Here is a 60,948-nt window from a genome sequence, read left to right as displayed (position 1 = left end):
TAGTGCTGCAATGTTTCTGGCTGTTCCTCCTACCCTTGGCCTTCCTCTACTACCCTGCCTCACTCCCTCTGTCCTGTGACAGAAACCCTGCTCTGTCAGAGAGAGATGATGGGACCTGTCAGTAGTTCACTGGAGTAGGGTTTTCTCTCTGTAGGTCACTGGATAAGGGTATTCTCTCTTCAGGTCACGGGTGAAGAATTTTCTCTCTGTACTGGTGGATTTAATTGTCTCTTACAATATGGCAGGCTGGTGGCTTCAAAGCCTCTCATTGGCCAATACATAGCAATCTTCCTAGTGATTGTCTCTCTGGTGAATGTTATAATAACGTGTGCCAGCCTGTAGAAAGTTCTCTCTTGTTTTGTTATATTTCAGACGTCATAGATTTTTTTATGGTTTTAGAGTTTTCATACATTCATTGCAGGCGGCGCCCCACAGTCTGATTCATATCGCTTGATTTCTAATGATAGTTGTCGATTAGATCGACTGATTGCAATTGAATCGGGTGTTCACTACGTAAGTGAATGAAAGCTCTTAAAATGTGCATATCCAAACCTTCTGTCTGCCAGCCCCCGTATCGCGAAGCGACACCTCGACAAAATATTTTGAATGTGGGAGGAACTTCCGGCTGAGTGTACCCGGAAGATTTGGATGCAAGTTTCTCGGACGTTCACCCATATGTTCGCTTTTTATGTATCGATCACTGGTTTTTATTTAATTTAGGTAATTTTATAAACTCAATACTGGGACGATGTTGTCTTTAGATTTCCTTGATGATGTGCGGCGGATGAATAAGCGCCAGGTATGTACGATAATATTGTTTTTGATGTTGTGTGAATGTGACTGATTCTTCCAAGGCTAGTTAGCTAGCTATCTAGTTATGCTAGCAACATTAGCCGGCTGGTTAATAGCACGTTCCCTAAAATGTCAAGTCGTCTACGCTAACTAGCTACCCAGCTTTCCGTGTGGTCTTAATCATGTATAAAGAACATTGCCCTGCTAGTTATATACGTTACATCGCCTATTAAACATGCATGATAAACTGGGTTGTCAAAATAAATAGCTAGCAACCTTGCAAAATCAATGTAGCTTTAGCCAGTACAATTTCCTCTCTGCCTGAATATGGTGTTACTTCAGTCTTCTTCAAACCTGGTGCTGAGGACCTACAAAGTGTGCAGACTTTTATTCCAGCCTAAGTTACTAGTTTCTACTAGATTCTGCTGATCACCAAACCCTTTATTAACTGAAACATATGTATTAGCACTGGGTTGGGACAAAAGCCTGCACACCTTGTTAGTCCCCAGGACCAGCTGTTGGTAGACATAGTTATTATGAAGTTGTTATAAGCGAACACTAGCTTATCCTCGTCACAACCTGACAACCTGTCTTATTTGTTTTCAGCTCTACTACCAGGTGCTTAATTTTGGTATGATAGTGTCCTCAGCCCTGATGATCTGGAAAGGACTGATGGTATTGACAGGCAGCGAGAGCCCTATTGTTGTCGTCCTCAGGTAAAGCATTGGTGTTGGATTTATGTAGATGGAGTGCTTTTCAATACACTCAAAGCGCTTTACATAGTAAGGGGAAATTTGCCACTTTCATAACCCAAGTGTAGCACCAACATACCTACTGTTTGTCTGAAGCGCATCTGCTAATTTTTAGTAACCTGTCTATACTTGACTGTAACATGTCCTTGGTTTCAGTGGAAGTATGGAGCCTGCTTTCCATCGAGGAGACCTTCTGTTCCTAACAAACCGGGTCGAGGACCCCATCAGAGTCGGAGAGATTGTGGTCTTCAGGATAGAGGGCAGAGAGATCCCCATAGTACACAGAGTACTAAAGATTCATGAAAAGTTGGTCTATGATGTTTCTGTAGTTATTGAAATGCAATATTTCTCTCTCGAGATAGTTCTCTTTGTTTGTTACAAGTTTAAGAAGGCCTACTTCCCCCAAAAAGTTTGTATTGCTGCATAACACTCAAACTAGGCTCTAAATATTCTGTAATATTTCTTACCTCGTATGTTTTTTTAATATATGCTGGGTAACTGAATAAATGTCATTGTCAGAGCAACTTCATAAGCCGCTCTGGGGCCAGGAAATCGACATCCAAACTAAATCTAAATGTTTATCTCCAGGGAAAATGGCGAAATCAAGTTCCTGACCAAAGGTGACAACAACTCTGTAGATGACAGAGGGCTGTACAAGCCGGGACAGCACTGGCTAGAGAAGAAAGACGTGGTGGGACGAGCCAGAGGGTGAGCATTTATCTAATTCCACCAGAGTGATACTAGGCTTAGTCTGCTGTATGACTTCAGTCTCATGCTTCACTTCACTGGATCTATATGATACCATTTCCCTTGAGATATTATTTAGTGCAAAATTAAACTGAACTTGAGTCTGCGCTCATCTAGCCTGTAGTAGTGGAAGGGCTCAAGCATGGTTTAAAGTTCTCCATCACAGTGACGGATTTGAGATCAGTGTAGATCCGCATAAAAGTCTCAGGGGGAAAGGTGTGTGGGGGGGGCTGATCTGGAGATCACATATCCTAATATGAAGTAATATTTTCCCAAATAAATGTATTATCATATGTTATTTTCTCTGTTACGCTGTGTGAACTGAACTGACAGGCTGTAGCTGACACTCAGATGTTCAGATGATAATGGCAGTTTAAAAGTTAAGAAAATGTTTTCCATTTGTCACATCCCTACACTCGAGGCGCATTCAACGTCCGAGAGCAGTTTTGGCAAATGTATTTTGAAAGTGGGTTTGGCCTTTTTTTATTTTTTATTTATTTAAGAGGAGGATCCCAGTTTTCCATTGCTATCACGTTTATTTCTCTACTCCTTCAATTATGCGAGTGGCATCATTTTAGAAATGCTCTGGTTACAACAGAGCATGGTTTAGGCACTTCTGCGCAAAGTAGTGATGTGTAGTTTGCGAGCAGACTGCACATTTTTTCCCCCAGTTAATTTGACTCCCTGATGTGCATACTGCTGCTTTTTGATCTCCAGACATCAACTATCTGGGGCTGTACAAGCCGGGACAGCACTGGCTAGAGAAGAAAGACGTCTTCTCTGCAGATAAATGATAAAAAATATTCTCTGAAGATGGTAATTCCTCAGTGCAGGAACCATACTGTGAGGAGAGACCCTCATTCTGCACTACCCAATTTTTTTTCTCGGTGCTTTACATTTTTTTGTCCTTTTATTTTTTGCAAGCCATCTAATCATTTGGTCAGGTAAAAATGTATTTGAATTCAAATTTCACGAACTGACATAATGGTAGGTAACATTTTAGGCTTTAAATTAAGGGTTGACCATTTTTCATGGTTTTATGTACATTTCTAAGCGCTACTGATGAGGAGCCGCTTGGGAGCCAAATGAGAAGCTCTTTTAGGTGAAAGGAGCCAAATGATCCGGCTGACCGAAAAGACTCTGAATCAATATACAACAGCTCTAAAAGGGGCAGCGGTGTCTTAAATGGACAATGTCAGTTTGTAATAGAAACCAAAATATCAAACATTTTCTAGTGAATAATAATTAATTGATATACAGTATATTTATAATAAAAGTATAGTTATTAATAACGATCAGGATGTTGTGTCCAGATGGACAAACTCCATGCTTCAGCCTATGTACATTTTATAGTCACTATGCTGCATCAGTTGGGCTACAGGTGATATTGCTTATAGCATATCTGATAATATACACCATGCATAGGCATGGTCCAATATGATTTTACCAATATTTTATCGGACACATTTCTGGAGGTGGTAATTTAATTTAAAATGGTTTCAGCATAATTGTATTTTCATTTTGGAGTAGAATGTCCCTTTAAAAAAGTCACCAGAACTGAGCTTCTCAGTCTTCTACTTACAAATTATCCCAGGGTGGACCCCCTAAGGAAGGGGGAATTGGTCAAACTTGCAGTTTAGGTCTAATACATGTACACAATTATCCTCTTTCCCTGAAAGCATGATGGCCATGACTTTCTGACATGAAAGGGCAGGTCAACTTAGCCCCAGACAAGTTTCAGTCACATTTTTTGCTTTAACCCTTCTCAAGTATTTAACCAGTTGTGAACATACTTTAAAGTACTACCTAAGTTGTTGTTTTTTGTGTGTCTGTAGTTGGCTTTACTATTTGTTTTTGAACTTTTACTTCACTACATTTTTATTTTATTATTTATTTCACCTTTATTTAACCAGGTAAGCTAGTTGAGAACAAGTTCTCATTTCCAACTGCGACCTGGCCAAGATAAAGCAAAGCAGTGTGACACAAACAACAACACAGAGTTACACATGGAATAAACAAGCGTACAGTTAATAACACAATAGAAAAAAAGAAAGTCTATATACAGTGTGTGCAAATGGCGTGAGGAGGTAGGCAATAGTAGCGAAATAATTACAATTTAGCAGATTAACACTGGAGTGATAAATGAACAGATGATGATATGCAAGTAGAGATACTGGTGTGCAAACGAGCAGAAAAGTAAATAACAATATGTGGATGAGGTAGGTAGATTGGGTGGGCTATTTACAGATGGACTATGTACAGCTGCAGCGATCGGTTAGCTGCTCAGATAGCTGATGTTTAAAGTTAATGATGGAAATATAAGGCTTCAGAATTTTTTTTGCAATTCGTTCCAGTCACTGGCAGCAGAGAACTGGAAGGAAAGGCGGCCAAATGAGGTTTTGGCTTTGGGGATGACCAGTGAGATATACCTGCTGGAGCGAGTGCTATGGGTGGATGTTGTTATTGTGACCAGTGAGCTAAGGCAGAGTTTTACCTAGCATAGACTTGTAGATGACCTGGAGCCAGTGGGTCTGGCGACGAATATGTAGCGAGGGCCAACCGACTAGAGCATACAGGTCGCAGTGGTGGGTGGAATAAGGCGCTTTGGTAACAAAACGGATGGCACTGTGATAGATTACATCCAATTTGCTGAGTAGAATATTGGAAGCTATTTTGTAGATGATATCGCTGAAGTCGAGGATCGGTAGGATAGTCAGTTTTACTAGGGTAAGTTTGGCAGCATGAGAGACGGAAGTTTTGTTGCGAAATAGAAAGCTAATTCTAGATTAGATTTTGTATTGGAGATGTTTAATATGAGTCTGGAAGGAGAGTTTACAGTCTAGCCAGACACTTAGGTATTTGTAGTTGTCCACATATTCTAGGTCATAACCGTCCATGGTAGTGATGCTAGTCGCAGGGGCGGGTGCGGGCAACGTATGGTTGAAAAGCATGCATTTGGTGTTACTAGCGTTTAAGAGCATTTGGAGGCCACGGAAGGAGTGTTGTATGGCATTGAAGCTCGTTTGGAGGTTAGTTAACACAGTGTCCAAAGAAGGACCAGATGTATACAGAATGGTGTCGTCTGCGTAGAGGTGGATCAAGGAATCACCCGCAGCAAGAGCGACATCATTGATATATACCGAGAAAAGAGTCGGCCCGAGAATTGAACCCTGTGGTACCCCCATAGAGACTGCCAGAGGTCCGGATAACAGGCCCTCCGATTTGACACACTGAACTCTGTCTGCGAAGTAGTTGGTGAACCAGGCGAGGTAGTCATTTGAGAAACCAAGGCTATTGAGTCTGCCGATAAGAATACGGTGATTGACAGAGTCGAAAGCCTTGGCCAGGTCGATGAAGACGGCTGCACAATACTGTCTTTTATCGATGGCAGTTATGATATCGTTTAGTACCTTGAGCGTGGCTGAGGTGCACCTGTGACCAGCTCGGAAATCGGATTGCACAGCGGAGAAGGTACGGTGGGATTCAAAATGGTCAATGATCTGTTTATTGACTTGGCTTTCGAAGACTTTAGAGAGGCGGGGCAGGATGGATATAGGTCTATAACAGTTTGGGTCTAGAGTGTCACCCCCTTTGAAGAGGAGGATGACCACGGCAGCTTTCCAATCTTTAGGGATCTCGGACGATACGAAAGAGGTTGAACAGACTAGTAATAGGGGTTGCAACAATGGCGGCAGTTAATTTTAGAAATAGAGGGTCCAGATTGTCTAGCCCAGCTGATTTGTCCAGGATTTTCAGCTCTTTCATAACATCTGCAATCTGGATTTGAGTGAAGGAGAAGCTGGGGAGGCTTGGGCAAGTAGCTGCGGAGCTGTTAGCCGGGGTTGGGGTAGCCAGGAGGAATTCTTATTGAAATGTTCGATTATCATGGATTTATCGGTGGTGACCATGTTACCTAGACTCAGAGCAGTGGGCAGCTGGGAGGAGGTGCTCTTGTTCTCCATGGACTTTAGTGTCCCAAACCTTTTTGGAGTTTGAGCTACAGGATGCAAATTTCTGTTTTGAAAAAGCTAGCCTTTGCTTTCCTGACTGACTCCGTGTATTGGTTCCTGACTTCCCTGAACAGTTGCATATCGCGGGGACTATTCAATGCTATTGCAGTCCGCCACCGGATGTTTTTGTGCTGGTCAAGGGCAGTCAGGTCTGGAGTGAACCTAGAGCTATATCTGTTCTTAGTTCAATTTTTTTTTGAAAGGGTTATGCTTATTTAAGATGGTGAGGAAATTACTTTTTAAGAACGACAAGACATTCTCGACTGACGGGATGAGGTCAATATCCTTCCAGGATACCCGGGCCAAGTCAATTAAAATAGCCTGCTCGCAGAAGTGTTTTAGGGAGCGTTTGACAGTGATGAGGGGTGGTCGTTTGACCGCGGACCCATAGAGGATGCAGGCAGTGATTGCTGAGATCCTGATTGAAAACAGCAGAGGTGTATTTGGAGGGCAAGTTGGTCAGGATAATATCTATATGGGTGCCCATGTTTACAGATTTAGGGTTGTACCTGGTGGGTTCCTTGATGATTTGTGTGAGATTGAGGGCATCAAGTTTAGCTTGTGGAACTGCCGGGGTGTTGAGCATGTCCCAGTTTAGGTCACCTAACAGAACGAACTCTGAAGATAGATGAGGGGCAATCAATTCACATATGGTGTCCTGGGCACAGCTGGGAGCTGAGGGGGGTCAGGTGCCGGTAAGAGACTTATTTCTGGAGAGATTAATTTTTCAAATTAGCAGCTTGAACTGTTTGGGCATAGACCTGAAAAGTATGACAGAACTTTGTAAGCTATCTCTGCAGTATATTGCAACTCCTCCCCCTTTGGCAGTTCTATCTTGACGGTAAATGTTGTAGTTGGGTATGGACATCTCAGAATTTTTGGTGGCCTTCCTAAGCCAGAATTTAGACACGGCAAGGACATCAGGGTTGGCGGAGTGTGCTAAAGCAGTGAGTAAAACAAACTTAGGGAGGAGGCTTCTGATGTTAACATGCATGAAACCAAGGCTTTTTCGATTACAGAAGTCAACAAATGAGAGTGCCTGGGACATTCCTAAAGAAAAGAATGTACTTTTTACTCCATACATTTTCCCTGACACCCAAACATTTTTCAATTCACACACTTATCAAGAGAACATCCCAGGTCATCACTACTGCCACTGATCACAAATGCTTCATTTGTAAATTATGTCTGAGTGTTGGCGTGTGCCCCTGGCTCTCCGTATATCGAAAATGTTGTCGTCTGATTTGCTTAATATAAGGAATTTGAAAGGATTTATGCTTTGACTTTTGATTCTTAAGTACGTTTTAGCAATTCCATTTACTTTTGATACTTAAATATATTTAAAACCAAATACTTTTAGACTTTTACTCAAGTAGTATTTTACTGGGTGACTTTTACTTGTCATTTTCTAAGGTATCTTTACTTTTACTCAAGTACTACAATTGAGTACTTTTCCCACCACTGTATTTACAGTGCCTTGCGAAAGTATTCGGCCCCCTTGAACTTTGCGACCTTTTGCCACATTTCAGGCTTCAAACATAAAGATATAAAACTGTATTTTTTTGTTAAGAATCAACAACAAGTGGGACACAATCATGAAGTGGAATGACATTTATTGGATATTTCAAACTTTTTTAACAAATCAAAAACTGAAAAATTGGGCGTGCAAAATTATTCAGCCCTTTACTCTCAGTGCAGCAAACTCTCTCCAGAAGTTCAGTGAGGATCTCTGAATGATCCAATGTTGACCTAAATGACTGAATGATCCAATGTTGACCTAAATTTTGTCTGCAGGTTTGTGCCATACATCGGAATCGTTACCATTCTGATGAATGACTATCCCAAATTCAAGGTAAGATATTTTACATCGTCATCACTAGAAGGAAAATCACTTAAGGTTTTATGAATTGTTTACTAAATTTGGCCTTATTAGGAGTGTTATGCAGGTACTCTAAAGGTTAGAGAGCCTGACCAGCAGCCAGACACTAAACAGTAGGAGAGCAACTGGTAGACGGAAAGCTGTTGGTTTCAGATCCTCGGAACAGGGATACTAATATTTTGTTGTTCTTCCCCTTCCCAGTACGCTGTTCTCTTCCTGCTGGGTCTGTTCGTCCTGGTCCATCGGGAGTGAGGAAGAGATCACCTAACTATCTACCACGGAGGAGGAATTGTAAATCCCCACCCCACCATGCCTTTCAAGACAGAATTATGTTGATTATGTCAAATTAAGTTGCTTTTTCTCTACCATGTGTTTTGAATTGTCTAGAAATGTGGATAGTGTTTACATTAAATAAAAACAAGCATTCATTATTTTTGTGAGGGAAATTAGATATAAGTTAAGTAGAATAAAGAGCTGTATTTCTTTATTTAATTTTTTTCAGAACATGAATCCAACATTTTAGATGGTTAATTGTGTATTTTGTTTTCACATTTAATTAGGCTTTGCTTGATATATTGAATGACAAGTGATATGTTTGTGACATTAAATATGACATCTGTTACCCTCTATCCTTCAATCTGGTAACTTATGCATCTAGTGTTTTTTCTTATATTCAAGCATAACTTCACTAAAACACATTTGTGCATTTTCAAAATGCCATTATTTTACATGCAAGCTAAATATGACATTTACATTTGAGTCATTTAGCAGACTCTCTTATCCAGAGCGACTTAGTCAGGGAGTGTGCAATTGGCATGCTGACTGCAGGAATGTACACCAGAGCTGTTGCCAGATAATTGACTGTTAATATCTCTACCATAAGTCGCCTCCAACGTTGTTTAAGAGAATCTTGCAGTACATCCAACCGGCCTCACAACCACATACCAAGTGTATGGCGTTGTGTGGGTGAGTGGTTAGCTGATGTCAACGTGAACAGAGTGCCCCATGGTGGTTATGGGCAGACATAAGCTACAGACAAAAACAATTGCATTTTATAGATGGTAATTTGAATGCACAGAGATACTGTGACGAGATCCTGAGGCCTATTGTTGTGCAATTAATCCGCCACCATGACCATGTTTCAGCATGATCATGCATGGCCTCATGTAGCAAGGATCTGTACACAATTCCTGGAAGCTGAAAATGTCCTAGTTTTTCTATGGCCTGCGTACTCACCAGACTGGTCACCCGTTGAGCATGTTTGGGATGCTCTGGATCGACATGTACGACTGTGTTCTAATTCCCGCCAATATCCAGCAACTTTGCACAGCCATTGAATCGTAGTGGGACAACATTCCACAGGCCACAATCAACTTTCTGATCAGCTCTTTGCGAAGCCCGGAGGTGTGTTGAAAAACAAATGATAGTCCCACTAAGCGTAAACCAGATGGGATGACGTATCGCTGCAGAATGCTCTGGTAGACATGCTGGTTAAGTGTGCCTTGAATTCTAAATAAATCACTGACAGTGTCACCAGCAAACCACCATCACACCTCCATGCTTCACTGTGGGAACCAAACATGCGGAGATCATCCAGTCACCTACTCTGCGTCTCACAAAGACACGGCGGTTAGAACCAAAAATCTCAGATTTGAACTCATCAGACCAAAGGCCAGTTTTCCACCGGTCTAATGTCCATTGCTCGTGTTTCTTGGCCCAAGCAAGTCTCTTCTTCTTATTAGTGTCCTTTAGTAATGGTTTCTTTGCAGCAATTTGACCATGAAGGCCTGATTCACGCAGTCTCCTCTGAACAATTGGTGTTGAGATGTGTCTGTTACTTGAACTCTAAAGCATTTATTTGGGCTGCAATTTCTGAGGCTGGTAACTCTAATGAACGTATCCTCTGCAGCAGAGGTAACTCTTGGTCTTTCTTTCCTGTGGCGGTCCTCATGAGAGCCAGTTTAATCATAGTGCTTGATGGTTTTTGCGACTGCACTTGAAGAAAGTGTTGTTGAAATGTTCCGTATTGACTGACCTTCATGTCTTAAAGTAATGATGGACGGTCATTTCTCTTTGCTTATTTAAGCTGTTCTTGCCATAATATGGACTTGGTATTTTACCAAATAGGGCTATCTTCTGTGTACCACCCCTACCTTGTCACAACACAACTGATTGGCTCAAATGCATTAAGAAGGAAAGAAATTCCACAATTTTACTTTTAACAAGGCACACCTGTTAATTGAAATGCATTCCAGGTGACTACCTCATGAAGCTGGTTGAGAGAATGCCAAGAGTGTGTAAAGCTGTTATCAAGGCAAAGGGTGGCTACTTTGAGAACCTCAAATATAAAATATATTTTGATTTGTTTAACACTTTTTTGGTTATTACATGATTCCATATGTGTCATTTCATAGTTTTGATGTCTTCACTATTATTCTAAAATGTAGAAAATAGTTCACATTAAGAAAAACCCTTGAATGAGTAGGTGTGTCCAAACTTTTCACTGGTATTGTATAAATATATATATATATATATATATATATACACATGTTTTTTTTTTTTTTTACAATATTCTGAACCAATGTTTGCCCTTTTGACATACAGTGCCTTCCGAAAGTTTTTATACCCATTGACTTCTTCCACATTTTGTTGTGTTACAGCCTGAACACACAATAGCCCATAATGACAAAGAGAAAACATGTTTTTAAAAATGTTTGCACATTTATTGAAAATACAATACAGAAATGTTTCATTTACATAAGTGTTCACACCCCCGAGTCCATATATGTTAGTCACCTTTGGCAGCGATTACAGCTGTGAGTCTTTCTGGGAAAGTCTCTAAGAGCTTTGCACACTTGGATTGTACAATATTTGCACTTTTTATTTTATTTTTTTATTATTCAAGCTCTGTCTAGTTGTTGTTGATCATAGCTAGACAGACATGTTCAAGTCTTGCCATAGTTTTTCAAGACGATTTAAGTAAAAACTGTAACTAGGTCACTCAGGAACATTCAATGGCATCTTGGTAAGAAACTTTAATTCAATGGCATTGTGTTTTACTTTATTGTCCCGCTGAAAGGTGAATTTGTCTCCTGGTATCTGTTGGAAAGCAGAGTGAACCAGGTTTTCCTCTAGGATTTTGCCTGTGCTTAGCTCCATTCCATTTATTTTTATCCTAAACAAACTCCCCAGTCCTTGCCGATGACAAGCATACCCATAACATGATGCAGCCACCAGCATGCTTGAAAATATGAAGAGTGGTGCTCAGTGATGTGTTGTGTTGGATTTGCCCTTAAAACATAACACTTTGTATTCAGGACATACAATTAAATTATTTGCCACATATGCTGTTATTTGCTGTTTTACTTTAGGATGAATGTTTTGGGCTATTTTATTTAATTCTGTGCAGACTGCATTATTTTCACTCTGTCATTTAGGTTAATATTGTTGTTGATTCGTCCTCAGTTTTCTCCTTTCACAGCCATTAAACTCTATAACTGTTTTAAAGTCACCATTGGCCTTATGGTGAAATTGCTGAGTGGTTTCCTCCCTCTCCAGCAACTGAGTTAAGAAGGACACCTTTATCTTTGTAGTGACTGGGTGTATTGATACACCATCGAAAGTGCAATTAATAACTTGACCATGCTCAAAGGTATTTTCAATGTCTGCTTTTATTATTTTTACCCATCTACCAATAGGTGCCCTTCTTTACAAGGCATTGGAATACCTCCCTTGTCTTTGTGGTTGAATCTGTGTTTTAAATTCACTGCTCGACTGAGGGGCCTTTACAGATAATTATATATGAGGGTACAGATATGAGGTAGTCATTAAAAAAATAATGTTAAACACTATTATTACGCACAGAGTGAGTCCATGCAACTTATAATGTGACTTGTTAAGCAAAGTTTTACTCATCAATTTATTTAGGCTTGCCATACATAACAAAAGGATTGAATTATTATTGACTCAAGGCATTTCAGTATTAAATGTTTTATGAATTTGTAAGAATGTCTAAAAACATAATTCCACTTTGACATTATGGGTTATTGTGTGTAGGCCAGTGATGCAAAATCTCAATTTTGTCCATTTTAAATTCAGGCTGTAACACAACAAAGTATGGTCAAAGGGTGTGAATACGGTCTGAAGACACTGTATATGCTCTCATGGTGGGGAGGAAGAACTAAGAATAAACAAAGTTACTATGAAGGATAAATATTTGCCTCTTCAAATCAAGTGTTTTAAAGCTTTGGGACGCACCCTGACAAAGGGCCTTATTCAATAAACACTGTACAGCATCCAAATATTCTTGAGACGCGGCCAAACAGTATTCCTCCCACACCGTTAAAATTGTTACCCAATAATAAAATAAATACAACCATATTTTATGCATTATTTATTAACAGATATTAAGGCAGATTTTGCTCACAGTCTTCATTTGATGAACCCTTTACAGTTTCCCTGATGGTGTGACTTAAAATTCTAATTAACCGTGGGTGGTCACAGTCTTAAAATCATCTTGCATTTCTGGAGGATGTTGCTAATGTAGAGTGATAGAAGGTTTGATGGTGGTAGACTGGGATTTTAAAGCACAGCAGTTACTGCAAGTTGTTTTACTTCACATTCAGACAATCTTATAAGGACATGCAGTCTAGATGTGGTTTGCTTATACCGGTTCTAATTTATCTAATGGTGAATCCTATATGTCTTTATATAGAATACTGAAAATCTCTCCAACATAGTCTAATCCCCATTAAAAGGTTAATCGGGTATGTTTGGGGGACACCAACACTTTCCAGGTCTCTAGGGAATTACCTGCATTGACTCAGTCTGTAGGTACTTCACACATCCTTCAGGCACTTTAAGATGAAATAACCTCTAATCAGGGAGTCCTTCAAATTCATGGCTTCCATGCGAGTCGAGTCCAGCTCGACCATAGACCTCAATCAACCTTTCAAGAATTGTCCTTGTCAAGGTAATTTAATTTATTAAGAGACAGTTTCCCGGTCACAGATTAAGTTTAGTCCTGGACAATGAAGCAACTTGTAATTTGAATCCCTTTGTGTTATTGAAAATGGCTCGTAAGTTAACATTTTCAAGGTTAAGTCTACACCTGTTGTATTCGGCGCATGTGACTAATACAATTTGATTTGATTTCATGGAGATTTTACATTGACCATGCTTTTATTCCAGAACTAGGCTTAATCTTTGCCCTGAGAATCCGCCCCAAATGTCTGAACGTACTTTGTCTCTCTTGCATCAAACTCCTTCATCAATGCACTTGGTTGTCTTGATAGTCCATTCATAATATCCTAATTTCTGTCACACAAACCCACGGCACCCAAGCTAAATGAAGGAACAGCGTGACTGGAGTCTTGGATGTCAAAGATTAGACAGGGGACAATACCAAGTAGTAGGCCTAGTTCTCTTACTTAACTTCCCAGTTAGCACCCCGAAGTGTCAAAAAGGACACTGTCTCAACAGATTTAATTCTAGGGTGAGAATCAGCAAGTCCTCTTCTGCATCTCAAAGGGCACCCGGTTCCATAGTGCACTACGGGCCCTGGTCAAAAGGTGGTGCACTACATAGGGAATAGGGTGCCATTTCAGGTCCAAGCCCTCCTGTCCTAAGACCGGAGGCTGAGGTCCACGGGACTGAGACCCTGGTCCAGTGACCACGACTGCCTGTGTGCCACAACTGACAGCCAAATGTCAGGCTACTCATGTGGAACTAAGGCCTTGGGGGTGTCTTGGCAGGAAATAATGTTTGCATCCCAAATGGCACCCTATTCCCTACATAGCCCATAGTGCTCTGGTCAAAAGTAGTGCACGATGTATAGGGTTCCATTTGTGATGCATCCAATGTGTTGGCCTGAATTTCCTGCCATGCATCCATGGTGTAAGGAAAGCTGAAGGGATCTGTTGTGGGCAGAGCTGATAATGGACCTAATTTACACATCCAATCATTTCTCTCAAAATATACATTTATCTCAAGGGGCTAATACTGACTTCTCTGTCGATAATACACATTAGTAGAGCTGCTGCATCACACCCAGAACCATCTGAATAAATAAAAAATATGAATAAAATGTTGTTGTTTTTTTAAGAAGAAAAAAAATCCAAAAAAAAGTAGTGCCTTTACTAGTCCTGTTTTAACGGATTGAGAAAACCGTCTGTAATATGATCAACCACTTCAATAGTTGCATTGCAGAGTTCTCCAAAATAGGCCTATTCATCTATAGATTAGTCATCTAAACTAAGAATATTGGAATATTCCCCCAGCAGTATCCTTAATTGAGTTTACTATGGACTAATTCATTATGAAATCATTGACATGTTGATATCGACATGTTTCCACATAGCTGTTGACACTGATAGGCTATGTTAAAGCCACCTATTGTTCGAGCTAATCGCCCGTAATTTACGCAGCAAATATAATTTATAGAGTTAAAGATTACGCACGAATCATTACGTTGTGACCGATATAAACTGTGAGAACGACTGACAGTTTGGGTTTGGTCAACAACCATGCTTGTGAATTGCTCTGCATAAAATTCCCCTGACTTCGTGTCGGTGTCACGCAAGAGAGCCCACCCAGATCAGCATGGTATAAATGCAGCATCGGATTGGGTTTGAAAGTCTGTCACGAATAACTGCGCTTCTATTGCCATTAGGACATTTTGCGTCCAGGAGGAGAGTTCTATAGCCTATTTCTTCCGTAGAGATGTCCGGATTTTTTTTGAACGTTTCCCAACTTGGTTTTTTTACCTACCTTGTGCTTTTTTCCTACATTTCTGTAACCACTTCAGTGAGTTTTGATTTAACCGAACTTGGAAATAAAGTTGCGAAAATTAAAGTTAATCAAAGAGGGAATCTTTGGGCGACAGGTAAGGCATGCGAAGGCTATTCTCAATCTCATCTACAACACAGCATACAATTGTGAAAGTAAAATCTGACAATTATATATATTTTTATTCCTAATTACAACAATGGATTAAGTCTAGCCCTTATCAAATAAAGCTATATTTACTCTTTCAAAATAGACTTTCAACATGTTAGGAAATATTTCATTTCACTTGAGAATCAAATGACCAAAATATAACTTTCTCTTACCTCCAAGGTCATTTTATGGGCAAGAAGAGTGTCATGGATAGCCCTCTGCTCCAGTCTCCCGATGGACAGTCTGTTGATGCGTTCGAGGTCGCCTTGAGTCCGGAGCAGAACGGGATGGGAAATCTCTTCCAAGATGTGCTGAGGGTCGCGTTGCAAGCCCAACTCAGAGATGACACAGAGAACCGCTCTAAAAACCAGGTGAGCTATCAACAACACCAACCTGTATATGACCATAGATTTATCTGTACAATTTATAGTGAGACTATCCTGTGTCATAATTGCATTGTTTAATGGCATTATCTTAACCAGGTGAGCCTCAACCGGTCTGACAAGAGATTTAACTGTGCAGTAGAAAATACATGTCTACTGCATTATTTAATGGCATTCTCTTAATATCCCATAGGAGACTGGATTGTTGATGAAGATATTAGAGAGCTACGTTCAAAACAACAGAAAGTGATGCAGAAGTCTATCATAATGTTCCTTATAACCAAGATGAAGTCATCCAGTCTATGTCTATAAAGGTTTTGGTCAATATGGAATCAAATCTCATATGCTTTAACATGATTGTAACATGTCTGTTCAGTTTACAGTTGACCAAAATGCTATTTGCAATGTCACTGGATCTGAAATGAAGGGTGAATTAAATGTACATGTGTATTTATCGTTATTGAGGATGTGCTGCATTGTATTGTTGATATTAAATTATTTATATTCAATAAAACCAAATATTTTCAAATTCTTTGACATTTACCTTACATTAAATTATTAGTTTCCAAAAAGGAAAAGTTAAGGTTTTCATACTTGAGGTATGAACAATTTAGCAGGGTTGCAGAGTGTATGTCCTGTATACTGGACGGTTCTGACTTAGAGTATGTGGACAACTACGAATACCTAGGTGTCTGGTTAGACTGAAAACTCTCCTTCCAGACTCACATTAAGCATCTCCAATTCAAAATTAAATCTACCTTCGCTCATGCTGCCAAACATACCCTCTTAAAACTGACCATCCTACCGATCCTCGAGTATGGCTTTTACAAAATAGCCTCCAACACTACTCAACAAATTGGATCACAGTGCCATCCATTTTGTCACCAACGCCACATATACTACCCACCACTGAGACCTGTACGCTCTTGTTGGCTGGCCCTCGCTTCATACTTATCTCAGCTCACTGGTCACCATAGCAGCACCCACAAGTAGCACGCGCACAAGCAGGTATATCTCACTGGTCGTCCCCAAAGCCAATTCTTCTTTTGGATGCCTTTTATTCCAGTTCTCTGCTACCAATGACTGGAACGAACTACAAAAATCACTGAAGCTGGAGACTCATATCTCCCTCACTAGCTTTAAGCACCAGCTGTCAGATCAGCTCACAGAGCACTGCACCTGTACATAGCCCATCTGTAAATAGCCCATCCAACTACCTCATCCCCATCCTGTATTTATTTATTTATCTTGCTCCTTTGCACACCAGTATCTCTACTTGCACATTCATCTTCTGCACATCTACAATTCCAGTGTTTAATAGCTATATTGTAATTACTTCGCCACCATGGCCTTTTTATTGCCTTACCTCCCTTATCCTACCTCATTTGCACATACTGTATATAGACTTTTATTGACTGTATGTTTGTTTATTCCATGTGTAGTTGTATGTGTCAAACTTCTTTGCTTTATCTTGGCCAGGCCACAGTTGCAAATGAGAACTTGTTCTCAACTAGCCTACCTGGAATCCTTTAGTTTTACTGACAAAAATAATGCCTCGTCCCCTCATAGCCTACACACATAGACCAACAACTAAGGGGAACATAGAATACCATCGTAATAATCATTCCACAATGTGAAATTCCAGGCATGATATCAACAGGCACTTCAGAAGACCAATAAAGTTATTTAAGAACACAGAGAGATATGAACAAGACCCATTATTCACTTAAAATCATCTCATTACTACTTGTTGACTGGAAGACTAGTCTACCAATTGACTACATTCTCATGTGTTTGTCTCCTGAAGCTTTAATTGAAGAAACAGAGAGAAAACTCCAAATTGATCTGACTGATAAATAACTTTTTATTTTTAATACAAAGATTCTGTATTTGAGAATAGAATAAATCACATTATCACCATAATGCTCTGACTAATAAATAAGCGTTTTGATTCTGTCCTTGAGAATTGAAATCCCATTATGTTGTGGAAACAGGGTTTATTAAAAATGCACAAAACAGTACAAGTGGATAGATATTAATTCTGTCAGTTTCTGCCCCCTTTAACACTGATATTGACTGATATTCCATAGGGGCCTATACCAGATTACTTTAGTCAGCCAGGGAAGAGAAGCTTCACTTTTCTTTAGGCTATAGCAGGACTGAGAAATCAACAGATTGTACTCACAGCGTGAGTGAGAGAAACTAACTTGCTTTTTATGCGAGGAAATATAACAAGTGTGTACTAAAAACCAAGTTGAAGCAAGCAACACTTACTTACATAAACACTACATGTGGGCGCCTTACATAAATAATGTATATTCATGATTTAATGTTTAAATCTTGTCTTCAAACTGAAAAAAATCAATGTGGTACTCACATTCACCATTTCTCTCAGTATCGTCCAGTCTCTAAGTATTCAATCTCTTATTATCCAACTCATTTTTTATTATCTGCCTTTTTTTGCATGAAGGGATGATCTCTGGCCTTCTCAATCTATAATGGCAATGTAATATATTTCACCTTTATTACCCCGAGACAATCCATTGTATTATAAACTTAATCAATAACATTAGCCCACTGTATTTCAATGACATTTACCAATATGTTCTGCCAGTCATGACAGTTCCTGTAGGCAGGGTATCACATTTTTCCAAACTGTTATTTGTTCTGTGTAGCTTACTTGACTGAAACTCTATACGTCTATAATGAAACATTTACTAGAGTGTGGCCCGTTGACATGTAATATATTCAACTTTGGTAACAGATACATCGTTCACAAACAAACAGGGCTTACACTGTACATATGAAGGCTGATTCAATGTAAACTCAGCAAAAAAATAAACATCCTCTCACTGTCAACTGCGTTTATTTTCAGCAAACTTAACATGTGTATATATTTGTATGAACATAACAAGATTCAACAACTGAGACATAAACTAAACAAGTTCCACAGACATGTGACTAACAGAAATGGAATAATGTGTCCCTGAACAAAGGGGGGTTCAAAATCAAAAGTAACAGTCAGTATCTGGTGTGGCCACCAGCTAGCTGCATTAAGTACTGCAGTGCATCTCTGGACTGCACCAGATTTGCCAGTTCTTGCTGTGAGATGTTACCCCACTCTTCCACCAAGGCACCTGCAAGTTCCCAGACATTTCTGGGGAGAATGGCCCTAGTCCTCACCCTCCGATCCAACAGGTCCCAGACGTGCACAATTGGATTAAGATCCGGGCTCTTTGCTGGCCATGGCAGAACACTGTGTGATGACCCTCCCACTCTGTCTGCCGTATTCTTTCTCTTTGCTCTTGTTTTCCTTATTAGGATGTTGGCGGGTGAATGGAGCTTCCCCATTCATTGAGGAGACTCTCTCCATGCAGACACACTGATAGAGTTTGGTTGTGGCTGTTTTGTTTGTTTGTTTGCTTTGGCACCGTTCAAAACCCCTCATTATCACATTTATGCACACAACCACTCACTTACACTACTGATTACTGACTACACACACAATTGTTAATTGTATTTACGTTACTTCAGTTAATAAATATGTTTCCTATTCCTTATCTCCACATTGTCTTCCTTTTTGTTATGGACTTCGAGCCGGTTTGTGACAAGTGGGGGCTCTATCCAGGTTCCTGTAAACTGACAGTGTGGGGTTTAAGTAGTTTTATGGACATTTACCGCACACAACATCTAATACATGTAGATGTTAGGAACAAATGGTGGCCAATAGCCACATTTCCCCATCTCACACTATGGGTGCTTGATCATTCAGTAAGGTCTGCACCCAGGGTCTGCTCACTCCCACCATACATCTGCCACTTCAGTTCAGACCCACTTCAAACGTTCTGTTCACGCTCAAAAACACAGCTGAGAACACACCTGTTTAGGATTCCTTTTAAATAACCCAATGACGTTCTCTCTGATGTCTTTGTGTCCTCACCTGTCTGACTCCTCCCTCATGTCTGAAGTCTGATGTTCTATTGTTTTGCCTCTGTATTCATCAGTTATGTCTCCACTGCTCTGTAACCAGGGTTGGGGTCAATTCCATTTACATTCCAGTCAATTCAGAAAGTAAACCAAATTTAAATTCTATATTTTTCTAATTGAAAAGCATTCAAATGGGAATTTCAGCTTATTTCCTGAATTGACTGGAATTGAAATGGAATAGACCCCTACCCTGGTCTGTACTGTCTGATGTTTGAACTCACTTGAACATTATGTTAGGTGACCTATGTCACAAATAAATGCCATATCCTTAGCACCCACTGTCTGAAAAGCATTCCTACAATCCAGTCAAAAGAGGTCTCCGTATAATAGGTTAGAGGTCAGGTTAGAGGTTAGATGATTGATTAGATTAGGATGTTTTTTAATTAAGTGTATTAGGTATTGATTGTCCTTGTGTTCTGTTCACACAGCATGAATGTATTTGTCACTCTGGGTCTTGATTACTTACAGCTGTGTAGTTCTAATACACTAACACCTCTTCTCACATTGTTGTCTCGTGTGGTTGATTTATGATTGCTCCTCTTCAAATGTTTTCTGATTAAAGTTTCCCAGCTGTAATTACTGTTTATAAACTGGGTGGTTTGAGCCCTGAATGCTGATTGGCTGACACCTGTGGTATATCAGACCATATACTGTATACTGCGGGTATGACAAAACATTTATTTTTACTGCTCTAATTACTTTGGTAATCAGTTTATAATAGCAATAAGGCACCTCAGGGTTTGTGGTGTGGCCAATATACCATGGCTAAGGGCTGTATCCAGACACGTTGTGACGTGCATAAGAACAGCCCTTAGCCGTAGTATATTGGCCATATACCACACCTTCTCAGGCCTTATTGCTTAAATATATGACACACAAGTATACATAATATATTTTATACATGAAGGTTACACATTAATATTACCATATTATGCATGGTAACATGTGTTGCATAGTGTTATTATTATTAGCCTTGCATAGCTCCCAGATACACCGTCAGTATGTCAGTATGGAGTAGGAGGAATACATTCTCCTACACAGCATTCATTCTGCGATATTGAATTTGGCTATAATCAGTGGCCCCTCAACTAGCCTATGTACATGCATGACACCTCTGGGGAAATGCTTTTACATTTAATTAGGCTGTCTCTTCAGAATGATATGCTAAATCTCAAAGGGTCATCATGATGTAATTTGTAGATACAGTAAATAAATAAACAAACAATCAACAGTTTGAATGGTCAGATGAGGTAACACCCACCCATGTATAGGCTACAGTGTAGCACATCATATCATAGTCTTAATTGTATTTCGTAATGTACAGTTGATTAAATTGAAACGTAATTGTCTTTCCGTGACTAATAGCTCGCACACATCGCACCGAATATGGATCTAGGGTTTGTCTGCGCACGCTGTGTTTTGACCACCCACTGTAGACGTCTGACTGCCGACATTTTTCAAGTGGTTCCACAGGTAAAATAAGTAGTAGGTGGCATCCCCAGTTAGAGTATGACGTGCTAGTCCAGCCCGCCGGCCCCCAACACTAGATCTCCACTGACATATGCTCCTCTTCTTGGGGAAGAGAGATTGAATTTATCATCTCAATGGCCTTTCCTTGCTTCCCACTCACTCCAAAACACAAATCCCAGTTTTGCCTTCCTTGCGTGGTAGAAGATACACAGTGATCTGTCTCCTCTGACAGTCACATACACATCTGCTGACATGTCTAGCTGGAGGCTGATAGGATATTAACCAGGTTAATGATGAGGAGGGCAACAGGCAGACAGACAGCCGAGGAAGCAGTCATTTGCTCTCATGAACTCACTAATGTTGATTGGGTGGACAGCTTCTTTATGAAGAAAGTAAACCATGTCCTTATATCATTTGATAGTGACACAGATATCACATTCATATAGATGACTCAAGATATCATGTATGAAGCCAATTTAATTTGCTTTTGGAGTTGTTTTGAGGAAATCATCATTTTGCAACGTTGGGTTGGAAGATGTTTCTAAATTTACAGGGAGATATGAAGTGGTTTAAATGTATTTTGGGGCAGTAACTCCCAGCACCACAAACAACCTAAACTTGTTAGTGTGTGTTAACCGTCTTCTGAATGGTTTAAATTACCCTCACAATAAAATTATACTGAAGGAACAGGTCAAGCCATTGCAATGCTGATGGTGAGAGAGAAGGAATCATTACACTTCTGTTTACGACACCAGTATGATGAGTAGACGGATTCCAATATAACAACAATTGTTCCCGGTTCAAATGTATGTTTGTAAAACAAAGATTATAGCATATGCCTGGACAATTTGAATGAAATCAATTGATGCAAGTCAAAGCTAACAACTGAGGGGTTATACTGCCACCTTCTGGTATGATCTAATCTTTTACTGCTTACTCACTGCCTATCAGTTTTTAAACCCTCATTTATGGTAGCTATTAGTATAGGCCTTGTATGTGTGTACTATGTACAGTCTGTGTGTATGTGTGTCTCATATTTTGTGTTTGATTGATATATTTTTGATAATTAAAAGCTATTGTTGGAGTTAATTGAAACTAATCTGTAATCTATTTTAACAAAACAAGTTATACATTGTATCAATTCATAATGTTACAGTTTCCAACAGTTTACTGTCTGCAGGTACTGCTGGATATTGGGAGGTCTTTATTTGCAGATGATGGGGCCTTATGGAAGAGGGGAAGATATGTACCATACATAGTCAGGAAGTACATGAAGAAATTGATGAGGTAGAGCAGTGGGCATTAATGTGGGGATTCAGGTTCTCTGTAGAGAAAGCTCAGACAATGTTCTTTACCAGGAGGAAAGTGGTAGATGAGGCACGCCTGAGGTTGTACGGGAGAGAACTGGAGAGTGTGGGGGTCTTTAGGTTCCTTGGGGCATACTTTGACATTAGACTGACCTGGGCAGAACACATTGAGAGAGTGGTGGGAAAGTGTAAGAAGGTGCTAAATGTGATGCGCTGTCTGACAGGGATGGAATGGGGGGCTGTGTATTCCTCACTGAGGACCATGTATGTTGTATTGATTCCATCTGTAATAGACTAAGAATAAATACAGTTGAAGTCGGAAGTGTACATACACTTAGGTTGGAGTCATTAAAACTCGTTTTTTAAACACTCCACAAAATTCTTGTTAACAAACTATAGTTTTGGCAAGTTGGTTAGGACATCTTCTTTGTGCATGACACAACTAATTTTTCAAAAAATTGTTTACAGATTATTTCACTTATAATTCACTGTATCACAATTCCAGTGGGTCAGAAGTTTACATACACTAAGTTGACTGTGCCTTTAAACAGCTTGGAAAATTCCAGAAAAGGATTTCATGGCTTTAGAAGCTTCTGATAGGCTAATTGACATAATTTGAGTCAGTTGGAGGTGTACCTGTGGATGTATTTCAAGGCCTACCTTCAAACACAGTGCCTCTTTGCTTGACATCATGGGAAAATCAACAAAATTGTAGACCTCCACAAGTCTGGTTCATCCTTGGGAGCAATTTCCAAACGCCTGAAGGTACCACGTTCATCTGTACAAACAATAGTGCGCAAGTATAAACACCATGGGACCATGCAGCTGTCATACCGCTCAGAAAGGAGACACGTTCTGTCTCCAAGAGATTAATGTACTTTGGTGCGAAAAGTGCAAATCAATCGAAGAACAACAGCAAAGGACCTTGTGAAGATGCTGGAGGAAACAGGTACAAAAGTATCTATATCCACAGTAAAACGAGTCCTATATTGACATAACCTGAAAAGCCGCTCAGCAAGGAAGAAGCCACTGCTCCAAAACCGTCATTAAAAATGCCAGACTACGGTTTGCAACTGCACATGGGGACAATGATCGTACTTTATGGAGAAATGTCCTCTGGTCTGATGAAACAAAAATAGAACTGTTTGGCCATAATGATCATCCATCGTTATGTTTGGAGGAAAAGGGGGAGGTTTGCAAGCGGAATTACACCATCCCAACCGTGAAGCACGGGGTGGCAGCATCATGTTGTGGGGGTGCTTTGCTGCAGGAGGGACTGGTGCACTTCACAAAATAGATGGCATCATGAGGATGGAAAATTATGTGGATATATTGAAGCAACAACACAAGACATCAGTCATGAAGTTAAAACTTGATCGTAAATGGGTCTTCCAAATGAACAATGACCCCAAGCATCCTTTCAAAGTTGTGGAAAAATGGCTTAAGGACAACAAAGTCAAGGTATTGGAGTGGCCATCACAAAGCCCTGACCTCAATCCTATAGAAAATGTGTGGGCAGTACTGAAAAAGCGTGTGCAAGCAATGAGGCCTAGAATCCTGACTCAGTTACACCAGCTCTGTCAGGAGGAATGGTCCAAAATTCACACAACTTAATGTTGGAAGCTTGTGGAAAGCTACCCAAAACGTTTGACCCAAGTTAAACAATTTAAAGGCAATGCTACCAAATACTAATTGAGTGTATGTAAACTTCTGACCCACTGGGAATGTGATAAAAGAAATAACAGCTGAAATAAATAATTCACTCTACTATTATTCTGACATTTCACAGTCTTAAATAAAGTGGTGATCCTAACTGAACCAAGACAGGGAATTTTTACTAGGATTAAATATCAGGAATTGTGAAAAACTGAGTTTAAATGTATGCGGCTAAGGTGTATGTAAACTTCTAACTTCAACTGTACATACAGTGTATAAATATAAGGATGAGCAATGACAGAGCGGCATAGGCAAGATGCAATAGATGGTATAAAATACAGTATATACATATGAGATATGAGTAATGTAAGTAATGCAAGATATGTAAACATTATTGAAGTGACTAGTGATCCATTTATTAAAGTGGCCAACGATTTCAACTCTGTATGTAGGCAGTAGATGAAGAGGCACTGTTGCGCCTTCCTTACCACACTGTCTGTGTGGGTGTACACTTCAGTTTGTCCGTGATGTGCACGCCAAGGAACTTGAAACGTTCAACCTTCTCCACTACTCTGAGTGCCCTCACCTCCTCCCTGTAGGCTGTCTCGTCATTGTTGGTAATCAAGCCTAGTACTGTTGTGTCGTCTGCAAACTTGATGATTGAGTTGGAGGCGTGCATGGCAACGCAGTCATTGGTGAGCAGGGAGTAAGGAGGGGGCTGAGCACACACCCTTGTGGGGCCCCAGTGTTGAGGATCAGTGAAGTGGAGATGTTGTTTCCTACCTTCACCACCTGGGTGCGGCCCGTCAGGAAGTCCAGGACCCAATTGCACAGGGCAGGGTTGAGACCCAGGGCCTCTAGCTTAATGATGAGCTTGGAGGGTACTATGGTGTTGAATGCTGAGCTATAGTCAATGAACAGCTTTCTTACATAGGTATTCCTCTTGTCCAAATGGGTTAGGGCAGTGTGCAGTGTTATGGTAATTGCATCATCAGTGGACCTATTGGGGCGGTATGGAAATTGAAGTGGGTCTAGGGTGACAGGTAAGGTGGAGGTGATATGATCCTTGACTAGCCTCTCAAAGCACTTCATAATGGCAGAAGTGAGTGCTACAGGGCGATAGTGATTTAGTTCAGTTACCTTTGCCTACTTGGGTACAGGAACAATGGTGGGCATCTTGAAGCATGTGGGGACAGCAGACTGGGATAGGGAGAGATTGAATATGTCCGTAAACACACCAGCCAGCTGGTCTGCACATGCTCTGAGGACGTGGCTAGTCATGCCATCTGGGGCGGCAGCCTTGCGAGGGTTAACACGTTTAAATGTCTTACTCACGTTGGCCACCGAGAAGCAGAGCCCACAGTCCTTGATAGCGGGCCGCGTCAGTGGCACTGTATTATCCTCAAAGTGGGCAAAGGTGTTTAGTTTCTCGATTACCCTGTGGAGGGAATAACTACACTGTTTGTTTTCGGCTTTAATCCCAGTCATGGTTAAATGTAGTGGTTCGTGCTTTCAGTTTTGCGTGAATTCCACCATCTATCCACAGTTTCTGGTTAGGGTAGGTTTTAATAGTCACAGTGGGTACAACATCTTATATACACTTCCTTATGAACTCACTCACCGAATCAGTGTATACGTTGATATTATTCTGAGGCCACCCGGAACATGTCCCATGAGCAAAACAATCTTGAAGCGTAGATTCTGATTGGTCAGACCAGCGTTGAATAGTTCTTAACACAGGTACATCCTGTTTGAGTTTTTGCCTAAAGGAAGGGAAAGGGAGCAGCAAAATGGAGTCGTGGTCAGATTTGCCAAAAGGAGGGCGGGGGAGGGCCTTGTATACATTGTGGAAGTTAGAGTAGCAGTGATCCAGAGTTTTGCCAGCTCGAGTACTACAGTCAATATGCTGATAGAATTTAGGAAGCCTTGTTCTCAAATTTTCTTTGTTAAAATCCCCAGCTACAATAAATGCAGCCTCAGGATATATGGTTTCCAGTTTGCATAAAGTCCAGTGAAGTTCCTTGAGGACCGTCGTGGTATCGGCTTGAGGGGAGATATACACTGCTTTGACAATAACGAGGAGAATTCTCTTGGGAGATAATACAGTCAGCATTTGATTATGAGGAATTCTAGGTCAGGTGAACAAAAGGACTTGAATTCCTGTATGTTGTTACAATTACACCATGAGTCGTTAATCATGAAACACCCCCCCACAATTCCCTGGGTAGTTCGGACAAAGGATCCGCTTCGGGAAAGTTGTATTCCTGGTCCTAGTGCTGGTAAATTGATGCAGCTCTGATATCTTATAGTTCTTCCCGGCTATTTGTAATAACACTTAAGATTTTCTGAGCTAACAATGTAAGAAATAATACATAAAAAACTAAATATTGCAATATTTTCTAAGGACTAGAAGCGAGGCAGCCATCTCTGTCAGCATCATTTAAAAAAACCATTAAATACAGTATAATTGTTTATATTTTTATAGGAGAAACAGGGCTGGCAGGTAGGATTTATGTAGGATTCCTCTCCCTCTAGCTCACACTTCAGTACAGTAGGTGGCAGTAATGACCCATAACAGTGGATGCCATCTGCCGATAAACACCACAGAAGAAGAAGTTTACCGTCGGGTTGTTTTGATGATCTCATCTGCACACGTGACATATCCGCTCTTTTGGCGATTTTGTAGAAGAAGGTAGTGGGGCAGAACCTACCACTGCACTGAGGTATAATAAGAACGGACAGGACAGCCATTTTATTATCATAACAACATCCATGATCCATCCGAAATTACAGTAACATATTTGGATTCCAGCGCAACCATGGGCCAGTGTGGGATTACTTCATCAAAGACCGTCCTGGTGTTTCTGAATCTAATATTCTGGGTAAAATATCACGAATTTGTTTCAAAACATGTATTTGACGCTAGGTAGTCAAGGTTGGGATTAATTACAGTACGCAACAGAAATTGCTAACGTTAGTTGCAGCAAAGGGAGGCGTCTGCTAACATTAGCTAGCTCACGTTAATTCTCTACAAAATGAACATGTGGAGCTTTCCAACCAACTTGTTTAGTTTGTTTATTAAAATATACATTATTTCTGAAATGTATGCTTTTGCTGTTATTGCAAGCACGGATAGAACAAGGACAGGTAGCCAGCAGATCCGACCCGTTGGTGGGTAGGACAGCATTCCTGTGTATAAGACACTTTCCATAAATGGCTGCTGTTGCCACATGCTAACTAACATGAGGAAGAAAACGTCTGAACGACTACTAGTTTTAAATATACAATATTCTCAGTGTAACAGTTGGGAAATGGGACAATTCGGAGTACAACGCATTTCTCATCCCTGGATTAAAGTACATTTAACGAGTTATATCTCGCGCCGGCTTCGCGGTGTCAGAGACTAATGCAGCTGTGAGCAAGCGTGTCGGATCTGCTGGCTAACGCCGGCAGGCATTTGCCATTGTTGTTACCTCTCGCTTTTAGCTAGCTAACCGTCTGACATTTAATGCTGCAATTTGTTGCATGAAAACCAGCGAGATTGAATTAAATACTGCATAACAGTGGGTAAGACTATATGCACGATTGTAGTTTGTGCGAGTCAGTTTAGCAGAAAACGTATCACCACAGAGAACAATGGAAAAACATCTTTGGTATCACTGTGAGAAACCTAGCTAGCTTGCTAGCTAACGCCTAGCCGCCATGCGCCGATGTCCCCGACATTTCTTTGCAGTATCAGTGTTTTCACAAGTTAGTATTTCATATTGTTTAGGCCTAACCTCTCACCCAATCTCATCTGATAGTAGCCTGACGACTCACACTAAATTATTACGCTGCTATGTCGTTCGATATATACACTGTCAAAACAATTAAGGGAACACTAAAATAACATCCTAGATCTGAATGAATTAAATATTCTTATTAAATACTTTTTTCTTTACATAGTTGAATGTGAATGTGAATGTGCTGACAACAAAATCACACAAAAATGATCAATGGAAATCAAATTTATCAACCCATGGAGGTCTGGTTTTGGAGTCACACTCAAAAGGAAAGTGGAAAACCACACTACAGGCTGATCCAACTTTGATGTCATGTCCTTAAAACAAGTCCAAATGAGGCTCAGTAGTGTGTGGCCTCCACGTGCCTGTATGACCTCCCTACAACGCCTGGGCATGCTCCTGACTAAAGCATCCGCCAACTCCTGGACAGTCTGTGGTGAAACGTGGTGTTGGTGGATGGAGTGAGACATGATGTCCTAGATGTGCTCGATTGGATTCAGGTCTGGGGAACGGGTGGGCCAGTCCATAGCATCAATGCCTTCCTCTTGCAGGAACTGCTGACACACTCCAGCCACATGAGGTCTAGCATTGTCTTGCATTAGGAGGAACCCAGGGCCAACCGCGCCAGCATATGGTCTCACAAGGGGCCTGAGGATCTCATCTCGGTACCTAATGGCAGTCAGGCTACCTCTGGCGAGCACATGGAGGGCTGTGCGGCTCTCCAAAGAAATGCCACCCCACACCATGACTGACCCACCGCCAAACCGGTCATACTGGAGGATGTTGCAGGCAGCAGAACGTTCTCCAGACTGTCACGTCTGTCACATGTGCTCAGTGTGAACCTGCTTTCATCTGTGAAGAGCACAGGGCACCAGTGGCGAATTTGCCAATCTTGGTGTTCTCTGGCGAATGCCAAACGTCCTGCACGGTGTTGGGCTGTAAGCACAACCCCCACCTGTGGACGTCGGGCCCTCATACCACCCTCATGGAGTCTGTTTCTGACCGTTTGAGCAGACACATGCACATTTGTGGCCTGCTGGAGGTCATTTTGCAGGGCTCTGGCAGTGCTCCTCCTGCTCCTCCTTGCACAAAGGCAGAGGTAGCGGTCCTGCTGCTAGGTTGTTGCCCTCCTACGGCCTCCTCCACGTCTCCTGATGTACTGGCCTGTCTCCTGGTAGCGCCTCCATGCCCTGGACACTACGCTGACAGACACAGCAAACCTTCTTGCCACAGCTCGCATTGATGTGCCATCCTGGATGAGCTGCACTACCTGAGCCACTTGTGTGGGTTGTAGACTCCGTCTCATGCTACCACTAGAGTGAAAGCACCGCCAGCATTCAAAAGTGACCAAAACATCAGCCAGGAAGCATAGGAACTGAGAAGTGGTCTGTGGTTATCACCTGCAGGACCGTCTTGCTAATTGCCTATAATTTCCAACTGTTGTCTATACCATTTGCACAACAGCATGTGAAATGTATTGTCAATCAGTGTTGCTTCCTAAGTGGACAGTTTGATTTCACAGAAGTGTGATTGACTTGGAGTTACATTGTGTTGTTTAAGTGTTCCCTTTATTTTTTTGAGCAGTGTACTTTAATTACTGAGAAGAAACAAACGGGCGTAGAGTTTGGCCCGAGCAAGGAGTCCGGCTAGCAATCTGATAGTGCTTGGTAATACAGTGTGCTGCAATGTTCACTTAGCTTAACTTTACATGACTGAGGATTCCCTTAAAAAAAAAAACACGCATTTCCTATTGCAATATAATAGCAAAAAACATAGGATGTATTTTTCTCTGAAGAAACATAAAATAGCATTAAAGTAAAATAAACAAAAACAATAAATAGAAATCCCTATACATGAATTGCCAGTGACAACAGTTAAAAGTACCTCTAATAAAAATAGAATGGCAGGGGTTGCAATTGTTGTAAGAATGCATAGTTGTTGTTTTTTTTAAATATTGACTAATTGTAGATATTTGATTAAATATTGGATTTCAAGTAAAAAATATATTCCATTTAAGGACAGATTTCAAGTAGTTTTGTTTTTACTTGAATAATAACATATTACATAATCATTCTAAATACATGGGTCATATTAATGAAAAACATTTTTTTAATTACTTGACTCACTCCAAAATAACTTCAGTCACACTTTATCACAAAAATGGCATATGTCCTCTTAATAAGTCCATGAATTTAGACAAGTTATTGCAAGGGTATATTTTGTGAAAGTTTTTAAAGTGAAACTGAGGATACCCTTGCTACACACCAGCAGCTAGCCAGTGACCACATACCAACATAGCTTTATGTGTGTTTGTTAAAACAATGTCTCAGTCTGCACAAAATATTGGGTTTTCTTTCTGATAAGCAAAAAAAATGTTGGCTGTTACATGCCTGACCCACACTCTTTCTCTTGCTCTGTCTCCCTCTCTAGGCTGCAGCTGGAATTCTGTGTTACATTGGAGCCTATGTGTTCATCACATATGATGACTATGACCACTTCTTTGAGGATGTGTACACCTTGATCCCAGCGTCCATTATAATAGCAGTCGGGACTCTGCTGTTTATCATTGGGCTGATTGGATGCTGTGCCACAATACGGGAAAGCTCCTGCGGACTAACAGCTGTAAGTATTGAAAAGCACATGGATACAAAAGTAATTTGTATAATGCAAGTAAATGTAATTTCTTATATTTGGACTAGATATTGAATTGATCATATCTCTTCTCTTTGCAGTTTGCTGTCATTCTCCTGCTGGTGTTTGTCACAGAAGTTGTTGTGGTTGTTATTGGCTATATCTACAGAGCTAGGGTTAGTATTGGCCTACTGTCTAGTGTCTTATCACACAAAAGCAATAGAAAAGGGTGAATGGGAATGCAGTTTGTTAGAATTTAATATGAATGTTACAATTCTTGCACAGATTAAATTGACATTGTTGCTTGTACTCAGGTGGAAGATCAGGTGAACCACTCCATTCAGAAGGTGTATGATGAATACAATGGCACCAACACAGATGCCCCCAGCCGAGCCATCGACTATGTGCAGAGACAGGTGAGAACAACATCACTGGATTTATTTCTCCTGACATGTTAAAAAAAAAAATATGACTATAGGTGAGTTTGCAGGTGCCTACAGCAGTCTCTCTCTCCCCATCTCTCTCCTACCCTCTCCCCCGTCATAGCTCCACTGCTGTGGCATTCACAACTACTCTGACTGGAGGAATACTCGCTGGTTCAAGGAGTCCAGAAACAACAGTGTTCCAGTCAGCTGCTGTAAACCCAACATCAGCAACTGTACTGGAACCATGAGCCGGCCTGGTGACCTCTACCCAGAGGTAAGAGAGAACACGCACACCCAAGAGTTTCCTTTAGCTGGTAAATAGCCCAATGAAAATAAATATGGTCTATAACTGGACCTTTGTAGCTCAGTTGGTAGAGCATGGCGCTTGTAACGCCAGGGTAGTGGGTTTGAATCCCAGGACCACACCAACATAAAATGTATGCACGCATGACTGTAAGTCACGTTGGATAAAAGTGTCGGCTAAATGGCATTTATTACAAATCCCATTGGCTATGCATGGTGATTGGTTCAGATTGTCATTCAATCGCATCATCTCTCTGCTATGCCTGTCTGTCTTGAGATTACGCTCACACTAGCGAACTTACAGTATTGTATCAACTGGTACCGGCCCACAAGGTTTCCTGTGCCAGTGAGTCTGAAAAGTGTTCACTGTATTTTAAAGAGAATTTACAGACGTCATACAAGTCCACCAAGGAGGAATATTTCGATTCCTCCTTCCTCCTAATCTAATGCCTAGTCAAGTAGCTTAAAAATGCTGGATACCGTGCAAATCAAGTTAGCTAACTAGCTACCGTACCAAGGATGGAGGCACAGATTTTTTTTTTAAAATTAACACTGAAACAGGATATTGTGCAAGGAGCCAACGTTCACTTCGTAGGCCCTCATTTCTCCTTGCATATTTATTGTAGTCACTTGCATGTGGTGTCAATGAATTGTCAGTGGGGACTCCTAGAACACCATTACGTAACACATGACGCCATTCAAATGGGAATCTATTTGATTTGATTGGACATTCGACTCGCACATGTCTTTCCTAAAGAAAATACTGACATACACACACGTTTTTAATATTTGTATTTTTTCCTCTAGGGCTGTGAAGCTCTTGTTGTGAAAAAGCTGAAAGAAATCATGATGTATGTCATTTGGGCTGCTCTGACCTTCGCTGCAATACAGGTAAACCAATATAAGCAGGTAGCCTAGTGGTTAGAGTGTTGGACTTGTAACCGAAAGGTTGCAAGATTGAATCCCCGAGCCGACAAGGTAAAAATCTGTCGTTCTGCCCCTGAACAGGGCAGTTAACCCACTGTTCCTAGGCCCATATTTGAGTCCTTCTGTAATAACATCTGAACCATGTGTACCAGGTGCATGTTAACTAGAGCTGCAGTAATGTCCTCCTGCAGTGGGAGTCTCTAGCCTAGTCGGCTGCTGCTGCTGCTGAGAAGCTGACCTGATTGTGTCAAATTACTTTTTCAATGTTTCAACACTACCTTACGGGGACATCACAACATGGGTCCTGCTGACCAGTCACTTCCCTTCTCCTTATGAGGATAACTTGCTGTATTTGTGGAGTCACTGGATGTATAGTAATTATGAAATGGATGTTCAAATGCAGTCTCATGAGTCATAACAATGTAGAACGCTTCAGGTATCCCAAACAGCCACGGTTGCCTCTGGGATGGGGGAGAAACATATCCACCAAAAAGGAGTAAAGTGGTAGAAAACTCGAGGTTGAAGCACTCTAGTGGGTTTTAATATAGATAGCTTTTATTCTCCAGGTATGAAGAGCATTTAAAACCCAGCCCTGATGAAGGCATGTGTCACATTGTGCAGGTATTAATGCTCAATGTACCCGGTTAATGAAGACTAGAGTGCCTCGACCTGTGCTTTTAAAAAAAAAAATTTTGTAGGTATGATTCTTCTGGTTCTCCTTTTTGTTTTCCTTCATTCGAAGAACTTCACTTCACACACCAAGTTCTCTTCAGTTAATCGAATCACGTGATGGCATGGCACGGCACAAGGCTGGGACAGAAACCCTGCACTAATGTTGCTCTAGGAGCAGGACTCTTGGAAATTCTAGTCTTTCACAAGACGGAGAAACTTTATTCTGGGTGCAGCGATGATGATTATGCTAACTATGCATACTGTTGTACCCGTAGATGCTGGGGATGCTGTGTGCCTGTGTGGTGCTGTGCAGGAGGGGGCACGACCCGGCCTATGAGCTACTGGTCACCGGAGCAACCTACGCATGAGGAGTACACAGGCCCCGCCCGCACCAAGGGCTCCACCAATAAGAATAAAGAAACGAAGCCTCACCTGACATGTCCACAATTTGTAGTTTTCAGTAGTAGTAAGCTCAAGCACACCTTGCACAGGATAACTATTGGGTATACACTGGCGATTGGGGGGGGATCTGTGAAAATAGTTATTCATTGAACATGCTTTGTAAATGTATTTTTATTTTAAATGTGTTTTTTTAGACACTGGAACGCCTAAGGCCAAAGTTGTTAAATGGCGAATTGATGTTGTTTTTCTTTTGCTCATGAAATATAGCCTTGTCTATTTTCTTTTCCCTTTTGGGGCACAAGGGATGATTAGGGGCTCTTTATAGAAGAGAACTACTGCTCAGTGCAATATGTGGAATGTACTCCTTTCTCGTGTCATTTTGCACTATGACTAGAGCTCTGGAAGTATTTAAGGAATATTTAATGTGAATATTAGAAGTACCTTTATCTATGAGGGACCCTGTAGTTTACCACTAAATTGTGAGTCAGTCAACCCATCTCCAGTCTCCATTCATATGTAGTGTAGAGGTACTTTACCAGTGTTACCTAAGACCCATGTGTAGATAGAGCTTTGTGTTACAGCTTGGTACATATGTAGGTGTTTTCTGACACACACATTCTAATACCAAGTATGAAAGGGAAGGGATGAATCTCAATTGTATTTTCTTGATTCCTTGTCCTCTCTCCTTGCCTCCTTTTACAAAATGCATTGGAGGAGAAGATCCAAGTGGAGAAACCTCAGATCTGTGCATTGAGAAGCTGAGGAGGGAGGACATGAGGAATACAATTGAGATTCAACCCTGCCTGGGAATTTGATGTAAACCACCAAAGAATTGGGGCTGTGACTGAGGGAGTCACTTTTGTTTTGTGTTTTTGTGGCATTGTGTATTATTTTTCAAACGGAAGTTGATATTTGGACTTGTAGCATTGCAGAAAATGTGAAACAAAATCATGTAAATAAATTGAGGAGAGGAAAGAACTTTGATTGAAATAAACCTAAATTTAAACTAAAACATGTTTTATTGTTCACTGATGAACTGAAGCACCACTATTCAATGTATCCAAACTAAGGAAACTTCAAAGTAAACATGACATATTTTATCAAATACTAAATAATATACAGTGCCTTGCGAAAGTATTCGGCCCCCTTGAACTTTGCAACCTTTTGCCACATTTCAGGCTTCAAACAAAGATATAAAACTGTATTTTTTTGTGAAGAATCAACAACAAGTGGGACACAATCATGAAGTGGAACGACATTTATTGGATATTTCAAACTTTTTTAACAAATCAAAAACTGAAAAATTGGGCGTGCAAAATTATTCAGCCCCCTTAAGTTAATCATTAGTAGCGCCACCTTTTGCTGCGATTACAGCTGTAAGTCGCTTGGGGTATGTCTATCAGTTTTGCACATCGAGAGACTGACATTTTTTCCCATTCCTCCTTGCAAAACAGCTCGAGCTCAGTGAGGTTGGATGGAAAGCATTTGTGAACAGCAGTTTTCAGTTCTTTCCACAGATTCTCGATTGGATTCAGGTCTGGACTTTGACTTGGCCATTCTAACACCTGGATATGTTTATTTTTGAACCATTCCATTGTAGATTTTGCTTTATGTTTTGGATCATTGTCTTGTTGGAAGACAAATCTCCGTCCCAGTCTCAGGTCTTTTGCAGACTCCATCAGGTTTTCTTCCAGAATGGTCCTGTATTTGGCTCCATCCATCTTCCCATCAATTTTAAACATCTTCCCTGTCCCTGCTGAAGAAAAGCAGGCCCAAACCATGATGCTGCCACCACCATGTTTGATAGTGGGGATGGTGTGATCAGGGTGATGTTGCCAAAAAGTTCAATTTTGGTTTCATCTGACCAGAGCACCTTCTTCCACATGTTTGGTGTGTCTCCCAGGTGGCTTGTGGCAAACTTTAAACAACACTTTTTATGGATATCTTTAAGAAATGGCTTTCTTCTTGCCACTCTTCCATAAAGGCCAGATTTGTGCAATATACGACTGATTGTTGTCCTATGGACAGAGTCTCCCACCTCAGCTGTAGATCTCTGCAGTTCATCCAGAGTGATCATGGGCCTCTTTGCTGTATCTCTGATCAGTCTTCTCCTTGTATGAGTTAAAAGTTTAGAGGGACGGCCAGGTCTTGGTAGATTTGCAGTGGTCTGATACTCCTTCCATTTCAATATTATCGCTTGCACAGTGCTCCTTGGGATGTTTAAAGCTTGGGAAATCTTTTTGTATCCAAATCCGGCTTTAAACTTCTTCACAACAGTATCTCGGACCTGCCTGGTGTGTTCCTTGTTCTTCATGATGCTCTCTGCGCTTTTAACGGACCTCTGAGACTATCACAGTGCAGGTGCATTTATACGGAGACCTGATTACACACAGGTGTATTGTATTTATCATAATTAGTCATTTAGGTCAACATTGGATCATTCAGAGATCCTCACTGAACTTCTGGAGAGAGTTTGCTGCACTGAAAGTAAAGGGGCTGAATAATTTTGCACGCCCAATTTTTCAGTTTTTGATTTGTTAAAAAAGTTTGAAATATCCAATAAATGTCGTTCCACTTCATGATTGTGTCCCACTTGTTGTTGATTCTTCACAAAAAAATACAGTTTTATATCTTTATGTTTGAAGCCTGAAATGTGGCAAAAGGTCGCAAAGTTCAAGGGGGCCAAATACTTTCGCAAGGCACTGTATAAAATACACTACAGCTGTTGGTCTTGATTCAGATACTCTTCTACTTTCTTGTAGATTACTTCTCAGGTTGGTGTAGACACACATATTTACAATTGATACAGTTGAAAGTTTGACTCGTTTTCTGTATGGTATCTGAGATTCTCTACAGTGCTGTGAAAAAGTATTTGCCCCCTTTCTGATTTGTACTTTTTCATGTTTTTGATACTGAAAGTTTTCAGATCTTCAACCAAAACCTAATATTAGATTAAAGGGCTGGAGATTACAAATGACGACAAATTAATATTTATTTTACTTATTCAATTAATAAAATTGTACAACACCCAATTTCCCTGTGTGAAAAAGTAATTGCCCCCCAACACTCAATAACTGTTTGTGCCACCTGTAGCTACAATGACTGCAACCAAATGCTTCCTGTAGTTGATCAATCTCACATTGCTGTGGAGGAATGTTGGCCCACTCTTGCATGCAGTACTGCTTTAACTCAGTGACATTTGTGGGTTTTCAAGCATGAACTGCTTGTTTCAAGTCCTGCCACAACATCAAAATTGGGATTAGGTCTGGACTTTGACTAGGCCATTCCAAAACAAAAAGAATGTGATCCACATCATCCAAAAAGTTGATTCAAGTTTGCAAAAAAGAACATGCATGATCATCAAGACTCTATTACTGCATTGTCAGAACTAGAAGCACAAGCATTTCGCTACACTCGCATTAACATCTGCTAACCATGTGTATGTGACAAATAACATTTGATTTGATGTTCTATGGACAGATGGGTCAAAAGTATTACTTTTTGGATGAAATGGGTTCCATTATGTCTAGCGAAATCCAAACACTGCATTCTACAGTAAGGACCTTATACCCACGGTCAAGTGTGGTGGTAGTGTGATGGTTTGCTGCCTCAGGACCTGGACGAGTTGACTAAATAGAAGGAACCATGAGTTCTGGTCTGTATCAGAATTCTACAGGAGAATGTCAGGCCATCCGTCTGTAAGTCTACATGAAAAGAGCTAAAAAAGCAACAAATGTTTTTTGGAATGGCCTAGTCAAAGTCCAGACCCAATCCCAATTGAGATGTTGTGGCAGGTCTTGAAACGAGAAGTTCATGCTTGAAAACCCACACGCCTCTGAGTTAAAGCAGTTCTGCATGGAAGAGGGGGACAAAATTCTCCCACAGCAACGTGAGAGATTGATCAACAACGGTTGGAGTCATTGCAGCTAAATGTGGCACAACTAGTTATTGAGTGTAAGGGGGCAATTACTTTTTTACACATGGGCATTGGGTGTTGCATAACTTTGTTTATGAAATAAGTATACAATTGTGTTCACTCAGGTTCCCTTTATCTAATATTTGGTTTTGGTTGAAGATCTGATAAAATTCAGAATAAAAAATTTGCAAAAGTAGAGAAAATCTGAAAGGTGGCGAATACTTTTTCACATCACTGTATGTACGCAGTAGGCCTGTTGGGTGAAAAGACTGACAATCTCTGGTGCAGCATAGCCTAATAGTTCATGGGGAACACACTGTCATGACTCATGTTCCAAGTCAGTTCAGTGAGTCATCTCTACTGCTGGAGAATCTGTTACTCCGAAGTCTTGAACGAAGGATCAGAACATCTGAGTAAGAAGCAGAAAGGGGTCCTCATAGTAAGGTTTTGAAGACTACAGTATGTATGGGTGAGTGTGCATGAGTATGTGTGTGTGAATCCGTGTACCTGTGTGCATGAGTGTGTGCGCGTGCATATGTGTGTGTCCATGCATGGATGTGTGTGTGACTATATCTAGACTTTGGCCAGGTAGGAGCCAGGTACCAGCCCAACCTGTCCGTTTCTCTCCACTGTCCACCAGCCGTCTTCACTCTGTTCTATCACCAACACCACATCCCCTTTAGACACTGACAGCTCATATGGGTCCTGGGAGCACAGGGAACACATTGTTAGTAACAGAAGTATGAGGCTTTGAATTACTGTATGGTTCATATACAGTACATACATACAGTATAATACAGATCAGTGGAATAGTTTATGTAAACATGATCCATCAATATCTCAACTAGTTACATGCATACACGGTTACATGACACGTAACTGTGTATGCAGGTTTCACCTGTAACATGACACCTGTAACTATGTGTGCAGGTTTCACCTGTAACTTGACACCTGTAACTGTGTGTGCAGGTTTCACCTGTAACTTGACACCTGTAACTGTGTGTGCAGGTTTCACCTGTAACTTGACACCTGTAACTTGACACCTGTAACTGTGTGTGCAGGTTTCACCTGTAACTTGACACCTGTAACTGTGTGTGCAGGTTTCACCTGTAACTTGACACCTGTAACTGTGTGTGCAGGTTTCACCTGTAACTTGACACCTGTAACTGTGTGTGCAGGTTTCACCTGTAACTTGACACCTGTAACTGTGTGTGCAGGTTTCACCTGTAACTTGACACCTGTAACTATGTGTGCAGGTTTCACCTGTAACATAACACATGTAACTGTGTGTGCAGGTTTCACCTGTAACATAACACATGTAACTGTGTGTGCATGTTTCACCTGTAACTTGACACCTGTAACTTGACACCTGTAACTGTGTGTGCAGGTTTCACCTGTAACTTGACACCTGTAACTGTGTGTGCAGGTTTCACCTGTAACTTGACACCTGTAACTGTGTGTGCAGGTTTCACCTGTAACTTGACACCTGTAACTGTGTGTGCAGGTTTCACCTGTAACTTGACACCTGTAACTGTGTGTGCAGGTTTCACCTGTGCAGAGTAGTCATAAAACACCATGAAGGTATCATCATTATCATCCTCATCAGTTGTCACTGCAGGCAGGGCAGCTGCAGCTGCAGACTGGAAGCCAGGTATGGATGCATACACTCCATCTGAACTCTCAGGCACTGTTTGACCAACAGTTGGCGCCGCTGGCTCGGAAGTTGAACCCTCACTGATACTCATCTTTGAACCAGAGTTTCGTGGCAGAAGATTGGAGAATCTGCACAAATATTTTTCATGTCACGTTCTCAAATATATGTGAATGTGTTGATGATGTATAGCTATGAGAATGTAGTGATACAATGTCCATATTAGAATTCCTATGCATTCAACTGTTATTCCAGTGTTACAAAGTGATAGAGCTTGTTTCACAGAAACACTATGGGGTGGTTTCCTGGACACAATTTAGCCTACTCCTCGATTGTCTTCAGGAAACTGCCCCTACGAGTCCCAAGTTCTGCTAACTGACCTTTTCCTGACCCCTCCCCCTCCGAAGCGAGCACTGCCGTTGTTGTCACCCGTTGGCTCCCTCTCATAGTAGTTCTCAAACACAACGGGGTCTAGAGAGAAGAGGAAGGAAGTCCACACAAATTAAGCATAGGCGTATAATATTTCAAATGGCAAATGTTATTCAGAGGAAAAGTTACACTTGAAAAGCAGAGACACACAGTACAAACCCGTTACAATTACTCTAAGAAGTGTTCGCCATTGGTGCCAATGTTGACAGCAACCCTGGCCCTTCACGCTCTGTCCTGTATTCAGTGAGCTTTTACCTGGTGGACTTGAACCTGTTGTCTTCATCTCTATGAAACAGTTGTTATCTGCTGTGATGTCACACGTCTCCAGAATATTCCTCACCTCCTCATAAAACTGCAAAAAAAAAAATTCTCATATTCATGCTCAGTCTTCAAAGAGGCTTCATTGATTTAAAATTGTTCTGGTTGACAAATAGGATCATTTTGGTTGATCACCAGATACATTGCATGTTAGGTAGTGTAGTACTGGTACTAATAGAGTTTAATGTAGACAGTAGTTCATGGACCCATCCATAATCCATTTGCCTATCGTCTGAAGTGTGGTCATTGTTGAGCTCACCTCGTCGTCTTTGACACATTGCACAGAGAAGTGATTACAGTGGTCCCAGAGGACACACCTCAGGATAGTGATGCGGTCCACCTCCTGCTGCTGAAACACCTGGAACAGCAGAGACACACATACAGTACAAACCCTTAATCATCTATCCCTATATATACACACTGAACAACAATATAAATGTAACGTAAAGAGTTGGTCCCATGTTTCATGAGATCCCAGAAATGTTCCAAACACACAAAAAAACGTATTTCTCTCTAATTTTGAGCAAAAATGTGCTAACATCCCTGTTACTGAGCATTTCTCCTTTGCCAAGATAATCCATCCACCTGACAGGTGTGGCATATCAAGAAGCTGATTAAACAGCATGCCCATTACATAGGTGCACTTTGTGTTGGGGACAATAAAAGGCCACTCTAAAACATGTAGTTTTGTCACACGGTTGGACGCAGTACGTCCAACCGGCCTCACAACTGCAGACAACGTGTATGCTGTCATGAGGGCGAGCGGTTTGCTGATGTCAACGTTGTGAACAGAGTGCCCCATGGTGGCGGTGGGGTTATGGTATGGGCAGGAATAAGCTACAGACAACGAATGAAATTGCAATTTGAATGCACAAAAATACCGTGACAAGATAATGAGGCCCATTTTTTAAAAAGATATCTGTGACCAACAGATGCATATCTGTATTCGCAGTCATGTGAAATCCATAGATTAGTGTCTAATACATTTATTTCAATTGACTGATTTCCTTATATGAACTGTAACTCCATAAAATAAATGACATTGTTGCATGTTACATTTATGTTTTTGTTAAGTATACAATCTGGCTCAAAAGCGACTGCATACATTAAGGAGGCTAACCAGGCGTAACCAGGCTCTAAATAGCTTTACAAGCTACTGTAATAGCTGAATCATCAGGCTTACCTGCTCAATCAGCAACGTTCAATATTGTGCTTTAAGAGGCATAGACTACACTGTTAGAACAAAAAGGTGCTATCTAGAACCTAAAAGGGTTCTTCGGCTGACCTCATAGGATAACCTTTTTTTGGGTCAGTGTAGAACCTTCTGTGTAAAGGGTTATACATGGAACCCAAAAGGGTTCTACCTAGAACCCAAAAGGGTTCTACCTAGAACCAAAAAGGCATCTTCAAAGGGTTCTCCTATGGGGAAAACCGAAGAACCCTTTTAGGTTCTAGATAGTACCTTTTTGTTCTAACAGTGTAGTCTATTCTGGATGTATGTACATAAGCCACAGGGGGGTGTTATACTGAGAAATATAGGCCTACTCAGACATACTGCGGAAGGGGGCGTGGTGTGCTGTGGTGTGAGGTCGTAGTTGGGCTAGTAACAGTTGTGGGTGGGTGCAATGTGAAGCTCTAACCTCACACGTGCCCTTGTGTGTTCCCTCCCAGTCCTGACGAACTCTCTCCAGCTGCTCTACGTTCAACATGTATTGTTTCTCTGTACAGGTGGAGCACAAGAGAGGTTAGGGAATACTTTACATTTATTGCATCCTAAGCACTCTTCTTTACTTGGATTACCATAATAAATACAAGTTTTTTAAATAATCAGATCAATGATAATAAATTCGTAATGGATTTACAGATTCATTGATTCATTCATCCATTGATATTATCACCAATAAAGAAAAGTACAGTATATTGTATGGTATGATTCAGACCTGCTTCAGTGACGGCTTGTCTGCATTGCTTGGCCTTGTGTTGAACCTGAGAAAGACAGCAGTAGAGGAACTGGTCATGCTCTGAATCAAAACGGGACTGCTAAACAACAAAATAAAAGAGTCAATTCTCCTTTAGAAGAAAATATCAGGATGTGTTCTCTTTACTCTCCTCTCTGTTCCTCTACAGACCTCCATTTTCAGAACGCACACAGAACAAGCATTTCTAATAAATAGATAACTCAATTCCATGCCTTGCATTATAACCAACTCATAGACTCACAGAATCAGTCTAGTTTACAAAAAAAAGAAGATAAAAAAGAGATGTGTAAACTCTGCTCGCTGGTCGTGGTGAAAAAAGTAACACTTCCTATTCTTTCAATGCATTTTTCTGCAAAGGTGGATGAACTGTTGGGCAAAATAAAACAGTTTGTAGACTGTGTTTACTTGTGTTTTCCTCCACTATACCACTGTTTTACTTGTAGTAGGATAACAGAGGGTAGACTGTGTTTACTTGTGTTTTCCTCCACTATACCACTGTTTTACTTGTAGTAGGAAAACAGTGGGTAGACTGTGTTTACTTGTGTTTTCCTCCACTATACCACTGTTTTACTTGTAGTAGGAAAACAGTGACAAAGGGAACTGTTTCATAGCCTTCTCTGATACTGAGAAATTGAGTTGCAGTAGCACAACAATAACTACAGTGCATTCGGGAAAGTATTTAGACTTTTTCCACATTTTGTTACGTTACAGTCTTATTCTAAAATGTATCAAATAGTTTTTTTGTCTGTCATCAATCTACACACAATACCCCATTTTTACACTTTTTTTGCAAATGTATTTACTAAACAGAAATGGAAATATTACATTTACATTACTTTTCAGATCCTTTACTCAGGACTTTGTTGCAGCACCTTTGGTAGTGATCACAGACTCAGAGTCTTCTTGGGTATAACGCTATAAGCTTGGCACACCTGTATTTGGGGAGATTCTCCCATTCTTCTCTGCAGATCCTTTCAAGCTCTGTCAGGTTGGATGGGGAGCGTCGCTGTACAGCTATTTCCAGGTCTCTCCAGAGATGTTCGATTGGGTTCAAATCTGGGCTCTGGCTGGGCTACTAAAGGACATTCAGAGACTTGTCCCGAAGCCACTCCTGCATTATCTTGGCTGTGGGTTTAGGGTTGTCCTGTTTGAAGGTGAACCTTTGCCCCAGTCTGAGGTCCTGAGCACTCTGGAGCAGGTTATCATCAAGTATCTCTCTATACTTTGCTCCGTTCATCTTTCTCTCGATCCCGACTAGTCTTCCAGTCCCTGCCGCTGAAAAACATCCCCATAGCATGATGCTGCCACCACCCTGCTCCATTGTAGGATGTGACGCTTGGCATTCAGGCCAAAGAGTTCAATTTTGGTTTCATCAGACCAGAGAATCTTGTTGAATCTTGTTTCTCATGGTCTGAGAGTCCTTTAGGTGGCTTTTTGGCAAACTCCAAATGGGCTGTCATGTGCCTTTTACTGCGGAGTGGCTTCCGCCTGGCCACTCTACCATAAAGGCCTGCTTGGTGGAGTGCTACAGAGCTGGTTCTCCCATCTCCACAGAGAAACTCTGGAGCTCTGTCAGCATGATCATCGGGTTCTTGGTCACCTCCCTGACCAAGGCCTTTCTCCCCCGATTGCTCAGTTTGACTGGGCTGCCAGTTCTAGGAAGAGTCTTGGTGGTTCCAAACTTCTTTCATTTAAGAATGATGGAGGCCACTGTGTTCTTGGGGATAGTCAATGCTGCAGAAATGTTTTTGTACCCTTCCCCAGATCTGTGCCTCGACACAATCCTGTCTCAGAGCTCTACGGAAAATTCCTTCGACCTCATGGATTGGTTTTTGCTCTGACATACACTGTCAACTGTGGGACCTTATATAGACAGGTGTGTGCCTTTCCAAATCATGTCCAATCAATCAATTGAATTTACCACAGGTGAACTCCAATCTAGTTGTTGGAACATCTCAATGGATGATCAATGGAAACAGGATGCACCTGTGCTCAATTTCGAGTTTCATAGCAAAGGGTCTGAATACTTATGTAAATAAGGTATTTCTATTTTTATTTTTAATACATTTGCAAACATTTTATGAAAACCTGTTTTCGCTTTGTCATTATGGGTTATTGTGTAGAGACTGATTAATTAGAAATATAATTTAATCAATTTTAGAATAAGTAACTAAATGTGGAAAAAGTGAAGGGGTCTGAATACTTTCTGAATGCACTGAATAACGAGGCGTATTACATGTGTATAATTGCAGGGTTGGCAGTGGTGTTACCTTCTCAGACTGGTTTGGTGTTGTGGCTGTGTGTTTGTATAGTTCCAGGGTTTGGGGAGGTGGTGTTACCGTCTCAGACTGGTTTGGTGTTGTGGCTGTGTGTGTGTAATTCCAGGTAGGGGGATTGCAATACGTTCTCAGACTGCTTGGGGGCTGTGTGTTTGTATAGTTCCAGGGTTTGGGGAGTTGGTGTTACCTTCTCAGACTGTTTTGTTGTGGCTGCAAGCTGCTCTGCCTCGTCTGCTTCTTTACATTTCTGCTCATAGGACTTCTTAGACTGGAGATGGACAGAAGAGACTTTCAGGGAATCATCATTGAAGCAGCCACAGTGGTCTGTGGTGTCATGTTTTATGTAACAATCAAATAAAACAGTAGCAATGTTGGATCTCTGTAAAACTGTATGCAACTGTATGCAATGTCAAAATGGTGAATGGTGCTGTCCTCACTTAGCAGTTTAAGCAAACATTTAGGTCAATATGTATTTCTGGCTTCAGATTGGTTGTTTCTTGTACAGGACAATCAGTCTTCACCACTTTAGCTCCAATTATGTCACTCTGCCATTGGCTCGTGTCACTTGTCTCACCACAGAGTAGCCTAACGATGTAGCTAATCTATTCGGTATGTAATTGCTCGCATAGAGAATAGGGTTATACAGTGCCTTCGGAAAGTATTCAGACCCCTTGACTTTTTCAACATTTTGTTGCGTTACATCCTTATTCTAAAATTGATTAAATAAAAAATGTAATCCTCATCAATCTACACGCAATACCCCATAATTACAAAGTGAAGTCATGTTTGTAGATTTTTTTGCAAATGTATTAAAATAAAAAAACATTATTCAGACCCTTTGCTATGAAACTCTAAATTGAGCACAGGTGCATCCTGTTTCCACTGATCATCTTTGAGATGTTTCTTCAACTTGATTGGAGTCCACCTGTAGTAAATTAAATTGTTTGGATATGAGATGTAAAGGCACACACCTGTCAAATAAGATCCTACAGTTGACAGTGCATGTCAGAGCAAAAACCAAGCCATGAGGTTGAAGGAATTGTCTGTAAAGTTCTGAGACAGGATTGTGTCGAGGCACAGATCTGGGGAAGGGTACAAAAATATTTCTGCAATATTGAAGGTCCCCAAGAACATGGTGGCCTCCGTCATTCTTAAATGGAAGAAGTTTGGACACTAAGACTCTTCATAGAGCTGGCCGCCCAGCCAATCGGGGGAGAAAGGCCTTGATGAAAACCTGCTCCAGAGTGCTCAGGACCTCGGACTGGGGGGAAGGTTCACCTTCCAACAAGACAACGACCTTAAGCACACAGCCAAGACAACGCAGGAGTGGCTTTGGGACAAGTCTCTGAATGTCCTTGAGTGGCCCAGCCAGAGCCCGGACATGAACCCAGTCGAACATCTCTGGAGACACCATAAAATAGCTGTGCAGGGACGCTCCCCATCCAACTTGACAGAGTAATTAGCCGGCTGGTTAAAACCGACACTTTTACTATAACGTTGATTAATGTGCACTGTCCCTGTAAAAATAAATAAACTCAAACTCAAACTCCCCATCCAACCTGACAGAGCTTGAGAGGATCTGCTGAGAAGAATGGGAGAAACTCCCCAAATACTGGTGTGCCAAGCGTCATACCCAAGAATACTCAAGGCTGTAATCGCTGCCAAAGGTTCTTCAACAAAGTAATGAGTAAATGGTCTAAATACTTATGTGAATGTAGTATTTCAGTTTTTTTATTTTTAATACATTTGCAAAAATGTGTAAAAAACGTATAATTGTTTGTCATTATGGGGTATTGTGTGTAGATTGATGAGGGAAAGAAAACAATTTAATCAATTTTAGAAGTCAAGGGTTCTACTTTCCGAAGGCACTGTATACAGGATGTTCTACAGGGTGTAAGTATGATACTGTAATGATACTCACAAAAATAGGCCCAAGTTTATGTATATTTGAGCAATAAGGCCCGAGGAGATGTGATATGTGAACAATATACCACAGCTAAGGACTGTTCTTAACCTCTATGCAACGCGGAGTGCCTGGAATACAGCCCCTTAACTGTGATATATTGACCATATACCACAAACCCCCGAGGTGCCTTATTCATATTTTATAAACTGGTTACCAACGTAATTAGACAACAAAAAATATATGTTTTTGTCATACCCGTGGTATACGGGTTGATATACCAGCCATCAGGGCTCAAATCACCCAGTTTATAATTGAGCATAAATCATGGGACTATGAGAGGTGAGATCTGTATTGATGCAGACCAAAATGTTCATTTTCAAGGCCTGTGTTATCCTACCAGTTCCCCACTATAATAGGGCCAAAGTCTGTGGTTGGTGTGTGGGTGTGTATGTCTATACTTTGTTTCCTACCCTCTTCCTCTTGCAGAATTGCACTGTGATGTATGTTCTCTCTTGGGTAGCTCACCCATCTCTGAGAGGTAGCTAGGTCTACTGGGTGTAATGTCAGCCTTCCTCTTTTCTGGGTATGAACTCTTACACTGCACTCTAGAAAAGGGTTCTTTGGCTGTCCCCATAGGAGAACCCTTTTTGGTTCCAGCTAGAACCCTTTTGGTTTTCAGGTGGAATCCTTTTGGGTTCAATGTAGAACACTCTGTGGAAAGGGTTCTACGTGGAAACCAAAAGGGTTCTACCAGGAAACCGTAGGGTTCTTGAAAGGATTCTCATTTTACATTTAAGTCATTTAGCAGATGCTCTTATTCAGTGACTTACAGGAGCAATCATGGTTAAGTGCTTTGCTCAAGGGCACGTAGGCAGATTTTTCACCTAGTCTGCTCTGAGATTCAAACCACTGACCTTTCAGTTACTGGCCCAATGCCTTTAAATGCTAGACTACCTGCCACCTGTCTCCTATGGGGACATCCGAAGCACCCTTAAATTCTAGATACCTTTTTTTCTAAGCATGTGGATAAAGTCCCACTTTCAGACTGTTCTGTAACCCTCTATGTATGTAACTCTGTACTTAAGCTGACTTACTAAGTAAGCATGTAATTCCCTGAGTAAATAGTATGCCTACCTCGATGGTCTTCTTATATAAGGACACCTTCATCTTCTGAACTTTCTCCATAATTCCCTCAAACTGAACGAGGATAAACAACATGGTTGAAATTTACTGGCACCTCATAAATACAGGTTTTCAAAATGGATTTTCAAAATGAAATAAGCACTCGATAACACATTTCAAACCTTCTTCCTCTGTTCTTTCTGCCGCTCTCTGAATATTTCCATCTTCTTGATCTCTTCCCGTAACATTCCGGATAGCTGGATATGCAGATTCCCAATGTTTTCAATTTCTGTCAAAGAAAACAGTTATTTTAGTAAACTGTCATTGGGCTTTGTTGTGAAAGATGCAGTAGACAGGATAAACTTACGTGTTTTAAGTTGATCAAAGGAGGCTTTCAGAGTGCTGAAAAAATAGGAATGATGCATTTATCAATAACAGGTAGTGTAGCATACTAAATACTAGTTAAACACAGTACGCATAAACAGATTGCCAAATCACTGCATTCAACTGTATCTAGATATCAATGACTTGTCATGGTTCCACCTGTCACCAGAGGGCAGCAGAGACCGTCCTAGAGACATTAACGACACTCTGGTGTGTCCAATTTATTCATTATGATTTCCCTGTTAAAAGAGGTGTGTTTTCTGTTGTCCTTTGCAGAAGCTTGAATTGTTTACCGTGTGCGTTTGTTTCCTGAGTGAGTTTTTGAGAATTAGTGTTGGTTGTTTTTTCATGTGTACTGTGGTCCTGCGGCTACCGTTTCTCAGTAAAGTAAAGTATGTTTATCCTTAACCACTGATTCCTCGTCTGGTCTCTTCTCTGCACCTGGGTCCAACCTTGCCACATCACAGCAAGCTTCTGCACCAAACATGGACCCAGCAGAGATCACTCAGATCAAGAATGTTGTAACCCACCAAGGAGCACTGCTGAGGCGGCAGCAAGAACAACTCTCCCAAATATCAGAGACCCTCCAGGCACTTACTGACTCCCTCCAAACACAGTCCAACCTCAACCCAAGAGGGGCCAATGTCCAAGTCTCATCGCCCAGTGCTACAGACGTCGCCATAGTTCCTCCAGGGAACCTGCACCGGGTACCCAAGATCCCAGCCCCCGAGCGGTATGACGGCCACCTGGAAGCATGTAAGGGGTTTCTACCTCATTCAGTGTTCTCTGGTGTTCGAGCTACAGTCCTCCTCGTTCCACACCGATCGGCCATGATCGCCTACATCATCTCTCTACTCTCGGGCAAGGCCCTGGCGCGGGCAATGGCAGTGTGGGAACAGCAGCCACCAACCTGCAGCTCCATATTAGCCTTCATTGCTGAGTTACAAGTCTTCGACCACCCAGTCGGCGGAAGAGAAGCGGTCAGCCGACTGTTCAACATCTGCCAAGGGGCCAGACCAGTTGCTGACTTCGCCATTGAGTTCCACAACCTTGCCTCCAAGAGTGTGTGGAATATGGAGGTCCTGGAAACTGCTTTCCATCAGGGTTTGTCTAACTCCAAGGATGAAATGGCCTATCAGGAACTGGGAGAGGACCTTGAGTCCCTGATAATACTGTCAATCAGGATCGACAACCGCCTCGAATGTTTGAGATAGCGCCTTTTTGACTCCACCCCAGTATCTCGGTTTCCTGAGCACCTTAAGCCCCCCAAGCCCAGAATTGAGAAGCCCATGCAGCTGGGACCCACACGTCAGAGTCCACAGGTGCGTGACAGGCGCATCATCGATGGCTGCTGCCTCTACTGCGGAGGTCTCGGCCATCTCCGTGCTATATGTCCAGAGCTGACGGGAAACGCCAGGACAAGGGGAGACCCCGACGAGCTGTTCAGCTACCTCTCAGTCACCGTCTGTCATTACTCGCAACCCTCCACTGGGACAACCGTCAGCACCAGAATCAAGCCTTCGTGGACTCCGGGGCCACAGGTAATTTTATTGATCAGGACTTCACCAGATAATTACCAATCACCTGTGTGAAGTGTCCCATCCCTCTGCAGATTCAAGCCCTCAATGGATGGCCCATTTGCTCCGGTCAGGTGGAATATCAGACCAAGCCCATTCTACTGCAGGCTGGGGTGAAACACTCAGACTCTTAGTTTTCTGCTCCCTAGAAACCCCCTTATCCTAGGGTACCCCTTGCTAGCACTACATAACCCACTATTCTCCTGGTCCACGGGAAACACCTACTAGACTGGGGTAAGGACTGCCAGTCTAAATGTCTAAGACCCCCACCAAGAGCCTCACCATGTCCTCCAGCATCCATTGAAGTCCACGACTTCTCCGCTCTCCCTCCTGAATACTTCGACCTCCCGGAGGCCTGCAGTAAGAGGCAAGCTTCCACCCTTCTTCCACATCGTTCATACGACTGTGCCATAGGACTCCTACCCGGCTCCACACCTACCCAGGGCCGTCTGTACTATCTCTCAACCCCTGAAGCAGCAGTCATGGACAATTACATCCGGGAGTCGCTGGAGGCAGGTTTCATCACCCCCTCTACATCCCTAGCTGGTGCAGGCTTCTTCGTGGGTAAGAAGGATGGAGGCCTGCGTGCTTGCATCGATTACAGAGGGCTGAACTGGATTACTATCAAGAATCGTTAACCTCTGCCCCTGATGTCTTGGAGTTGGCCCAATTCTTCACCAAACTGGACCTCCGCAACCCTTAAAATCAGGTGAGAATCAGGGAGATGAGTGGTAAACTGCCTTTAACACCCCTAGTGGACACTATGAGTATTTAATCATGCCCTTTGGATTATCAAACTCACCGGCAGTCTTTCAAGCATTGATCAATGACACTCGAGTCGGTTTCTCTTTGTTTACCTCAAAAATATCCTGATCTTCTCCAAAACCCTTCCAGAACACATAATGCATGTCCACCAAGTCCTGAGATGCCTCCTGCAGAGCCAACTATATGTCAAGATGGAGAAGTGTGAATTCCACGTGTCCAAAGCTTCCTTCCTGGGTCACATTATCTCTACCACAGGCATCCAAATGGACCCCAAAAAGGTTGAGGCGGTCGCCCACTGTCCCGATCCCACCTCACTCAAGCAGGTCCAGCGGTTCCTCGGGTGAAACAATTTTTACAGGTGTTTTATACGCAACTTTGGTGCAGTGGCAGCGCCACTCTCGTTCCTAACCCGCATGTCAATTTGCCCAGTGTCGCCCGGGTTTGGCCGGGGTAGGCCGTCAGTGTAAATAAGAATTTGTTCTTAACTGACTTGCCTAGTTAAATAAAGGTTATATAATTGTTTTAATGTCCCAGACCCGTTTTTGCTAGACTCCTGAGGTTGACAGGGCATTCATAGAGCTTAAGGGATGTTTCACCTCTGGACCCATCCTCGTTCATCCTGATCCTACTCTGCCCTTTGTAGTAGAGGTGGACGCCTCGGACACCGGAGCAGGGGTGGTCCTTTCACAGCAGAATGAAGAGGACAAGAAACTGCACCCATGCGCCTTTCTCTCCAAGTGGTTCTCGCCAGCGGAACGCAACTACGATGTAGGCAACTGTGAGCTTTTGGCAGTTAAGTGGGCCCTTAGGAATTTGGTCTCCATTCAAGAAGCCAAGAGGTTGAACGCTCGCCAGGCTAGGTGGGCTCTGTTTTTTTAACAGGTTTGATTTGACACTAGCCTATCGCCCGGGATCCAAGAATCAGAAAGCAGGTGCCCTGTCCCGCCAACACGATACCTCTAACGAGGAGAGGGACTCTGGGCCCATCATCCACAGCTCCTGCATTGTGGACTCTGTGATATGGAGTATTGAGACCACGGTCCGACAAGCCCAGACACGAGAACCTGACCCAAGGTGATAATGATTTCCCTGTTAAGAGGTGTGTTTTCTGTTGTCCTTTGCAGAAGCTTGAATTGTTTACTGTGTGCGTTTGTTTCCTGAGTGAGTTTTCAAGACTTAGTGTTTGTTGTTTCAAGTGTACTGTGATCCTGCGGCTACTGTTTCTCAGTAAATTATGATGTTTATCCTTAACCACTGATTCCTTGTCTGGTCTCTTCTCTTCGTCCAACTTTACCATGTCACATGACTGGCTAATTAGCAATGGTGTAAAGATTAACTGTGTGAACAGGAAACTGGATTGAGGATACACACACACACATTTTCTCTCTCTCTCTCTGTTGGAAATTATTCCACGAGGGCTAGAATGTGTGACATAATGGCATTGTGTGCCACTACTGAACCCTGACTCTATCATTATTATGTTCTAAAAATATTACTATTATTCTATTGACTACCTATTATATTCCCTGTGAAGTGGCTGTGGCATATAAGCAAGTAGCAGGTGCGCCACGCCAGGTAATGGCAAATTATTTAAATAAAAAAACAACAACATTACATTTGATTTGGGCCAACGTCCCCACCAATGTTATTTGTATCTGTTATGACAGCATTTTGGCTAACTTGTGCATAGTAGGTATTATGGTCCAAACATATCATCTCTATATATGTACGTAACCAGCCATTTACCTGATCTCTGTCTGCCCCCCAGCTTTACGTGCTATTGTCACCAGATCCTTCCCATACCTCTCTTCTGCCATGGCCCTGTAGACAGACAAACAGGCAGACTTAAAATGACGTTTTTTGTAGAGTGTAGACCAATCTTTGAGTTGTATGAACATTCCGATTCGGTGTGCAATCACTGCTGACCATCCCTGCGTGCATTTTCTATGAAGTTTAAATGACGTCAGAGAAACCCTACCTCATCTTCAGCAGTTCCTCCACATCTTTGCACATCCGCCTGCCATCACATAGTCTCTCAATCAGAACCTCATAGCCCTGATGATTAGTGAAATCAACTCCCTACAGAGAGAGAAAGAGAGGTGTTGTAATCCAGTTACACAACAATAGTTACAAAATAAACGTTTGACTCAAACTGCCCAGTGGTTTGTCTCTGTATTTAGTGGCACATACTGAACAGTTAGATTCCACAGAAGTTGGAACTTGTTTAGGGATTGGTTCCCATAGAATGGGGTGTCTTTACAACATGGTATATGAACCTGGTGAAATTCACAAAGCATTTAAGATTGATATTAAGTTTCACTGAAATGTGCATTGCGTCATAACTTGTTACAGTACTTACAAACAGACAATATAGTCAGAGGACTGTCCAGAGGACCATAGAATATTCACTTTCAACAACTTTTAGTTGCAGACAGCATAATAGAAACCCATTTAATATGTTCTCTTTCATGTCTGAAGATGACAGGTAGATTATCAACTGTTGCCTTGGATGCAAATCTATCTGGACAATGAGAGGGCTAAATTCGTAACCACCGTGAGCAGGAAGGGAGCCAAAGCAAACAACACCTCAGGGAACATCTGTGCAAAAATACTATGATACCTCACAAGTTAAACAGAATATAACAGATGTGGAAATTGTGGTGAAAGCACAGTGCCTATCCTACAGTACCTATCATACAGTGCCTATCCTACAGTACCTATCCTACAGAGCCTATCCTACAGTGCATATCCTACAGTGCCTATCCTACAGTACCTATCATACAGTGCCTATCCTACAGTACCTATCCTACAGAGCCTATCCTACAGTGCATATCCTACAGTGCCTATCCTACAGTGCCTATCCTACAGAGCCTATCCTACAGTGCATGTCCTACAGTGCCTATCCTACAGTGCCTATCCTACAGTACCTATCCTACAGAGCCTATCCTACAGTGCCTATCCTACAGTACCTATCCTACAGTACCTATCCTACAGAGCCTATCCTACAGTGCCTATCCTACAGTACCTATCCTACAGTACCTATCCTACAGTACCTATCCTACAGAGCCTATCCTACAGTGCATATCCTACAGTGCCTATCCTACAGTACCTATCCTACAGTGCCTATCCTACAGTGCCTATCCTACTGTGCCTATCCTACAGTGCCTATCCTACAGAGCCTATCCTACAGTGCATATCCTACAGTACCTATCCTACAGTGCCTATCCTACAGTACCTATCCTACAGTGCATATCTAAGGGGTTAGCAGTAAGAGTTGAACCCAGACCTTCCCAGCTTTCCCACAGCACTCAGTTCAGTTCCAAATTTCATTGGCATGTTGTTACTGTGGACATCATATTCTGTCAGACAATTGTCACATTTTAGAAGCCTAATGCTGTTTGCTTTAAAAGGCTCACTACACTTTCAAGTCTGTAAATGGCTGAGAATGAACAAAATACTAATATTTCTGGATAGAGAGATTTTAAATGAGTTATCAGTAGACTACCTAGTTATATCTAGTTACACACACCAACGCAGGACATCAAGAGACAATGGTAGTAGACTGAGGGAACTTACCCAAAAGGCATCTTTATACAACAAGGGAGTCATTCTGTGTTATACATGCACTTCCTCAAAGTTGAATGTTAATATCCTTTTTATCAACGTTTACAAAAAACATAAACCACTTCAATTTAACAGATTCCTTACTGAGATCAAATATATATATATGTATAAATATATATGAAGGACAACTCCAGAATACCTCAGCTGTTATAACTGCAATATCACTGTTGAACTTTGCATTGGGCTTGAATGAGGAAGTACCCTGTGATGTCACTATCCACAGACACAGCCTCTTGCTGAGATATGTAGATAACTACAGTTTTGATTATTATTTGAATAATAGATCATATAGAATTTCAGACCTAAAACGGATTCACAGACTATATTGGGCACAGATTGTGCCCTTGTTCATGAAGAATAGCCATTGGTTTGATTATATCCAGGGTGAATCACATCTGACCGTGATCGGATTCCCATAGGGCGGCGCACAATTGGCCCAGCGTCGTCTGGGTTTGGCTGGGGTAGGCCGTCATTGTAAATAATAATTTGTTCTAAATTAAATGACTTGCCTAGTTAAATAAAGGGTAGAAAATACATTAAAATGTATTATAAATAATATCTGTATAAATATATATTTTTTTATTTATGTTTAATAATATGTTTGACATGCCTACACAGTAAGTGCTTTCCAATTAACTGCTGTTTGTAAAAGCCATCATATCCACCTGTGAACATCAGACGACTAACTGAATTTTAACAGCTAAGAAATACCGACCTCTAGTGGTGTACTCAGGGAGATACATAAACCATCACCTTGAAAGTTGAAACAACGTAGAAGCACAACTAAATATTAGGCCTACATGTTGTGGTTAAATATTCAAGTTCTTGAAAAGGGCCATGCAGGTAAAATGCCATCAACGGGAAGGGAGGTAAACCAAGAGGCAGAATGATGTCGAGGTTCGATCCAAGAATTGAGAGCGTCGATATTTATTTTCTAGTCATCTGATGTGTATTTTTTTCAACAACTTGCTGAATAGGTTTAGCCTACGCTCGTACCTATGACAAGATGACTGCGTCATCCTTCAGAATGGACATCCAAATCCAAATCAAATCAAATCAAATGTATTTATATAGCCCTTCGTACATCAGCTGATATCTCAAAGTGCTGTACAGAAACCCAGCCTAAAACCCCAAACCGCAAGCAATGCAGGTGTAGAAGCACGGTGGCTAGGAAAAACTCCCTAGAAAGGCCAAAACCTAGGAAGAAACCTAGAGAGGAACCAGGCTATGTGGGGTGGCCAGTCCTCTTCTGGCTGTGCCGGGTGGAGATTATAACAGAACATGGTCAAGATGTTCAAATGTTCATAAATGACCAGCATGGTCGAATAATAATAAGGCAGAACAGTTGAAACTGGAGCAGCAGCACGGTCAGGTGGACTGGGGACAGCAAGGAGTCATCATGTCAGGTATTCCTGGGGCATGGTCCTAGGGCTCAGGTCCTCCGAGAGAGAGAAAGAAAGAGAGAATTAGAGAGAGCATATGTGGGATGGCCAGTCCTCTTCTGGCTGTGCCGGGTGGTGATTATAACAGAACATGGCCAAGATGTTCAAATGTTCATAAATGACCAGCATGGTCGAATAATAATAAGGCAGAACAGTTGAAACTGGAGCAGCAGCACGGCCAGGTGGACTGGGGACAGCAAGGAGTCATCATGTCAGGTAGTCCTGGGGCATGGTCCTAGGGCTCAGGTCCTCCGAGAGAGAGAAAGAGAGAAGGAGAGAATTAGAGAACGCACACTTAGATTCACACAGGACACCGAATAGGACAGGAGAAGTACTCCAGATATAACAAACTGACCCTAGCCCCCCAACACATAAACTACTGCAGCATAAATACTGGAGGCTGAGACAGGAGGGGTCAGGAGACATTCCCATGGACTGGACATAGTAAGGCATGTATACGTTTGGTACATTTTTCCTTGGCACTGTTCTCAGTGCCGCCACTTGCCCATGGGTAGAGGCCTAAGTATCACATTAAGTTAACTGTTTTTTGTTGCATTTATACACTGGAATATGGAGTATTGTTTTTCTAATTTCGAAGGGAGTGCAAATAAACATACTTTATTCAGATTAGGGCTACAATAAATTAATGTTTCACAATATGACCACAAGAGGGAGACACAGACCTTTTCTGCTCTCCTCATTGCACTAAGCATTAACCGACAATAAAATACTGTATAGGTCCACCAAATCCCACTAGACAGAAAATCGACCCAAAACCTAAATCTCAGTTTTATGTCCAAATTGTGCCCTGGGCATGTGTGACTGAGGACATGGTAACACATGGATGAACAAACACATGAAGGCCTATTGATTTTCAGAGTGAGAAAGGATGGCTGTGTGGTGTCTCAGTCTCTCACTGATCAATAAGATGTGTGAAAATCCGAAGGTTCTCTCTCTCTCTTAGCAGGGGAATCACCTAGTTACTGTTATCTACCCAGAGAGAGAGACAGGTTACAGAGGGCATTCCCATCAATACACAGTTCAGCACTAGAATTATAGCACTCTGTCTGACTAAACGATAGGCCTGAGGTATTGGGCTTGCAAGTTAACATTTTCAACTACTCTGTATTGTTTGTCATCAACTAATTTATTACCAATGATGCCATCGGACCCTAAATAATCCCAAGGGTTTTAGTAATGGAGCTTTGCCCCTTCTCTACACTATTAGAAAAAAGGTGCTATCTAGAACCTTAAAGGGTTATTCGGCTGTCCCCATCGGACAAGGGGGGGCAAAGTATGGCCTGCGGCCGTATCCGGCCCTTGAGACTTTTACAAGAAAAATATATGTATATATTCTTTTGTAAAAAAATTTTCTCCCCAATTTCATGGTATCCAATTGGTAGTTACAGTCTTGTCCCATCGCTGCAACTCCTGTACGGACTTGGGAGAGGCGAAGGTCGAGAGCCGTGCATCCTCCGATACACGACCCAACCAAGCCACACTGCTTCTTGACACACTGCTCGCTTAACCCAGAAGCCAGCTGCACCAATGTGTCTGAAGAAACGCCGTACACCTGGCGACCGTGTCAGCGTGCGTGCGCCTGGTTCGCCACAGTTGTCGCTAGTGTGCGATGGGACAAGGAAACCTGCCAAACCCTCTCCTAACCAGGGCGATGCTGGGCCAGTTGATTTTAACAAACAATTCGTCCCCCAAAAAATACGTCCCTCCGTTGAATTTCAATATGCCGATGTGGCCCTCGAGCCCAAAAATTTGCCCACCCCTTCCATAGGAGAACCCTTTGAAGGATCCTTTTTTGCTTGCCCTTTATACCGATGGTTCTACATGGAACCCAAAAGGGTTCTACCTGGAACCAAGAAGGGTTCTCCCATGGGGACAGCCGAAGGCCACTTTTGGAACGTTTTATTTTCTAACAGTGTACATCATCCTCAAAAGTTTTTAATCCTTCCAGTCTGCATGAATTGGGGAATTGACATTTATCCAGCCTATTAGCTATGGCTACTGATTCCTGCAGCCCAGGGTCCGTGTGAGCATGTCTGTCTGTGTGTGGGACCCCGTGTGAGGGCTCTAATGGAGGGCCAGGCAGCACTAGAAATCAGCTGTGTAGTCATGTCCTACCCAGGCCAATGGGTCCACAGACACACACAGCCTCCACACAGGGGCTCCCTGGAGTGGCAGTTATTGAACTGTGACAAACGAGCCGTGTCAGGGCCAGGACAAGCCTCCTACCTGGGGGATTCTCTCTAAATTACCTTCCCATTAACCAACCACTGGTGTATTCCCCCTCCTCTGCCTCCTCAGATAGGGTTACACAGGGAGGCAGATCATTCACCGCAGTCCATTGTCCCCACTGCCATAGAGTTTTTCCCAATGATCGTATGGAGTTTTCACCCGTTTCAACTTGTGAAGTTATTTTCCACTATTTTCATTTCCAGGTCCATATTGTCATGTCTATTCAGAGTGTGAACTAGAGGGGGTGTAGCAGGCTGCTAGGTGACTCCAATGAGAGGGTGCATGCCAGGACTGACTGGCTGACTGACTGGATGCTGGTTTGGTCTAATTTGCCCCACGGCTGGTCCCTCCATGGGGACCCCTGTCCTCTACATGAGCACCCAGGGCTCTCCATACTGCCTTGCCCTCCTACACATCCCACTTTCTTTCTTCTCCTCCCTCTCCGCTTAGGCCTCTACATGTTTCTATTCCCCCTTGTGAGGCTCTCAAGCCTGGCCTTTTGCCATCCCGGCCGCTGTGTGTGTGTGTGTGTGTGTGTGTGTGTGTGTGTGTGTGTGTGTGTGTGTGTGTGTGTGTGTGTGTGTGTGTGTGTGTGTGTGTGTGTGTGTGTGTGTGTGTGTGTGTGTGTGTGTGTGTGTGTTGTGTGCTGTGTGCGTGTCCAGAGAGATAGGGGCAAGGCTGCTAATTTGCAAAGTGGGTTCATCCATTTGACAGAGGACAGGGATTCTGCTTGGTTACACACCTCATAGCCCACACAGAGAGCTGACCAGACATACTAACATGTTACACACCTCACAGCCCACACAGAGAGCTGACCAGACATACCAACATGTTACACACCTCACAGCCCACACAGAGAGCTGACCAGACATACTAACATGTTACACACCTCACAGCCCACACAGAGAGCTGACCAGACATACTAACATGTTACACACCTCACAGCCCACACAGAGAGCTGACCAGACATACTAACATGTTACACACCTCACAGCCCACACAGAGAGCTGACCAGACATACTAACATGTTACACACCTCACAGCACACACAGAGAGCTGACCAGACATACTAACATGTTACACACCTCACAGCCCACACAGAGAGCTGACCAGACATACTAACATGTTACACACCTCAGAGCCCACACAGAGAGCTGACCAGACATACTAACATGTAGATGTTGTTGCTTCTTTCTTCTCTTTCAGTGATCACATCCATTATTTAGACAATTACAGTGGCTGTTATCTGAGGCAATACCCCAGAATGACAGCATCAAATCTTAGATGAAATACAGTCCGCTGAAACATTTCTGGCTTCTCTACTATAGTGCTACTTCTAAGGATGTCTGTCGAATACATTTTTAATAATACGACGCAATTACATATTTCCACCAGCAGGTGGGGCTATTGGAGGGGGGGTTGTGGGGCTGTTCCTTTTCTTAACGTTTCCTCTGACATTCCTTTTGTTTTCTGGTTAGTATCACAACGCTGTGACGGCTCCTGGTGAGAGAATTATCACTGGCCATTGCCCTGGTCATCCTGCACAGACCAGCAATTGATGACAGAGTGTAAACACTCACTGTGTGTAGCTGAAAGGTGAGGGACAGACTGTCTAAAGGTGCCATTGTGTGTGTGCGTACGTGTGTGTCCGTGTCTGCATGCTGCATGCATGCGTATATGAACAGGGAGGAAGGATCTTCCCCCCGTGACTTGCTCTGTCTCTGTGACTCAGAGTTCCCCAGCCAGCCTCAGTAGTTTAGCAGAGTTCTGCAGCCAGCCTCAGTAGTTTAACAGAGTTCCCCAGCCAGCCTCAGTAGTTTAGCAGAGTTCCCCAGCCAGCCTCAGTAGTTTAACAGAGTTCCCCAGCCAGCCTCAGTAGTTTAACAGAGTTCCCCAGCCAGCCTTAACAGAGTTCCCTAGCTACCCTCAGTGGTTTAACAGAGTTCCCCAGCCAGCCTCAGTAGTTTAACAGAGTTCCCCAGCCAGCCTCAGTAGTTTAGCAGAGTTCCCCAGCCAGCCTCAGTAGTTTAACAGAGTTCCCCAGCCAGCCTCAGTAGTTTAGCAGAGTTCCGCAGCCAGCCTCAGTAGTTTAACAGAGTTCCCCAGCCAGCCTCAGTAGTTTAACAGAGTTCCCCAGCCAGCCTCAGTAGTTTAACAGAGTTCCCCAGCCAGCCTTAACAGAGTTCCCTAGCTACCCTCAGTGGTTTAACAGAGTTCCCCAGCCAGCCTCAGTAGTTTAACAGAGTTCCCCAGCCAGCCTCAGTAGTTTAACAGAGTTCCCCAGCCAGCCTTAACAGAGTTCCCTAGCTACCCTCAGTGGTTTAACAGAGTTCCGCAGCCAGCCTCAGTAGTTTAACAGAGTTCCCCAGCCAGCCTCAGTAGTTTAACAGAGTTCCCCAGCCAGCCTCAGTAGTTTAGCAGAGTTCCGCAGCCTCAGTAGTTTAGCAGAGTTCCGCAGCCAGCCTCAGTAGTTTAACAGAGTTCCCCAGCCAGCCTCAGTAGTTTAACAGAGTTCCCCAGCCAGCCTCAGTAGTTTAACAGAGTTCCCCAGCCAGCCTCAGTAGTTTAGCAGAGTTCCCCAGCCAGCCTCAGTAGTTTAACAGAGTTCCCCAGCCAGCCTCAGTAGTTTAGCAGAGTTCCCCAGCCAGCCTCAGTAGTTTAACAGAGTTCCCCAGCCAGCCTCAGTAGTTTAGCAGAGTTCCGCAGCCAGCCTCAGTAGTTTAACAGAGTTCCCCAGCCAGCCTCAGTAGTTTAACAGAGTTCCCCAGCTAGCCTCAGTAGTTTAACAGAGTTCCCCAGCCAGCCTCAGTAGTTTAGCAGAGTTCCCCAGCCAGCCTCAGTAGTTTAACAGAGTTCCCCAGCCAGCCTCAGTAGTTTAACAGAGTTCCCCAGCCAGCCTCAGTAGTTTAGCAGAGTTTCCCAGCCAGCCTCAGTAGTTTAACAGAGTTCCCCAGCCAGCCTCAGTAGTTTAACAGAGTTCCCCAGCCAGCCTTAACAGAGTTCCCTAGCTACCCTCAGTGGTTTAACAGAGTTCCCCAGCCAGCCTCAGTAGTTTAACAGAGTTCCCCAGCCAGCCTCAGTAGTTTAACAGAGTTCCCCAGCCAGCCTTAACAGAGTTCCCTAGCTACCCTCAGTGGTTTAACAGAGTTCCCCAGCCAGCCTCAGTAGTTTAACAGAGTTCCCCAGCCAGCCTTAACAGAGTTCCCTAGCTACCCTCAGTGGTTTAACAGAGTTCCCCAGCCAGCCTCAGTAGTTTAACAGAGTTCCCCAGCCAGCCTCAGTAGTTTAACAGAGTTCCCCAGCCAGCCTCAGTAGTTTAGCAGAGTTCCGCAGCCTCAGTAGTTTAGCAGAGTTCCGCAGCCAGCCTCAGTAGTTTAACAGAGTTCCCCAGCCAGCCTCAGTAGTTTAACAGAGTTCCCCAGCCAGCCTCAGTAGTTTAACAGAGTTCCCCAGCCAGCCTCAGTAGTTTAACAGAGTTCCCCAGCCAGCCTCAGTAGTTTAACAGAGTTCCCCAGCCAGCCTCAGTAGTTTAGCAGAGTTCCCCAGCCAGCCTCAGTAGTTTAACAGAGTTCCCCAGCCAGCCTCAGTAGTTTAACAGAGTTCCCCAGCCAGCCTCAGTAGTTTAGCAGAGTTTCCCAGCCAGCCTCAGTAGTTTAGCAGAGTTCCCCAGCCAGCCTCAGTAGTTTAGCAGAGTTCCCCAGCCAGCCTCAGTAGTTTAACAGAGTTCCCCAGCCAGCCTCAGTAGTTTAACAGAGTTCCCCAGCCAGTTTCAGTAGTTTAACAGAGTTCCCCAGCCAGCCTCAGTAGTTTAGCAGAGTTCCCCAGCCAGTCTCAGTAGTTTAACAGAGTTCCCCAGCCAGTCTCAGTAGTTTAACAGAGTTCCCCAGCCAGTCTCAGTAGTTTAACAGAGTTCCCCAGCCAGCCTCAGTAGTTTAGCAGAGTTCCCCAGCCAGCCTCAGTAGTTTAACAGAGTTCCCCAGCCAGCCTCAGTAGTTTAACAGAGTTCCCCAGCCAGTCTCAGTAGTTTAACAGAGTTCCCCAGCCAGCCTCAGTAGTTTAGCAGAGTTCCCCAGCCAGTCTCAGTAATTTATATGTGACAGGCTGTCTTTGATCGTAAGGCAGATCATACCTCAGAGCTGTGCAGAGTATACATTTTTTTCTTCACATTGCACCCTATTCCAAATAAAGTGCTCTACTTTTGATCAGGGCCCAGGTCAAACATAGTGCACTTTATAGAGAATAGGG

At 42.3% G+C, this 60,948-nt stretch overlaps 4 protein-coding genes across 7 annotated transcripts; 3 read left to right on the top strand and 1 right to left on the bottom strand.

Annotated features, from left to right (window-relative positions):
• Positions 1-410: 410 nt before the first annotated feature.
• LOC110506765 (signal peptidase complex catalytic subunit SEC11A) lies at positions 411-8,817 on the top strand. The gene is made up of 6 exons (XM_021586623.3): positions 411-799; positions 1,399-1,508; positions 1,701-1,850; positions 2,133-2,252; positions 8,096-8,153; positions 8,382-8,817. Exons 1-6 carry the CDS (start codon positions 749-751, stop codon positions 8,430-8,432), a joined length of 540 nt encoding a protein of 179 aa, XP_021442298.1. The 5' UTR covers positions 411-748; the 3' UTR covers positions 8,433-8,817.
• Positions 8,818-14,812: 5,995 nt separating this feature from the next.
• Positions 14,813-16,028, top strand: LOC110506767 (bombesin-like). Its single transcript, XM_090222004.1, has 3 exons — positions 14,813-15,063; positions 15,297-15,487; positions 15,693-16,028. The coding sequence occupies exons 1-3, from the start codon at positions 14,901-14,903 to the stop codon at positions 15,747-15,749; spliced, it is 411 nt and encodes a 136-aa protein (XP_090078130.1). The 5' UTR covers positions 14,813-14,900; the 3' UTR covers positions 15,750-16,028.
• Positions 16,029-26,490: 10,462 nt separating this feature from the next.
• On the top strand, positions 26,491-34,073 carry LOC110506764 (tetraspanin-3). The gene is made up of 7 exons (XM_021586622.3): positions 26,491-26,801; positions 30,132-30,323; positions 30,434-30,508; positions 30,647-30,748; positions 30,879-31,031; positions 31,868-31,951; positions 32,935-34,073. Exons 1-7 carry the CDS (start codon positions 26,739-26,741, stop codon positions 33,025-33,027), a joined length of 762 nt encoding a protein of 253 aa, XP_021442297.3. The 5' UTR covers positions 26,491-26,738; the 3' UTR covers positions 33,028-34,073.
• A 232-nt stretch (positions 34,074-34,305) lies between these two features.
• Positions 34,306-53,440, bottom strand: LOC110506762 (proline-serine-threonine phosphatase-interacting protein 1). Of its 4 annotated transcripts, XM_021586621.3 has the most exons (14): positions 52,964-53,440; positions 51,366-51,466; positions 51,134-51,208; positions 47,029-47,063; positions 46,844-46,950; positions 46,674-46,736; positions 43,821-43,901; positions 41,316-41,361; positions 41,016-41,095; positions 39,635-39,733; positions 39,313-39,409; positions 39,009-39,099; positions 38,528-38,759; positions 34,306-37,682 (listed from the first exon to the last, which is right to left on the bottom strand). In XM_021586621.3, exons 1-14 carry the CDS (start codon positions 52,994-52,996, stop codon positions 37,551-37,553), a joined length of 1,272 nt encoding a protein of 423 aa, XP_021442296.3. In that variant the 5' UTR covers positions 52,997-53,440; the 3' UTR covers positions 34,306-37,550. The 4 variants fall into 4 exon arrangements, with proteins under 4 accessions (XP_021442296.3, XP_090078784.1, XP_021442295.3 ...); XM_090222658.1 differs by lacking the exon at positions 43,821-43,901 and having other exon boundaries at positions 36,971-37,682; positions 52,964-53,202; XM_021586620.3 differs by having other exon boundaries at positions 36,977-38,759; positions 52,964-53,202.
• Positions 53,441-60,948: the final 7,508 nt, after the last annotated feature.

The sequence above is a fragment of the Oncorhynchus mykiss genome, chromosome 26, assembly GCF_057628025.1.
Source record: "Oncorhynchus mykiss isolate SJ-2025 chromosome 26, ASM5762802v1, whole genome shotgun sequence".
Lineage (NCBI taxonomy): Eukaryota > Metazoa > Chordata > Actinopteri > Salmoniformes > Salmonidae > Oncorhynchus > Oncorhynchus mykiss.
The sequence above is the reverse complement of the archived record's forward strand: the minus strand, read 5'-3'. Positions and strand labels throughout refer to the sequence as shown.

Coding starts and splice junctions, on each gene's coding strand:
- LOC110506762 (XM_021586620.3), bottom strand. CDS start 52,996: ATGACTCCCTTGTTGTATAAAGATGCCTTTTGG. Junction 46,737..46,843: donor AGAAAGAACAGAGGAAGAAG/GTTTGAAATGTG, acceptor ATCCTCGTTCAG/TTTGAGGGAATTATGGAGAA. Junction 43,902..46,673: donor TATATAAGAAGACCATCGAG/GTAGGCATACTA, acceptor GTCCATCTCCAG/TCTAAGAAGTCCTATGAGCA.
- LOC110506765 (XM_021586623.3), top strand. CDS start 749: ATGTTGTCTTTAGATTTCCTTGATGATGTGCGGCGGATGAATAAGCGC. Junction 800..1,398: donor GGCGGATGAATAAGCGCCAG/GTATGTACGATA, acceptor ATTTGTTTTCAG/CTCTACTACCAGGTGCTTAA. Junction 2,253..8,095: donor GTGGTGGGACGAGCCAGAGG/GTGAGCATTTAT, acceptor TTTTGTCTGCAG/GTTTGTGCCATACATCGGAA.
- LOC110506764 (XM_021586622.3), top strand. CDS start 26,739: ATGGGCCAGTGTGGGATTACTTCATCAAAGACCGTCCTGGTGTTTCTG. Junction 31,032..31,867: donor CTGGTGACCTCTACCCAGAG/GTAAGAGAGAAC, acceptor TTTTTCCTCTAG/GGCTGTGAAGCTCTTGTTGT. Junction 31,952..32,934: donor TGACCTTCGCTGCAATACAG/GTAAACCAATAT, acceptor TTGTACCCGTAG/ATGCTGGGGATGCTGTGTGC.
- LOC110506767 (XM_090222004.1), top strand. CDS start 14,901: ATGTCCGGATTTTTTTTGAACGTTTCCCAACTTGGTTTTTTTACCTAC. Junction 15,064..15,296: donor AGGGAATCTTTGGGCGACAG/GTAAGGCATGCG, acceptor CTTACCTCCAAG/GTCATTTTATGGGCAAGAAG. Junction 15,488..15,692: donor AGAACCGCTCTAAAAACCAG/GTGAGCTATCAA, acceptor AATATCCCATAG/GAGACTGGATTGTTGATGAA.